Source organism: Ranitomeya variabilis, chromosome 4, assembly GCF_051348905.1.
Source record: "Ranitomeya variabilis isolate aRanVar5 chromosome 4, aRanVar5.hap1, whole genome shotgun sequence".
In the NCBI taxonomy this organism is placed as follows: domain Eukaryota; kingdom Metazoa; phylum Chordata; class Amphibia; order Anura; family Dendrobatidae; genus Ranitomeya; species Ranitomeya variabilis.
This window is the reverse complement of record NC_135235.1, coordinates 585,580,360-585,652,448: the sequence shown is the minus strand read 5'-3', so window position 1 is coordinate 585,652,448 and position 72,089 is coordinate 585,580,360. Positions and strand designations below refer to the sequence as shown.

At 46.0% G+C, this 72,089-nt stretch overlaps 1 protein-coding gene across 3 annotated transcripts; it reads right to left on the bottom strand.

The window, feature by feature from the left end:
* Positions 1-13,196: 13,196 nt before the first annotated feature.
* MAPRE1 (microtubule associated protein RP/EB family member 1) lies at positions 13,197-50,335 on the bottom strand. 3 transcript variants are annotated; one of them, XM_077253117.1, is made up of 8 exons: positions 50,196-50,335; positions 46,556-46,680; positions 29,399-29,544; positions 27,944-28,151; positions 26,122-26,181; positions 25,856-25,977; positions 14,862-15,014; positions 13,197-14,555 (listed from the first exon to the last, which is right to left on the bottom strand). In XM_077253117.1, the coding sequence occupies exons 2-8, from the start codon at positions 46,674-46,676 to the stop codon at positions 14,499-14,501; spliced, it is 867 nt and encodes a 288-aa protein (XP_077109232.1). In that variant the 5' UTR covers positions 46,677-46,680; positions 50,196-50,335; the 3' UTR covers positions 13,197-14,498. The 3 variants fall into 3 exon arrangements, with proteins under 3 accessions (XP_077109232.1, XP_077109233.1, XP_077109234.1); XM_077253118.1 differs by having other exon boundaries at positions 50,158-50,265; XM_077253119.1 differs by lacking the exon at positions 26,122-26,181.
* Positions 50,336-72,089: the final 21,754 nt, after the last annotated feature.

Genomic DNA, 72,089 nt, shown 5'->3' with positions numbered 1-72,089 from the left:
TGGGGGACACAGGACCGTGGTGTTTGCTGTTGCCACTAGGAGGCTGACACTAAGTTACCTTTTTTTTCGGACTATAAGACGCACCCCAAATTTGGGGTGAAAATTGCAGAAAAAAAGATTTTTTTATAAGATGGGGGTCCGTCTTATTGTCCGAATTTAAGATCTCTTACCTGAGGGCAGGCAGTGGCAGAGCAGGGTCACGGAGGCATAGTGTCAGCAGAGGTGCGGTGATGCTGAGGCGCGGTGGGCGGTACAGCGTGCACCTGAGCAGGGTCCCTTCCTGCTTAGGTGGGCGACGCCATGGCCTGGTGTCCATGGGGAGGTTGCGGCAGTGCTGTGGTGGCAGCAGATGTGCGGTCACTTTCCTCAGGTGGCGGCGGCCAGGGTCCCTTCCACATTTGAGGTGACGCCGCGGCGGTATTGGAGAGCAGCAGGTTTTCCCGGTGGCGGCGGCCATCTTCCTGAGGCCGCGTGTGCGCAGATTCAGTACTCTGCTTCTCAGGGCTTCAGGAAAATGGCCGCAGGAGGCCGCGTGTGCGCAGATGGAGATCGCGGCGGCTATTTTCCTGAAGCCGAGATCTCAATCTGTGAACTCTGCTTCAGGAAAATGGCCACCACGATCTCAATCTGCGCATGCGCGGCCTCCCGCGGCCATTTTCCTGAAGCAGAAAACTTAATTTGCGCACGCGCGGCCTCAGGAAGATGGCCGCCGCCACCGGGAAAGCCGTGACTCACCCAGCTCTGCTGCTCTCCTTCAATACCGGGCCGCGGCGTCACCTCAAATGTGGAAGAGACCCTGCTCACGCCATACTGCTCACCGCACCACATCATCCCCGCATCTCTGCCGCCGCCACACTTTTGGTAAGCCTGCATTTCAACTATAAGACGCATCCCCCATTTTCCTCACAATTTTTTTTGGGGAAAAAGTGCATCTTCTAGTCGGAAAAATACGGTAATACAAAGAAAGTTAGCGCCTCCTCTGCAGTATACACCCTTCTGCTGGCTCCTAGAGAACCAGTTCAGTGCAAAAGCAGGAGAACATTGACAACATATAAAAGAGTACAACATGTCAAGCTAACGAAAAACACCAGCCATTAGGCTAACAGGGAAGGTGCAGTGTCCCTCAATGAGTGGCTCGGAGAAAAGGATTTTACGGTTAGTACATAAAAATCCCTGTTTCTCCTTCACCTCATTGGGGGACACAGGACCGTGGGAGGTCCAAAAGCAGACCCTGGGTGGGAAAACAACAGAAAACATCACGCTTCACATAACTGCCTATATGTGCACCACCACAGCCTGCAAAATTCTTCTGCCTAGCCCCGCATCAGCCGAAGCTTGAGTATAAACATTATAGTGCTTTGAGAAAGTATGTAGGCTGGACCAAGTCACGGCTTTACAGACCTGCTGCGCCAACGCCTGATGCCGATGGTCCAGGAAGCACCCGAGTGGAGTGCGCTCTGATCCCCACTGGGATAGGCCTACCTTTGATGCGGTAAGACTCCTGAATGGTGGAACGAATTCACCTAGCTATCGTGGCCTTTGAAACAGCTAGGCCCTTCCTATGCCCCTCAGGAAGCACGAACAAAGAATCCGACCTTTGGAAGAAAGCCGTCCTCGTCATGTATTTTCTCAGAGAACTGACTACATCCGGAATATAGAGAGCCCTTTCCACTCTGTGGACTGGAGTCAGATAAAATGAAAGAAGAACAACGTCCTCGTTAAGGTGGAAGGATGAGACAACCTTGGGCAAAAAGGATGGAGACGGCCTGAGGATAACCTTGTCCTGATGGAAAATAAGGAAAGGAGCCAGAAAGGACAGAAGCCAGATCCAAAACCCGCCTGATTTCTCGTGGCAATTGCACCAAAAGCAACTTTCCAGGATAGAAAGGTGAGCGAAATGTCCTGAAGGGTCTAAAGGCATGCGATAGGGAGGAATAGCCGGATTACTTACGGTAATGCTCTTTTAATGAGTCCATGACAGCACCCACTGGAGAGAGATAGGGATCCGCCCCAAGGAACAGGAAACCTACAGAGACATAAAAGGGGGTGGTCCCCCTCTCCTCCTCAGTTTAATTTCAGAGTACCCGGAGGACCGCCAGTGTTAGTCAATCATCACAATGTATCATCAGAATATAAACTTCATAGAAGTAATTACTTTGGCTTTATTAGGGAGGGATGTGACTGGGTGCTGTCATGGACTCATTAAAAGAGCATTACCGTAAGTAATCCGGCTATTTACCCTTCGCCATGACAGCACCCACTGGAGAGATTTCCAGAGACCAACACCTAGGGGGGGACCACCGTGCTGAGGATAGTCCTGCCAAAGGGTAGGTCAGAGTCGGAAGACAGGTCGAGCCTGTAGTGATTATAGAAAGTGGAAGGAGCCAACCAAGTTGCAGCCTTACATATATCTTCGATTGGCACGTTCCCTTTTTCGGCCCAGGAAGAAGCCATGGCTCTGGTGGAATGTGCTTTGATGCCCTCCGGAGGTTCTTCATTTTTCATGGAATAGGCCAACCGGATAGCGTCTCTTATCCACCTGGATAATGTTGCTCTTGTGACTCCATATCCTTTCTTTTTGCCCTGGAAGGATATGAACAGAGCCCTACTCTGCCTCCAACTACTAGTTTTCTCAATATATTGCAAAACTACTCTCCTGACGTCTAGAGTATGGAATTTTTGTTCTTCAGGAGTAGAGGGGTCTTTAAAGAAGGTAGGAAGATGTATCTCCTGTGACCTGTGGAACTTCCCTGCTACCTTAGGAAGGTATAGGGGGTCCGGTTTTAAGATTAGTCTGTCATGAAATGTGAGAAGGTAAGGTTGATCTATCAACAAGGCCTGAATGTCGCTGACTCTTCTAGCCGATGTTAAGGCTACTAAGAAGGCTGTTTTTAACGACAAGTGTTTTAAAGATGCTGTGTCTATAGGCTCAAACGGAGATTCTGTTAGAGAGTCTAAGACTAGATTTAGATCCCAAGGAGCTACCCTAGGTATGTGGACAGGAGTAACTCGTTCACAGGCCGTGATGAAGCGGGATACCCATTTATTACCAGCAATATTATGGCCATAGAGGGCACCCAGAGCAGACACCTGGACCTTTAATGTGTTAACTGACAGACCTAACTCTTTCCCTTTCTGTAGAAATTCTAATATAGATTTTATCAGGACTTCAGAGGGGTTTGAACTAGTATGGAACTGTAGAAATTTCTTCCATACTTTGGTGTAAATTTTTGTCGTAGATGGTTTCCTGCTAAGCAGGAGTGTATCAATTAGCCCTTTTGAAAACCCCCTGGAATTTAATATCTGCCTTTCAAATTCCAGGCCGTCAGGTGGAGGCTGTCCACCTGAGGGTGGAAGAAAGGTCCCTGAGAGAGAAGGTTTGGGATTGAGGGAAGGACCCAAGGATCCGTCACCGACATTGACCGCAGGCACGAGAACCATGGTCTCTTGGGCCAGAATGGCACTATCAGTATTATCCTGGCCTGCTCTTCCCTGATTTTCCGTATTACTTGTGGAAGCAGAATTATCGGAGGGAAAGCATACGCCAGCTTGAATTGCCATGGTGTTTGAAGAGCATCTAGAATGTCCGGGTGATCTGCACGGGACCGAGATGCGAATTTGTAGACTTGTTTGTTTTGTTTTGTAGCGAACAGGTCTATTTGGGGTTTGCCCCATAACAATGTTATCTTGTGGAAAATGTGAGGATTGAGACACCATTCTCCTTGATGAAGAGTGTGTCGACTTAGAAAGTCCGCTTGTTGATTGTCCTCTCCTTTGATGTGGACTGCCGAGAGGGACAACAGATGCTTTTCGGCCAGGATTAAGGTACTGTTTGCGGAAGACATTAGAGCGTCTGATCTTGTGCCGCCTTGTTTGTTTAAATACGCCACTGTCGTAGTGTTGTCTGAACAGATTCTGACGTGGCTTCCTCGTAGCTGTGGGAGAAATTGACGCAGTGCATAGTTTACCGCATTCAATTCTTTCAGGTTTGATGAATATAAATCCTCATTCTTATCCCAGGTTCCCTGGCAGAATCTATCTCCCATGTGTGCGCCCCACCCGTGGGGACTAGCGTCCGTAGTTATCGTGTGGGATGGTGATATTACGCAAGGGACACCCCCCGCTAGGTTGTCTTTATTTAGCCACCATTCTAAGGAGGATAAGACTTTCTCGGATAAAGTTATTTTCGATTCAAGGTGCCCCAGAAATTTTCTCTGTTCCCGAAGTATCTGATGTTGTAATGTTCGGGTATGAAGTTGTGCCCACTGAACGGCTGGAGTACAGGAGGAGAGGGATCCTAGCAAGGACATTCCTGCTCTCAGGGACATTTGAGGTTTGTGAATGGCCGCCACAACTTTACCCTCTATAAGAGATATTTTTTCTTGGGGAAGTAGACATTTTTGCTTTATGGAATCTAGATTAAATCCCAAAAATGTCTGAAGAGAAAGTGGGATGAGTCTGGATTTCTTATAGTTGACGATCCAGCCCAGGCTTTCTAAGGACGAGACAGTGTCAGCTAATCGTTCCGCACACTGAAGGGATGAATTTCCTACAACTAAAAAATCATCTAAGTAGGGAATGATTAATGTGTCTCTCTGGCGAAGGTAGGCCATTACTTCTAACATTACCTTCGTGAAGATCCTGGGTGCCGTGGAGAGACCGAAGGGCATGGCTGTATACTGGAAATGATGAATCTCCCCCTCAAGAGTTACTGCCACTCTTAAGTATTTTTGATACCTACTATGGATAGGGAGATGGTAGTAGGCATCTTTTAAATCAATGCCGCCCATTCTACAATTTGGAAAAAGGAGCTTAATGGCCGATCTAATAGACTCCATTTTAAACGTATAATTTTTAATAAACGTATTGAGTTTTTTAAGATTTATAATTGTTCGAAATGAACCATCGAGTTTAGGGATTAAAAATAACGGAGAGTAGAACCCTTTACCCTCTTGTCCCTTTGGCACCCTAACTAAAACATTTTTAACTATAAGACTTCTAATTTCCAGTTCAAGGGCCTTCTGTTGCACTGGTGAGGAAAGGGCTGTTAAAATAAAGGAATCATGGGGAATTTGGAGGAATTCTATTTTCATTCCTTCCTTAATAATATTTAGCACCCAGGAACTTGACGCGATTTTTCGCCATTGGGGAAAGAAAAATTTTAACCTGCCCCCTACTGGGGTGTCTGGTGTTTCAGAATTTGTTGTCTCTACGGAAGGGGGGGCCTTTGAACATAGTGCCACCCTGTTTTCCCTCTCTTGTGGCCCATCGTGACGATCTTTCATTTTGTGTTCTTTTCCCGAACGGCCTCTTCCTAAAGGTCTTCCTATAGAAAGGAATTGAGGGGTCAGGGAAGGCTTTTTTCCTCTCTTTTGCTTTTTTGAGGATCTCGTCTAATGCTTTCCCAAACAAAAAACTCACCCTCACACGGAATAGCGCAGATCTTAGCCTTTGACTGCGTATCCCCCTTCCAGCTCTTCATCCATAACACACGTCTGGCATTATTAATTAGACCGGCTGATCTTGCTGCAAGGCGAAGAGTCAGCTGAAGCATCGGCCATGAATGCTGCTGCACCTCTAATTAGTGGTATCGCATCCCGCAATTTTTGTCTGGAGACCCCCTGTTCGATCTGTTGATCCAGCTGATCAATCCAAACAAGCATGGATCTAGCTGTGCACGTGCTGGCAATTGATGGCTTAAATATGCCCGTGGAAGCCTCCCATGATCGTTTCAGTGACGATTCTGCCTTCCGATCTAGAGGATCAGAAAGTAGGCCCGCATCCTCGACTGGTAGAGCTGACTGTTTTGAGGTGGAGGCGACTGCAGCGTCCACCTTAGGGATTTTAGTCCATGAAATTAACTCCTCATCATTAAAAGGGGTACTTCCTTTTGGAGGCTGACGGGAGAAAACCTCTCTGGTCCTGTTTCTCCCACTCCCTCTTTATCAGTGCCTTAACCGCAGGAATTACTGGGAATGCTCTTCTCTTCCTCTCCGCCAACCCTGCAAACATGATGTCTTGTGCAGTTTGGTCGTCTTTTGTATCCTCACAACCTATAGTATTCCTGATGGACTTTACTAGGTTGTCCACCCCATCAAGGGGAAAACAAGCTCGACCCTCAATGTCGGAATGTGTTGAGGAAGAGGATGACGCCTGCGAGGAGTCTGAGTGGATAACGCCTTCCTCCTCGGACTCAGAGCTGGATATAGCCTTTTCTTTCCCGGATTTTTTAGGGGGGGTACTGGCTTGTGAGATGGCCTGTAATTCCTCTCTAATTATGGCCCGTATATCTGTGACCGACATAGATGGACTCTGCATTGTTTCCGCCATATACTGATTGCAGAGTTTTTTTGGGTGGGAATCTGGGAGAGGCTCGTCACATAACGCACATTGCTTGTGCTTAGATTTCTGTCTCTTTTTGGCCTGGGAGAAGAAGACATTTGTGGAAAAGGGTGTCAGCTTTATAGGCAGAGGGGAAATCACACTCACCCAGTGAAGCTGTACGGTACCGAAATAGGAGGCTGCGACTTTCTGGATCTTGAATCCTTGGTCTCACTCCTGTGGCTGGCATCTGAGGACCTTCTGCTGGCTGGCTCACCTGCTGGGTCCACAGTCTTGCCTGGGGACGACATGTTGCATCGCCTGTGCGTTTGCAACTTCCCCCTTTTTATAGGCCAGGATCCGGTCAGTAAACTTTTTTTTTTTTTTTCCCTTCCACAGCGGTGCACTGCGCATGCGCGAAACCGCGCTTTCCCCCACCGCTGTGTGAGTGACCCGGAAGTGCTCCTCTACCTCCGGGTCATTCTGGGGATTCTTACACCGCTCCACGCATGTGCGGCCGCCATTATCCCGGCCTGCGCTATGGAGCGGTGTACCGGCTGCCGCTGCAGCTGTGCCGCAGATCCCGGACCCTTTACCTGGTGGTCCGCGTCTGGAGCCTCTTCAAGGCTGCACCTCTGCAGCGTTGCTCTTGTGGAATCGGCGTCGTCTCTCCCGGACTCAGCCATCCCACATGCCGGCCAGACGAGGGGGGAGCCGTCTAACGGAGTCTCCCCCGACGCTGCATCTGGACTGCATCCCCTGCCGTTCCCGCAGAAACCGCACAGGCGGATGCTCCTAGCCCAGGTAAGATCTTCTGTAGTCTTCAGAGATCCTGTCCCCTGGGAACAGGAAACCTAAACTGAGGAGGAGAGGGGGACCGCCCCCTTTTATGTCTCTGTAGGTTTCCTGTTCCTTGGGGCGGATCCCTATCTCTCTCCAGTGGGTGCTGTCATGGCGAAGGGTAAAACACATGAGTAACCCCCTGAATGAACGTCTTCACCTGAGGTTTTGTCGCAATCCTATGTTGGAATAAGACTGATAAGGCAGATATCTGGCCCTTGAGCGAGCTGAGCACCAGGCCTGAGTCCAGACCGGTCTGTAGGAATTCTAAAATGGTGGGAATAGAAAAGATGAGGGGGAGACGTCCACGAGCATGCACCAAGCAAAAAATGTCTTCCAGGTATGGTGATAAATGTGTACCGACGAAAGCTTACGAGCACTGATCATTGTGGACATGACCGGTTGTGAAAAACCAGCCTGGGTCAGAATCCAGGATTCAACGGCCAAGCCGTTAAACACAGGGCCTCTGAGTTCTGGTGGTAAATCGGCCCCTGGGAGAGCAGATCGGGACGATCCGGCAGTCGCTAGGGTATGTCGGCGACGAGCCGCACCAACTCTGCGAACCACGCCCAGCATGGCCAATCTGGAGACAAGGATCACTGGAACCATTTCCGCCTTGATCTTTCTGATGACTCTCGGAAGAAGCGGCAGCGGGGAAGGGAATGTACGAAAGACGGAACTATCGCCACGAAAGAACCAGAGCATCCACTCCTATGGCTCTTGGGATCTTGCGACCGACCTATCAACCTGGAGACCTTGGCGCTCAGTCTGGATGCCAATCAGATCCACATCCGGAGTCCCCAATGAAGATGGATCTGTTGGAAAACATCCGGATGAAGTTCCCACTCCCCCAAGGCGAGACCCCGGCAGCTGAGGAATTCTGCCTCCCAGTTTTCCATGCCTGGTATGTGTACTGCTGAGATTACCGAGTGGTTCCTCTCCGTCCATCCAAGAATGCGAGATACCTCGCACATGGCCACCCTGCTGCGGGTACCCCCTTGATTGTTGATGCATGCCACGGCCGTGGCATTGTCCAATTGAATTCAGATGGGGTGACCCGCTAGGAGATCATGAAACTGCAGTAACGCTAGCCACATTGCTCGGATTTCTAAGACATTGACTGGAAGTTTCGATTCCTGGGATGACCAGCGGCCCTGAGCGGTGTGGTGACAAAAAACTGCTCCCCAGCCCAGAAGACTGGCATCGGTAGTCACTGCTAGCCATTGAACCGGGAGAAAGGACTTTCCCTGGTTGAAGGAAGAACTCAGTGTCAACCATCTGAGAGTCTAACTGACCATGAGGGATAGGCAGCACCGGCAGTCGAGGGAGAACGGGTTTGTGATGGTGTGATATGCTATGTGGGTATCATTTTTGTGTATATTTCTATTTTACTTATTTTCATGGTGTTCTCTTGTAGAAGGAGTTATTTGCTAATTGATGAATGGCTGTTGCTGCCATCTGATATCAGCCCCCACAGTATTGTTTGCTAATATGCTAATGACATATTGACCTAGCTTGTTGAAACAATGAGCCCGAGACCTTTCCCCATCCTGACATGTGAATGAGGAGGGAGACTTAAAATATCAGGGAGGTGAGACACAGAGGAGCCCTGTATGGAACCATGATGTGAAGACAGCACGTGAGAGAGAAAGAAGAGTATATGGACTATGTGATCCTCTGTCTGCTGGATTGTTGAACTTTTATCCTCTTACTGAACTGCATTTGGATTCTGGACTATTTTATCCTTTGTGTGGTGGATCGTATATGGACCTTTCGTATTTTTGCCTAAATAAAGGTCTTGGAATTGTTTACTATACTCTAGCTTTGTTGATTTGTGATACCGGAGAAAGACCCTGTGACAGGGTTTCTGTCCCAAGCAGCTAGAAGAGCATGCTGTAGGGGACAGAGGTACATCTGTGCGAAAGGAACCGCTTCCATTGCTGCCACCATTTTGCCCAGTTACTTCATCGCAAAGCGGATGGAATGAGGGGATGACAGAAAATGCGAAGGCTCCTTGCTGAAGGGCTAGGACCTTGTCGAGGGAGAATCACCAACCCTCGAGGTGTCCAGGGTCATGCCTAAAAAGGATATCTGCTGAGCTGGAAAGAGGGAAGGCTTTAAGCCAACCCAGATGAGAAAGCATCGCAAGCGATACGAATGGACTCTACGCAGTCGTGGAAAGACGAACCCTTGACCAGGTGGTCATCCAGATAGGGTAGTACGACCACGCTCCGAGAGTGCAGGATGGACAGGACAGCCGCCACGACCTTTGTGAAGACCCTGGGAGTGGTAGCAAGGCCTTGAACTGAAAATGCTGTTTGTGAAGCGCGAAATGCAGAAACTTTTGGTGGGGGGGGGGGGGGGGGGGGAAGAAATCGGGATGTGCAGGTGAGCATTTCTAATAATCGATGGATGCTAGAAACTCCCCTTTTTCCATTGAGGTGATGACCGAATGTAGAGGCTCCATGCGGAAATGACGGACCTTGACAAACTTGTTTAGAAGTTTGAGGTCTAGTATGGGTCTCACTTTTCCATCCTTCTTTGGGACAAGAATAGGTTGGAGTAGAATCCCTCGAACCTTTCAATTTCTGGAACGGGGACAACGACACCATCGAAGCTCAAAGAGTCTATGGCTCGGGAAACGGTCTTTGCCCTTGATGCTGGAAGTCGTGAAGGAAAGAAACGAACCCGGGGACATGAAGAAAAATTGATTTTGTATCCGGAAACAGAAACGGAAGTAGGCGACCTCCTCCCCTGCTGGTGTCGACCGGATAACCCCATGAGTCATTGGGTGGAAAATCTGTGGGACCTAGATCCAGACTGTTTGGGCCGGCCCTTCCATCGCTGATTGGACCTAAAGGATTCCTAAGGTCCTCTGTAAGTGCGAGGAGAGCGTCCTGATCCTGAAGAGGTAGTGGACCAATCCTGATGGGCGCGAAAGGATCGGAAAATGGATTTGTTGACGCCGAAAAGGACGCCTAAGCCTCTGCTGGGGAAGAAATTTGCTCTTTCCTTCCGTAGCAGTCGTGATAAGCTGATCCAGCTTCTCTCCAAACGCCTGCTCTGGTAAGGAAGAGGTGGCAGACTTTTTTGACGCAGAATCTGCCTTCCATTCTCTGAGCCATAAAGATCTTCTGATTGTGATGGCATTTGCTGCCAATAGAGCCGCACAGTTGGCCACATCCAAAGAAGCATGTACCAGGTAATCTCCTGCCTGAGAAATTTGGCTAGCCAGCTGCACTGCCTCTGGAGGATTACTGCTCTGAATGTAATTAGCCAAGGTCTCAGACCAGGAAACCATTGCTTGAGCTACCCACGCTGCAATGAAGGAAGGCTAAAGAACCACACCTGAGGCCTCAAAGACAAATCGAGACAAATTTTCTATCTGGCGGTCTGTGGGATTTTTAAGATGATCCGTCCAACAGGGATAGAAGGGTTTTGGATGCCAGGCGAGAGACTGGTGGGTCTATTACAGGGGACTCTTCCCAATCTTTTCTCAGATCAGCTGAGAAAGGCTACTTTGCCTCAAACGGTTTTCGTCCTGTAAAGCGCTTATCCGGTCACTCCCTGTGCCGATTAACTATATCCTAAAACTCTGGGTGAATGGCGAATGTTCTATGAGGATGCTTAGCTTTTTTTTTGGAAGCACACAGCGTGATCCGGCACAGAGCTGGAATCTTCAACCTTCAGAGTTTGGTTGATGGCCTCAGAGAATCAACAGTCCTCTGAAAATGTGGCAAATCCGGATCTAAAGGAGACGTCCAATTCATACTCAGAATGGAGTTTGCTACCAACGTCTGGAGAGGGAGGAGAAATGGAGCTCACGGACGCCATGGTACGTGATTGTAAGGGAGACGTACTATGTATTAGTTTCCTGGACGCTTGTACGTTTCTAGATTGTGTGCGACTCCTGCTAGCCAACTATTCCCATGTAGGAGAGGGTCCAGCTGCGTCAGACATGCGAACGCCACAATCCCCAGAAGGAATACTGAAGGATACAAGCGCTTTGCCAGAGAAGTCTTGGATTGCGACAGAGACAAGACCCAGTCAGGGGGACTAAGGACACTGGGCTCAGTGTCATTGAGGGGCTCCTGAGTGTATTTGGGGTCACAGGCTTAGCAGTGCAGCGAATTCTGAGCTTTTGGAAAAGCACACTGGCAAGAGTTACATGAAGTAAAAGAGACTAAGTCTTATGGGACTTTTTAGGTGCCCGAGACTGGGGCATGATGTACTCATATGTGTCCCCTTAATCAGGGTTCTCACAGAGTATAAGATACTGAAAGAGAGAGAGAGCTAATGGCAGCGCACCTACCTAGGTCATGTGTCCCAGCCACGAGAATCACACTCTGCGTCGCTATCCGGGCAACCAGCAGCCTTCCTGAGCATCCTGAGGCCCTGTCAGCTTGCGAAAGAGTGTAGGATGATGGCCGACGAGATTTCATGTGCAACTCTCATTCAGAATGAGAAGAGCCAGAAAAGCAGATGGAGTCACTGGATCACATCATAGCGGGGTCAGAACCTCTGCCTGTACAAGGCCAAAGTCGGGGACTAAATTTTTATCCGGGGCTGAAAAACAACCCCCACCATCCACCCTGCTGCCTGTGCCCGGACTGCTCAGAGCCCCCCCACTACCAGGAGAGGCTGGAATATGTCCTCCGAATGATGCTGCAAGTACCTCCGTTGTACAGCTGCTGTCACTAATGATTTTTTTTGGGACGGTGCAGGGATAAAGTTAAAAACCCTCAATCCACTCTCCCTTTCATAGGGAGATGGAGAGGAGCCGTCCGCCTCCTTGCTTCATCCACTAGACAGTGGTGGAGCAGTGTGGGCTGCACGGACACCAAAACTGAGGGTGCCTCTGTGCATTCAAGGAGTTTAATCCTGGTGGACAGGGCTGGTTGTCCGGTATTAGGCCTGGCTGCAGAAGAGGGTACATGGAGGCGACACTCCATGTGCCCGTCTGTTGATGGTGCAGGGAGATCGGTGCCCTTTAAAAGGGACCCGTCGCCCCTAAAAATCAGCCCAGGCATGGTATCCCACGTCACAGGAGAGGATACGTGGAGGCGACACTCCATGTGCTTGCCTGTTGGTTCGGGGAAATCGGAGCCTTGAAAGGATCAGCCGCCCCTTCTTCCAGGTAAAAAAAAAAAAAAAAAAAGAAGTACTTTGGAACCAAATTTTTATTTTTTTTTTATTTGCACAGGCTTATCAGGAGAAAATGGACCACAAAATTGTGCAATTTTTCCTTAGTACGCCCATACCCCGTATGTGGGGGAAAGCCACTGTTTGGGTGCATGGCAGGGCTCGGAAGGGAAGGAGCGCCGTTTGACTTTGAACTCAAAATTGGCTGGAATCAATGGTGGGCGCCATGTCACGTTTGGAGGCCCCATGATGTACCTAAACAGTGGACACCCCCCATCCCTAACAGAAAAATGGAAATACATGTATTTATTTTTCTCTTAAGGGGGTGATTTAGAAAGAAAAAAAAAATAAAACCCTCCGTTATTTTTGATCACTGTGATAGGGACCATCACAATGATCAAATTGAACCAATTGGAAAGCCCTATTGTTGCCGAGAACCGGCCGTCAAATCTTGGCAGGCGCATTGTGCCCACCATTTTCTTCCCAGAAGAAGTTGACAGCCGGTGGAACAGGACTGGGAGGGCATGGGAGACCCCCATTTCTCTCTCCTCAGATGTGTTTGATCATATCTGAGGAGAGAGAAATTAAATGAGAAATCAGAATTTTTTTTTTTGGTTGCCATTATTCCACGAATACCGGTGATTACAACACTGGGGTCAGTAAAAACAGACCCGAATAATGTTCTCTGGGGTCTCGGCTGCCCCGGTAGCTGAGACCCTGGAGAATTTCAAATGCTGAGGGGGGGGGGGGGGGCGCGCTATAACCTTATTTCACAGTGCTGTTAAAAAAAGCAGGGCTGAGGAATAAGTACCCTTAACTGTCACCGTTAAAAGGGGTATCAGGGGTTAAAACCAATTTCAAGGCCCAGGAATAAAGACACAGTAGGAGCGACATTCACTCTTGAAATACAGAAGTTTTATTTAGAAATGGCTTAAAGTAGAAAAACTGTTGAGAAAGTAGAACGAACAGAGGGACAAAAATAAAAAAGGGTACTAAAATCTGAGAAATTGAAAAAAAAAAAAAAAAACCACGACAAAAGAAAATGAACAAACATACTAAGAATTAAAGAGTCTTAAAAAGGCCACAAGAGATTTAGAAAGTGTAGCACTGCAATGTCAGTGATGGCTTGCTACCAAGACAACACGGGCTCGATTCTTTCTAGTTTTTTCTTTTTTCATGCATTACACATTACTTTATCTTATCCAATAGTTTGTAAACAGAAATAACCAAACCATCCTTTCCCTCCCCCGGAGTGAACAACCCAGTGATCTGGGAGGATACAGCAGATACATACAACACATTGAGATATTAAATAATATTATGTTGGCAAAATAAACTTCTACAATTAAAAAAAAAAAAAAAAAGTGACAAGGGGGTATATAGAGGAAAGGCTTTAGAAAATCCCAAAAGTCATCAAGCCTCAGTAAAAATTTCAACTCATTTTATTATGTATATATATTTTATTTAATTCTAACCTTGCGTTACCCTCAGGGGCTGCCAAAGGGGTCTGCATGCAACGATGCCATCTGACAGAAAGCAACAGGATGCAAGAGGTAGAGGCAGCGACACAAACCCATTCCCCTCAGCATCTAAGAGCGGGAGCAGCACGCCAGAGGGTGAGCTCTCCTACTACTTTTTTGCAAACATTAAACGATTAAGAAGAATGAGCGCCAGCTTCGTGACGAGCTCGGGGACTCGCTAGCATAGCGCTCAGTGGACTGGGTTGTAGATTCTTAGGCTTCGATATGAAAGCACGTGTAAACTTCTTAAGGCATTTTTCGTCTCCTAGTCGCTAGATTTGATCTCAATGCAATGAATGCAAGGTTTTGTTACACTTGTTTTCCTGTTCTCCCCACCGCATGCTTCATTTAGCAACAATCAATTAAAACATTCTATTTCAGCAACATAACCTTCTCCAGTCCTCAAAACGTTCCCGTAAGAAGAACGTTAAAAAATAAACAACATTACATTAATACTTTTCTTTGCTACAAAACGAGACATCTCCAAGGTCAAACCACTGTAAAATGAGTGAAACTTTGGCAAAGTACACTTTCAAAAAGTGAGGTGCTGAGCCAGCCCTCTGAGAATAAAAGGGATATTTTACAGTTAAGCACATGATTTGGGAGGGAAACAAAACAAAAAAAAAATATATATATATAAGTTTTCGAAAATGACAGCGTGGTAGGAGAGTGTGGCTAATATTCTTCTTGGTCTTCTGGGGGAGCATCTTCATCTGGTATGACAAAGCCCTCCTGGAGAGAAGAAAAAAAAAACACCAAAAAACAGATAAGATCATTGGGCAGTTTACACAATTATTACTCTGCAACTCTGGTATGGACTCAAGACACTGGTGACATATGACATTAGTATCTGATCAACATGTGTCTGAACATTGTGACCCAACAGTCACTAGAGTAGTGTGGCCATACCAGTTGGACCCCAGTCTACTAGATTGTGTGACCAATTGCTAGGAAATGCCATCAATATTTGCTAAGGCAACCTGTAAAATAAAATAATTTGTCTATTACCCAAAGTGTAATGGTACAAGAAAAACTCACGTCTGTGGCATAAAGTATCTCTACAATCTTCCGCAGCACGGGGTCACTCTCGCCTTCGTTCTCTTGACAGATCAGTTCAATATTTCTTAGCTTGCCGAAATAAAAGTCTCTTTCTTTCTCTAAGTCTTCAACGGTGATTTTTAAGACATTTATCTGGGGGGGGGGGGGGGGGGGGGGAACAAAACAAAAAAACCTCTCAAATACCAGTGCATCAAATATTTTAAATGAGGTAGATTCCCTTTAAGAGGCTGTCAGTAGGATCAACCCTCCTAAGCCATCTATATTGTCATGCAGGTCGTAGGAAGCTGAAGAAAATTATATTTTAGATCTGCGATCTGATATCTTACACCACACAAATCCTAATTTTTTCATCATAAAAAAGATGTTAAGATCTGTGGGCCGGACATAGATTTCCCATAGAATCTGCCTCCAGAGCACAGGGAGTTACCATTATGAAACCTGTAGATCACGAGTGCATACCCTCAGTGATTACATGTCTCACTTGTAACCAGGGCTGTGGAGTAGGAGCCCATTTTGGTGGAGTCGGTAAAAAAAAAAAAAAAAAAAAAAAAAAAAAAACCTGGACCGAGTCCAAATTGGGCACAGAAGTTCAATGCAGTTTGTGGGGAATATTTTTTTCATAAGAATTTGGAAAAGTTATGAAATGTCCAATAAATGTCCTATTCCTTCCTGATCTAAGGTCTAGACTTTTAGCCGAGATGAATCTGTGCTGCAGTTTATGTTCATAACTAGTGAAGCTCCTCCTCTACAGCTAAGAGGAAAAAAAAAAAAAAAAATAAACACACAGGGAAGGAATGCTAACATTCATCTGAGAAGTCCTGGAGTGAACAGGAAAGCAGGATTAAGGAAGGCAAGTACCGTACTTCTTAACCCCTTAGTGACAGAGCCAATTTGGTACTTAATGACCGAGCCAATTTTTACAATTCTGACCAGTGTCACTTTATGAGGTTATAACTCTGGAACGCTTTATCGGATCCCGCTGATTCTGAGATTGTTTTTTCGTGACATGTTGTACTTCAAGTTAGTGGTAACATTCCTTCGATATTACTTGCGATTATTTATGAAAAAAATGGAAATATGGCGAAAATTTTTAAAATTTTGCAATTTTCAAACTTTGTATTTTTTATGCCCTTAAATCAGAGAGATATGTCACAAAAAATAGTTAATAAATAACATTTCTCACATGTCTACTTTACATCAGCACAATTTTGGAAACAATTTTTTTTTTTGTTAGGGAGTTATAAGGGTTAAAAGTTGACCAGCAATTTCTCATTTTTACAACACCATGTTTTTTTTAGGGACCACATCACCTTTGAAGTGATTTTGAGGGGTCTATATGATAGAAAATAACCAAGTGTGACACCATTCTAAAAACTGCACCCCTCAAGCTGCTCAAAACCACATTCAAGAAGTTTATTAACCCTTTACGTACTTCACAGGAACTAAAACAATGTGGAAGAAAAAAATTAACATTTAACTTTTTTTTGCAAACATTTTACTTCAGAACCATTTTTTTTAATTTTCACAAGTGTAAAAACAGAAATTTAACCACAAATTTTGTTGTGCAATTTTTCCTGAGTACGCCGATACCCCATATGTGGAGGTAAACCACTGTTTGGGCGCACCGCAGAGCTTGGAAGTGAAGGAGCACCGTTTGACTGTTTCAATGCAGAATTGGCTGGAATTGAGATCGGATGCCATGTCGCGTTTGGAGAGTCCCTGATGTGCCTAAACAGTGGAAACCCCCCACAAGTGATACCATTTTGGAAACTAGACCCCCCAAGGAACTTATCTAGATGTGTGGTGAGCACTTTGAACCCCCAAGTGCTTCACAGAAGTTTATAACGTAGAGCCGTGAAAATAAAAAATCTCATTTTTTCTACAAAAATGATCTTTTTGCCCCCAAATTTTTATTTTCACAAGGGTAACAGGAGAAATTAGACCACAAAAGTTGTTGTGCAATTTCTCCTGAGTACGTCGATACCCCATATATGGGGGTAAACCACTGTTTGGGCGCACCGCAGAGCTTGGAAGAGAAGGAGTGTCGTTTTACTTTTTCAATGTAGAATTGGCTGGAATTGAGATCGGACGCCATGTCACGTTAGGAGAGCTGCTGATGTGCCTAAACAGTAGAGACCCCCCACATATGACACCATTTTGGAAACTAGACCCCTTAAGGAACTTATCTAGATGTGTGGTGAGCACTTTAAACCCCCAGGTGCTTCATAGAAGTTTATAACGTAGAGCCGTGAAAATAAAAAAAAAAAAAAAAAAAAATCGCATTTTTTCTACAAAAATGATCTTTTTGCCTCCAAATTTTTATTTTACCAAGGGTAACAGGAGAAAATGGACCCCAGAAGCTGTTGTACAATTTGTCTTGAGTACGCCGACACCCCATATGTGGGGGTAAACCACTGTTTGGGCGCATGGCTGAGCTCGGAAGCAAAGGAGCGCCATTTGACTTTTCAATGCAAAATTGACTGGAATTGAGATCGGACGCCATGTCGCGTTTGGAGAGCCCCTGATGTGCCTAAACAGCAGAAACCCCCCAAAAGTGACCCCATTTTGGAAACTAGACCCCCCATGGAACTTATCTAGATGTGTAGTGAGAACTTTGAATGCCCAAGTGCATCACAGAAGTTTATAATGCAGAGTCGTGAAAATAAAAAATATATATTTTTTAACAATAAAGATTTTTTAGCCCCCAAGTTTTTATTTTCACAAGGGTAACAAGAGAAATTGGACCCCAAAAGTTGTTGTCCAATTTGTCCTGAGTATGCTGGTACCCCATATGTGGGGGTAAACCACTGTTTGGGCGCATGGCAGAGCTCGGAAGGGAAGGAGTGCCATTTTGGAATGCAGACTTTGATAGAATTGTCTGCGGGCGTTATGTTGCCTTTGCAGACCCCTAATGTACCTAAACAGTAGAAACCCCCAACAAGTGACCCCATTTTGGAAAATAGACCCCCCAAGGAACTTATCTAGATATGTGGTGAGAACTTTGAATGCCCAAGTGCTTCACAGAAGTTTATAATGCAGAGTAGTGAAAATAAAAAATATTTTTTTTCCCACAAAAAAGATTTTTTTAGCCCCCAAATTTTTATTTTCACAAGGGTAACAAGAGAAATTGGACCCCAAAAGTTGTTGTCCAATTTGTCCTGAGTATGCTGGTACCCCATATGTGGGGGTAAACCACTGTTTGGGCGCACGGCAGAGCTCGGAAGGGAGGGAGTACCATTTGACTTTTTTAGCGCAAAATTGGCTGTCGTGTTTGGAGACCCCCTGATGTACCTAAACAGTGGAAACCCCCCAATTCTAACTCCAACCCTAACCCCAACACAGCCCTAACCCTAATCTCAACCCGATCCATAATCCTAATCACAACCCTAACGATAATCACAACCCTAACCCCAAAACAGCCCCAATCTCAACCCTAACCATAACCCTAATCAAAACCCTAAATCCAACACACCCCTAACCCTAATCCCAACCCTAACCCTAATCCCAACCCTAATCCCAAACGTAACACTAATCCCAACCCTAATCCAAACCCTAACCCTAATCCCAACTCTAACCCTAACTTTAGCCCCAACCCTAACCATAACTTTAGCCCCCGTCGTCACAAAAAAAGTTCAATGTAACCTTTTTTTTGTACGTCGCGTCCGCCATTTCCGCGGATGCGTGGCCGTAACTCTGCCCCCTCCTCCCCAGGACATAGACTGGGCAGCGGATGCGTTGAAAAACTGCATCCGCTGCCCACGTTGTGCACAATTTTCACAACGTGCGTCGGTACATCGGGCCGACGCATTGCGACCGCCCCGTACCGACGCAAGTGTGAAAGAAGCCTTAGGCTACTTTCAGACATAGCGCATTTTTGAGCGCTATTTTGCGGGCGCTTTTCAAAAATGCGCAATGTCATTTTCGTCTGCCGGCAAAGTGAATGAGAAATTCACTTTGCCGTTCAGACACACCGCAAAAAAACGCGGCGCTTTTGTCTGCAAACACGCCGGCGTAAAAAGAATTGACATGTCAATTCTTTACGCAGCGGCGTGTCTGCGTATCCCCCTAGGGCCCCATATTACCTTCCACACACAGCGCCTTTGTCCTGGGTGTCGGCGTCTTTGTACGGAGGGGTTGACACCCAGGACCGGACGTGACGTCGGACAGGAAGAGGGAAGCCCCCGCCCCCCAGTGAAGCAGCATGGAGTCCTTCTGTGTGTGTGCGTGTGTGTGCGTGTGTGTGCGTGTGTCCCCATGCGACGCTAGTGCCACCATTGTGCTAAGTCGCCGTATGGGACTACTACTCCCATCCGGTATTAGGATGGGAGAGTTGTCCCTGTGTCCGGCGACTTAGCACAATTGTAAAGTTACACAAAACACCTACACACAATACACATACATGACACACAGTACAGTACATACAACATATAACACAGAGTATATACTCACCAACAGCACACTTGTAGGCGAAGCCCTCGATCCTCCAGGAAAAAATCCAAAAATAATAAACCAAATTCATACTCCCTGTCCGCAGAATCCATAAAACGAGTGTCCCACGCCGATCGGCTGCTCTCCGGCGATACACTGCCAGGAGCGAAGCTCCTGGCAGTGTATCGCGTACTGTTCCGGAGTTCAATGACTCCGGCGTCTCGGTTAACAGCAGTACAGCTGCGTTGAACTTTCCCACGCAGCACTGCCGTTAAGCGAGAGTGCCGGGGTCAATGACCGCCGGTAAACTCGCTCGCGCATGCGCAGTGACACACCGACAGGAACTATGGCTCCTGTCAGTGTGTTGCTGCAGCCGTGGAGAGCAGACATATCTCTGGATGTGTCTGTTCTCCATGGAAAATCTTGATACGTGGCACTTAAATATGTGGCACTGAAATACGTGACACGTGGCACTTTGATACGTGGCACGTGTCTCTTAAATACGTGGCACTGAAAGATGTGGCACTTTGATACGTGGCACGTGGCACTTTGATACGTGGCACTGAAATATTTGGCACGTGGCACTTTGATACGTGGCACGTGTCTCTTAAATACGTGGCACTGAAATATGTGGCACGTGGCACTTTGATACGTGGCACGTGGCACTTTGATACGTGGCACTTTGATACGTGGCACGTGTCACTTAAATACGTGGCACGTGGCACTGAAATATGTGGGACACGTTGCACAAAAAAGTTACATGTAGTTTTTTTTGTGTCGACGGTCCGCCGAAGCACGACGCATCCGTCGCACGACGGATGCGACATGTGGCAATCCGTCGCAATGCGTCACTAATGCAAGCCAATGGAGAAAAAACGCTTCCTGCAAGCACTTTTGCAGGATGCGTTTTTTCTCCAACGACGCATTGCGACGGAAGCCAAAAAACGCTAGTGTGAAAGTAGCCTAACCCTAGCCCTAACCCTAAATTTAGCCCCAACCCTAACCCTAACTCTAACCCTAACCCTAACTCTAACCCTAACCCTAATTTTAGCCCCAACTTGTCTTCTCCTGCCGGCCGGCAGATGGCAGCAGATGGCGGGCGCACTGCGCATGCGCCCTCCATGATGAAAAAGCCGGCCGGCAGGAGAAGACAGAAGAGGACCCAGGGACCCCGGGTGAGTATGATAGGGTCCCCGAATCCCCCTATTTCTCTGTCCTCTGATGTGCGATCACATCAGAGGACAGAGAAATAACTGATCGCTTTTTTTTTTTTTTTTTTTTTGCGGTCGCCGGTAAACTGTTAATTACCGGCGATCGCAAAGCAGGGGTCGGTGCAAATCGACCCCGATCATGTTCTTTGGGGTCTCGGCTACCCCCGGCAGCCGAGACCCCAAAGAACATCCGGGTGCCGGGCGGCGGGCGCACTGCGCCCGCCATTTTTTCCCGGAAAAAAGATGGCGGCGCCCATGGGGAGACACGAGGAGCACCGGGGGAGGTAGGTAAGTATTGGGGGGCTATTGGGGGCCATCGGGGACCACATTTCTCTGTCCTCCGATGTGCAATCACATCGGAGGACAGAGAAATTAAATGGCAAATCGCTTTTTTTTTTTTTGTTGCGACCGCCGGTAAACGGTTAATTACCGGCGATCGCAACTCGGGGGTCGGTAAAAACCCCCCGAATCATGTTCTCTGGGGTCTCGGCTACCCTCGGCAACCGAGACCCCAGAGAAAATCCGACTCTGGGGGGCGCTATTCACTTTTTCCACAGCGCCGTTAATTAACGGCGCTGTGGTTTAAGTACCCTTAGCGGCCGCCGTTAAAAGGCGTATCGGCGGTCGTTAAGGGGTTAAAGCATATCTAGACCTTCAACAAACTGCATAAAATCAATAGTCGTGTATATGTTGTGTCTGTATGCTTGATGTTTCAGTTAGTTTTTCCTCTTGGCTCATGTTTGGAGAAATTAGATGCTCTGATGACTTATATACACTATACATAGAATATAAGGGGAAAAACTGTTTTCTAACATCTCAAATTCGGAAATACAGTAACAGGATCGATGAGGACGTGTGAGTGTGTTCAGAAATATGATTCGGCACAAACATGCTCCCTCCCTCCTCCCCTCTTCATAGACTGAAGAAATACGATGTGAAGCATTTAGTGAGCTGTACCCTGAGACAAGCCTGACATTGAAAGTTTAGAGTAAAGCCATCTAACATATTTTACAAGCTTTATACTTATCTGTCCTATTGATTTATGCAAAGAATGTTTTATTTCTATCCTAAATTATACAGTGCATGACTCCCTATTTTTGCAAGAATTACAATATACCTTACTTTGTTTACAGGACAAAATTTTGAGAGCGAATTTACATAATTAGAAAATGTCTAAGCATCTTATGAAGTCAGCTGTATTTGAGCATTTCACAGCGACTCCAGATTTAAAAAAAAAAAAAAAAAAAAACCATTGTGTGTCACTGTATAAGTGACCCAGATGAAAACAAATGCTGTGATGCCAAAATCAGTGCATACTCAGGCAGTGATAAAAATGCTCCTTCAAGAGCTTTCTATCTAAAAAGACACTTACAACACTGCCATCCAGAAGTTTACAAAGCTGTGATTGAAAGACCACAGCAGCACCAAGAAATCAGAGACCAGCACTTCCTGCCAGGCAAAGGAGGAAAGAGCGTCTCAAACATCAGTTACAAGATATTTTGTAAGTGATAGTTACTGTAACAATGACAGCAGATGTGTTTAAAAGACAGCTCATCATGCTTGTTGTGAAGGACAGTACCATTATTATTTGTACGACCAGCTTTTAATGGAGAAATGGCCTGCAAACTTGGCATTTCTCTGGAAAGAAAGTACTAGAAAATTAGTGATTGAAGAAACCCTTAGCCAAAAGGAAGATCTTAAGACTCGAGAGACGCTTTGATGTTTCTTAAAATGGATGCCTGCACACGCCACAGAGTGAACTATTTTGTGATCAATGTTCGATAGGTTTGTGACAACAACAAAAAAATTGTTACTAAGACGCTGGCAGTAAAAGATAGTAAAGCTTATCACAGCAGCCAGTTTCTCCAGGCCTTAGTGGAAAAAGTTCTGCAAGATTATAAACTTAAGAACAGGATCTTGCTATTGTAACTAATAATGCTTCAAACGCAAGTACAATTAAATTAAAAAGTTACAAGCTGAGGATTTAACTCCTTTCATTTTATGAAGGAGTGGAAGGAAGAACTTGTTGTTTTGCCTGTCCCAAAGAGGAGGTTTAAATCACAGATGGCATTGCCGCTTCAAGGAAACGGAGAGAGACACTGCTATTAGAAAATAAAATTCTTCTGGCAGCTGTTTATGTTGACCCGAGTCATCGTATATTGCTGGATGATCAACAGCTTACTAAAGGAAAAGAAGCACTGATTGAGGTAGCAGTTAGGATGAGTGGGCTACAGTACAGCCAAGAGCAAGAGGACTCGGGTCCTGCAGTTTCTTCATCCTCATCAGATGAGGAGTTTAATTTCGAAAAGTATTTGGACGACATGGACCAGGCAAAGTGTTGTCGCAGGGAAAAAGATTCCACTCCCATAGAAAAGAGATTGACCATATTTCAGCAACATTTTTCACTTGCTCTCAAAGAATTAGAAGAGTTCAATCGCTCATCAAAACAAACTGTGTACAAGGCAACTCCTTTATACCCTGAAATTGTTAGAGATGTTGCCCATGTGGTTACGGCTTTGCCACCAACCCAAGTTAGTGTAGAGAGGTTTTTCGCTAGCCTTAAAATAATTAGGTCAGATTTGATATCTATGAAGGAGGATCAGATGGAGGTGATAATATTTCTGAGAACAAATTCATAAACTGCACAAATGTTATTTAGTACGTTTTTTGTTGAAAACTGCCCCCCACTTACTGCATAGTGTATAATTAGTAAATAAGCAAAGGGTTTTCTGTTCTAAAGTTGTATTCCAATAAATATATTTCATGTTCTATCTAAATGGCTTGATTATTGTATCATAATAATGATTAAAAGCCTGATGTTACCATTTTACTACAGTAAATTTATCACAAACATGAGCAATGTATGAGGGAGTTGGTGTCATGGGAATTGAGGAGTCAAAGGTTTGGCTTACTAACTCCACAGCCCTGCTGATAACACCTTTCATTTAAAATAAGCTCTGGAGGCAGATTCTCAGGGAGATCTACAGGTCCTTCTCAAAAAATTAGCATATAGTGTTAAATTTCATTATTTACCATAATGTTATGATTACAATTAAACTTTCATATACTATAGATTCATTATCCACCAACTGAAATTTGTCAGGTCTTTTATTGTTTTAATACTGATGATTTTGGCATACAACTCCTGATAACCCAAAAAACCTGTCTCAATAAATTAGCATATTTCACCCGACCAACCCAAAAAACCTGTCTCAATAAATTAGCATATTTCACCCGACCAATCAAATAAGTGTTTTTTAATACCAAACAAAAAAAACATCAAATAATAATGTTCAGTTATGCACTCAATACTTTGTCGGGAATCCTTTGGCAGAAATGACTGCTTCAATGCGGCGTGGCATGGAGGCAATCAGCCTGTGACACTGCTGAGATGTTATGGAGGCCCAGGATGCTTCAATAGCGGCCTTAAGCTCATCCAGAGTGTTGGGTCTTGCGTCTCTCAACTTTCTCTTCACAATATCCCACAGATTCTCTATGGGGGTTCAGGTCAGGAGAGTTGGCAGGCCAATTGAGCACAGTAATACCATGGTCAGTAAACCATTTACCAGTGGTTTTGGCACTGTGAGCAGGTGCCAGGTCGTGCTGAAAAATGAAATCTTCATCTCCATAAAGCATTTCAGCCGATGGAAGCATGAAGTGCTCCAAAATCTCCTGATAGCTAGCTGCATTGACCCTGCCCTTGATGAAACACAGTGGACCAACACCAGCAGCTGACATGGCACCCCACACCATCACTGACTGTGGGTACTTGACACTGGACTTCAGGCATTTTGGCATTTCCTTCTCCCCAGTCTTCCTCCAGACTCTGGCACCTTGATTTCCGAATGACATGCAAAATTTGCTTTCATCAGAAAAAAGTACTTGGGACCACTTAGCAACAGTTCAGTGCTGCTTCTCTGTAGCCCAGGTCAGGTGCTTCTGCCGCTGTTTATGGTTCAAAAGTGGCTTTACCTGGGGAATGCGGCACCTGTAGCCCATTTCCTGCACACGCCTGTGCACGGTGGCTCTGGATGTTTCCACACCAGACTCAGTCCACTGCTTCCTCAGGTTCCGGTCACCTCTTCTCGTTGTACAGCGTTTTCTGCCACATTGTTTCCTTCCAACAGACTTACCATTGAGGTGCCTTGATACAGCACTCTGGGAACAGCCTATTTGTTGAGAAATTTCTTTCTGGGTCTTACCCTCTTGCTTGAGGGTGTCAATGATGGCCTTCTTGACATCTGTCAGGTCGCTAGTCTTACCCATGATGGGGGTTTTGAGTAATGAACCAGGCAGGGAGTTTTTAAAAGCCTCAGGTATCTTTTGCATGTGTTTAGAGTTAATTAGTTGATTCAGAAGATTAGGGTAATAGGTCATTTAGAGAACCTTTTCTTGATATGCTAATTTATTGAGACAGGTTTTTTGGGTTATCAGGAGTTGTATGCCAAAATCATCAGTATTAAAACAATAAAAGACCTGACAAATTTCAGTTGGTGGATAATGAATCTATAGTATATGAAAGTTTAATTGTAATCATTACATTATGGTAAATAATGAAATTTAACACTATATGCTAATTTTTTGAGAAGGACCTGTATGTCTGGCCCAGAGATCTTAACACCTCATTTACTAAGAAAAGTGTGGATTTCCCTGGACTACAACATCAAAGTGCAGATTTCAAGATATCATTTTATTAACATTCTATGACCTACATGTCCTTATAGACTGCTTAGGAGGGCTGATCGTACTGATATTCTCTTTAAAGGGAACATGTCACCCCGTTTTTTCAGTATGAGATAAAAATACCATTAAATAGGGCCTGAGCTGCGCTGGACAATAGTGTATTTTGTGTACCCCGATTTCCCACCTATGCTGCCGAAATACCTTACCAAAGTCGCCGTTTTCGCCTGTCAATCAAGGTGGTCTGGTCAAATGGGCGTGGTGAAATCGCTTCTCCCCCAGATCTTGCTTATCTTTCCGTTGGTGGCGTAGATGTTTGCGCATGCCCAACAGCGGAATGCACTGCGCAGCTGAAGAAAAAGAGCGCGATCTGCGCTATTCACCGCTTTAATCGCTGGCGGCGGCCATCTTCCTGAGGCTGCGCGTGTGCAGATGGAGCGCTCTGCTGCCCGGGGCTTCAGTAAAGTGGCCGCGGGATGCCACGCATGCACAGATGGAGATCGCGGCGGCCATTTTCCTGAAGCCGAGTTCGCATAGTTCTAATTTGATACCTCAATGTCAGTCACTGGCTTATCATCAAAGACCACCGATTCTAGTAATTGAAGTAAACAGACAAGCAGATTCCAGGGAGCTGGAAGAACTGAGACCAGTTACCTGTTGCATTAGCTCTGCGGACTCCTCTTCTCCATTGCCCACAGCTCCAGGCCTCCTGCCAACTGCCGGAGCAGGTTTGTTGGTTACGGCGGTCCTCTGGGCGGGAACGGCCTTCTGTGGAGCTGAGAGAGAAAAACCCAATAGTCATCATAGTAAGCACACTGTGGTACAAGAGCACAGTGCTCCCCCCTACAAAACCATAACCCAGGGGCCATCGTGACACCACCAAAAATATGTGCACCCCACTCCCCAACACAGGTATGTACCAATTCTGGCCATTTTCTTTAGCGCTTCTGTCTTTGTTGGCTTTGATTCAGCAGAGTCATCTGGAAGAGGTACAGTATTCACCAGCATCAGACACTTCCAAAGTGATAAAAGCAAAAAACCCACAAAGGTGGTGCACAATTCTCTAGAATGTGTGTGTCTGGGTGTGAATGGTAGTTTTTTGCGCCCTTTGAGGTGTAGGGTCCTTTTAACCCTGCTATCATATTTTACTGTATACTGGGAAAGAAGTCTAGCACTGTGGTGGCATGGGAAGGTTACGAGAAAAAAAAATAAAAAGCCCTTCTGAAGGCGTGGCACCTGCGCTGCAGCATAAATCGCATGTGTACTGTGTTTATAACTAATGTGGTTGAGGTTACCCTGATAATTTTAAAATGTCGCCTGTGCCGTAGCAGCTATCAGTGTATATAAAGGTGATCTGATAGCTGCTATTGCGCAGGCGCCAACTTGGAGGCGCCAACTTGGAGTAAGATGGCGGGTGCCATTTTCAAATTTTATTTTTTTTCCATTATCAGGGTAACCTCGACTATATTAAGTTATAAACAGGACACATGCGATTATGCTGGCACCTGCCTGCAGAAGGGTTTTTGTTTTTCTAGTGTGTACAGATAACATTATGTAATCTAGGGCGCAGGTCAGTGAGGGATCAGTGACCTGTCAGCAGTCTGCATTATGAATACCTAATCAGAGCCCCACTCTCGTATGTTCCTCACTTGATCGTCTTTAAGACTTTTCCAAAACATCCCCCGCCCTCTGGAATTCTGCACCCCAACACGTCCGATTGTCTCCAACATTCAGAACTTGAAAATCCATCTCTTAAAGCTACAGCTTGCAATAATCGAATTGTCACGTCACTACAACCGTAGCTGGTGCAACCCTCCAATCCACTGTCTACTCCCCCATGTCCTGTAGACTAAGGCCACAAGGGTAGGCGGTGCTGCTGATACAACTACTTAACAGTTGTTACTGATCACCACCATAAAAAGAAGAGACTGATATGCGGTATTATGCCCCTGGCAGCCAGACTACTCCACGGAAGTAAATGGAGCTGCAATATCGCACATAACCCGTGACAGATGTGGCACTTTTTTGGGGGATGAAACTACCAGTGTTTTATCCACATACAGAACCAACGCTGATTCCATAGGAGGATATGGTCTTCTCCTTGTTGCCTGATGCAGTTCCAGACTGCCACCTACCAATCTAGCAGGTTTCAGTAAGGGTTTGTCATTTTGGACAACCCCTTTCAGACGTGTGACCTACATGTACATCACATGTCGGGTGCAGACATAAAAGCAGCAAACAAAGCCAGGTCCAATGCCATGTGCAAAGTCAAGGTGGGTTTTTTTGGGCCATCATTCAGTACCTACAGAAGGTATGGAGACTGCTCCTTTAAAGGGGTATTTCAATGGAGTACTGAACAAGGGAGCAGGTAATGCTCAGTCTCCCAATTTGTGAGTAACATTCTGAGCTCCCAACTCCACTACTTGTAGCATCTCCCATCAATGTGGAAAACAGGTCACAGATAATACGCTTCATTTTTATTGTGGCCGTCGGGAGTACTGTAGTCTGACCATACCTGACCCTTGGTTGAAAAGAAAGTCATATTTAGATGCACATGAAGGGTCTTAAAGCTGACACCCCTGCTCCAAAGACTCAATAGGATCTGTATAGGTGCAGACCCTTATAGTTCTGTACAAACGGAAGTCTGGCTGTCAGACATAATACAGACACCAAAACGAAGACATAATACAGCGACGTAAAATCACCAAAGCATTAAGAAGCAGAGTGAGCAATTGCCAGTACCAGAGTTTGTGGATCCCATTGGCCTCTTGGGCTTGTTCATGACTGGAGTGGGGAGGACGGGTGCAGGGGCAGATTCTTGTCCTTGTCTAGCAGCAACGGGGTCGTAGTCTTTGCCATCATAGTTTGCGTCGAAGAACTTCTTAAACCACTGTACAAACTCAAAGTTATCCTGGAACTTCCCCTTCACCAACTTGTCTACTGGAATTATCTACAGAGAAAGGTTATTCAGGAGCATTTATGTGAGACTGAAACATTCATCTGATCGGCCATTATTCATATAAAAAGTCACTGACACATGGTAAGGTTAATACTAGAAGCCAAGACCAACACAGATTTGGTTACACCTTGGTGCTGGTGGGATGGCTTTTACGCTTTTCTTTTTTCAAAAACAGTATTTACCAAGCACCCCAGGTTATTTATATGCACTATTGTCTTTACTTACAGCAGGGTATATGATCATTTTCTCTCTGTCTTAGGCCGGGATCACACATACGCACAGCAATACATGGAGCTGCACGCTCCACTCCAGAGTGTTGGCGCCAGAGCTGGGTTTTCACCTGCGAGACTCGGCCGTATCTCGTGTATGTGTGATCCCGGCCTTAGGTGTTGACTAATCAATAGAAAAGAAAGATGCGGCCAATGGCAATTCAGCATCCATTAAGACTTCAATAACGATGATACATTGCCCTACCATGTATTCCCTACACATATAGAAGCAATTGTGCACATCTGAAAATTGCTCCAAGACTGGCGGTCACACGCCATAGCAATGGTCTTGAGCACAAACACCATACTTTCCAGTGAAGCCATTAGGCTGCTGTGAGAAGTTTCTTGGAGTACCCCTCTAAAAGCATCCAATCTTCTGACTTCTTACTGCTCTGTAGTTGGGCGCCAGATTGCATTTAAGGTATGTGCAAACGTCAGGATTTCTTGCAGAAATTTCCTGACAAAAAAAAAAAACCAGACATTTCTGCCAGTAATCCGCATGCGTTTTTTTTTCGTGTTTTTTTTCCAATGCATTAAATCGCGGAAAAAAATGCATCATGTGCACAAAAATTGCAGAATGCATTTTAAATGATAAAAACGCAGATATATGCATCCTATCGCGAAAAAAACTGAACGTGTGCACATACCCTAAATCTTAAATGACAAGTGTGGTCGCTGCTGCTAGATCAAAGCAGCAGAATCCCCTGCATGGTGGGAAGGACTACCTAGAGAACGGACATTTATCTGACGAGTTCATGCCTTCCTCATATTGGTGATAGATTACGAACATGGGGATATTAACCCTTTATTCATTCAATGCATCTGCTATGGACTGGGGAAATCTGTTGTGACCGTCCCATGCTGGCCATACTGTGGGCACATCAGGATCACAGTAATGACCCAACAGTTGCAGGTCAGTGCCGGCTGTATGCCTGCCCAATATGCCACACAAGGTCACGTTGTACTCACTTTGTCAACGCCCATCTTCTTGAAGCCGGCTTGTAGCACTTTGTAGTTCTGGATGTACTCGTGTTCAAGTTTGGCTTGAAATTTTACCTTCTTTAATGTGACTGATCCGGGAAACAACATGTCCATGAACTGACAATATACACTACCTGCCAGGAGAAAGTAGGACAAGCATTAATAGCTGCAAATCAAGACTCCGCAACGCTCCCACGGGTCAGACACCCGAGACAAGGTGCCAGCACTAGTCATGTCATCCTCTTTAGCCAATCACAGTGTGTGTTTAAAAGTCATGACAAGTACTGGCATTTCCTGTATGAGGAGACCCCCTTTACAGTCTCTGAAAAAAAGGACAATGGTACCTTAACCCTTTAGCTTCAGAGCCTGGTTTCACCATCCTGACCAGGCCAGTTATTTCAATTCACTTTATATGGTAACAAGTCTGGAATGCGTCAAAGGATGCCACCGATTTGTTATTTTTCCATGACACTGTACATTACGTTAGTAGCAAATTTAGGTCTATTTTTTTTTTTTTTTTTTTAGGTTTGAAATTATTGGAATTTTTGCAAAAATTTTGCAATTTTCAAACTTAGTTTTTACACCCTTAAACCAGATTGTTACATCATGCAAAATAGTTAATAAATGTCTCACATGTCTACTTTACAACTGCATCATTTTTAAAACAAAGTACCGTATTTTCCGGCGTATAAGATGACTTTTTAACCCCTAAAAATTGTCCCAAAAGTCGGGGGTCGTCTTATACGCCGGGTACGGCGTGTGCAGGGAGCGATCCTGGATGTTCCCAGGGTCTGAAGGAGAGGAAACTCCTTCAGGCCCTGGGATCCATATTCATGTAAAAAATGAAGAATAAAAATAAAAAATATGGATATACTCACCCCTCCTAGAAGCCTGGCTGTCACCGCTGCAAGCGTCTGCCTCCTTTCCTAAGAATTGCAGAGCGTGGAAGACCTTCGATGACGTCACGGTCAGGTGACCGGTCACATGAGCGGTCACGGACCAATCACAAGACCGTGACGTCGGGGGGCGTGGCCTAGCAGGAGATGTGAGAGGACGTGTGTCGGACCTCTCCCGCTGCCCGAAAGGTGATCCGGTTCAATTAGAGGCGCCGCCGAATGCCACATACCGGGGGAAAGCGCCTGAGTGTCCGGGGAGCGGAGGGAGCCAGCCGCGCTGTGCTCACACAGCAGGATGACACGCAAGAGGTCGGGATGGCGGGCAGCACGCGCTCCCAAGATGGCGCCGACAGCGCTGTGGAAGAGGCGGCAAAGGCAAGCGCTGCCTATCAGAAGAGGCTGGAGGTAATAGCTAGGCTGGAGCAGTTTGCCAGGACAGAGGATGCAGGGAGCCGCTGGAGAGGTGACAAGAGAGGCAACGGTCTCAGGGGGAGCAGGTGGGAGTGAGGTCTGGGGCACAGGCAGAAGGGATGGTGAGCGGATCCCCCATGGCATCTATTACAGTATCAGATATGAGGAATCCTCCACTAGATGATGTAGCTGAGCTGACTCCGGATTGTGTTGCACAACTGGGGACTGGGAGTGCTGATGGGGCTGGGGAACCGACCCTGAAGGATATATTTTCTGCAGTATTGTTCTGCAAGACTGCATTGACAACCCTGACTGTCCAGGTGGACGACCTGAAGGGGGAGGTTGCCTCTTTTCGCTCAGCTATGCATAAAATGGAGGGCAGAGTGGAACTGTTGGAGGGGCGTGTGGGAGGTGCAGAAGATCAGATTGCTGAACTGACAGAGAGAAAAAAAATATGTCCAGCGCATTGCGGAGTTGGAGCTTAAAACTGATGATTTGGAGAATTGTTCGCGCAGGAACAATTTGAGAATTGTTGGTGTGCCTGAAAAGGCAGAAGGAAATAACCCCACTGACTTTATTGAGACGTTTGAAAACTAAGGTTGGAGGGGACAGTCTCACTAAACTATTTGCGGTTGAAAGAGCTCACTGGGTGCCAACCAGACCTCTGCCCCCTGGCTCCGCCCCACGGACCTTTCTAGCTAAAATCCTAAATTACAGAGACCGGGATATTCTGCTAAGGAGGGCCAGGAATATGGAGGAATTGACTATTGACGGCAATCGAATATCTTTTTATCCTGATTATTCTACAATTGTACAGAAGCTCAGGATGAAGTTCGGAGAGGCTAAAAGACGCCTACGTGAACTGGGACTGGCTTATTCTATGCTGTATCCGGCTAAACTACGTGTGGTGGCCATGGAAAAGGTCCACTTTTTTCAAAATCCTGAGGAAGTGTCACATTGGCTGGACTTGAATGCAAAACGTATTGGTGCAGAAAAGATCCGCTGAGGAGGATCAGATGTGGACTTCTGGCTAATGTGATAGTTTTTTTTTTTTTGTTTTTTTTTTTTTTTTTGGGGGGGGGGGGGGGGGAGGAAAATTGAGTTGTTGGTTAATTCTGATATCTTACTAGAGGAATCTATATGTGGTTCCTGTGCGCTAAGGTTGTGTTTGGCGGCGCAACTGTTTCTATATTCTGTTTCTAAAGGGTGGGGGGGAGGAACGACTGAAAGGTAGTGGGAAATCTACTGGTGGTTGGTATCGGCTTTTGAGCCACTGCTGGGATAGTGACAGCGCGTTCCCCTTTCTCATACAGAGAGGGAGTAGGAGATTATACGTTGATTGTTGTAACGTTTTGGGGGGAGGAAGTTTTTGAGGGAAGGGTAAGGTTAGGGGTTATTTTGTTATAATGAGGGCTTGAGGGGGGGGGGGGGGGGGGGAGTTTTGGGTAGGTGGGCCCAGTTTAGGGGGGTAAGGGAGTCCAATGGAAAGAAGAAGAGAAGGTTAACTATTATGCAAAATGATGGGAGATAGAGTTAAAATTTTGAGCTGGAATATCAGAGGCCTATCGAATGATACAAAACGTAAGGCTATTTTGCAGTATATTGTTAAACAGAGACCCTCGCTGGTATGCCTTCAGGAAACTCACTTAGTAAAACAAAAAACGGGTATATTGCAAAAAAGATGGGTGAAGAAGGCTTACCATGAGACATTCTCGGCCTATGCTAGGGGAGTGTCAATCCTTGTGCATACAGGCATACCGTTCGAGGAGGTAGAGGTGATAATAGACAGTAATGGACAGTATGTATTCCTTGTGTGTAAGTTGTTCGCTAGACTGGTGTGTGTTGTGTCGGTGTATATTCCTCCACCGTACTCAGGGAAAAAACTACAGGAAATCCTAAATTTATCGGGCAGATGGGGAGGAGTTCCATTGCTCATAATAGGGGATCTTAACAATATTATTGACGATCACTGGGATAGGGGGCAGCATGCTACGTTGAGGAAGGAGGTGAATTTGACAGCGTTCGGTAGTTATTTGAAAGAAGTGGCATGGAAAGACTTATGGAGAGTGCGTAATACTGATACATACTGTTTCTCATGTTATTCAGCGACTTATGGCTCTTTATCTCGTATTGACATGGCCCTGGGTAACGAAGGAATGGATAGGTTGGTACAAGAGGTGGATTATTTGCCTAGAATAGTGTCGGATCACAGTCCAGTGGTAGTAACATTTCAAATTGAAGGCCCTGGGGGGGATGACTAAATTGGGTTGGAAGATAAACCCCTTCTGGTTACAGATTGATATGGGGAAGATCGGGGAAGAGATAAAGGAATTCTTTAAAATTAATGACGGTAGTGCAGCGGAACATGTGGTCTGGGACACCATGAAGGCTTATTTGAGGGGGATATTATCTAAAGAGATATCTAGGCATAAGACACGAACAAGGGAATATGACAAAGGGATATTGGAGGAATTGAGGGCAGCGGAGGCCGCATTGAGTAGTTTGCGTTCACAGGACACCGTGAATCGTATGAAGAAGGCTCAGGAGGAGGTAAACAAATTACACTTGCGCAAAGCAGAGAGAGCGAGAGCTTTCCAAAGAGAGGCCTTTTACGCGGAAGGAGAGAAGGTGGGTCACCTTCTCTCAGTGGTAGCGTCTGCACAGAGGGATTTGACACACGTATATGCCTTAAAATTAGAGAATGGTAATATTGCAACACAGGGGGCCCAAATCTTGGAAGGTTTTAGGGGATTTTATAGCAAATTGTATGCATCACACACGGGGCAGAGAGAAGGAGAAATTGTCAGATTTTTAGAAGAGGCAAATCTACCTAGACTAGAAGCTGAGGACAGAGATTGGTTAGATAGGCCGCTTACGGTGGAAGAGTTGGAGGGTGCCCTGGGGTCCATGGCAGGGGGGGGGGGGAAGGCTCCGGGGGCTGATGGCATTCCTGTTGAGATCTATGGTGCCCTTTCTGAGGAGTCGCTGACCAGATTGTTGGGGGTCTTTGAGGAGTCACTGGAGAGGGGAATGGTGCCCGCTTCCGTGAGGGAGGCCATTATTGTGGTCATCCCAAAACCTGATAAGAATCCACGGTTGCCGGAGTCATATAGACCAATATCACTCCTAACAACAGATGTTAAGATTTTGGCTAAGGCCTTGGCGAACAGACTGACTCGGGTGATAGAAAAGGTGGTCCATTCGGACCAATCGGGCTTTATGCCTAATAAATCCACTGCCATCAACTTGAGAAGGTTATTTCTCAATATGCAGATACCGGCGGAGAATGCTGGTGAGAGGGTGGTGGTTTCCCCTCGATGCACACAAAGCCTTCGATAGTATAGAATGGCAATACCTGTGGTCGGTGCTGGGTCGCTGTGGGTTTGGGCCAGTTTTTGTGTCATGGGTGAGGCTCCTATACTCCTCTCCAGTGGCTAAAATCAGAGTGAACAATGCACTGTCAGACAGCTTTCAATTGTTTCGAGGTACGCGGCAGGGGTGCCCGTTGTCCCCGTTGCTGTTTGCTCTAGCGGTGGAGCCTTTGGCAGCAGCTATCAGAAGGTCTCAGTTAGTGAAGGGGTTTGTGTACGGGAAAAATGGAGGAAAAAAATTGCTCTGTACGCTGATGACATTTTGCTTTTTCTTGAGGGTCCTGGGGATCCTTTGAGAAATGTAATTTCATTAATTGATGGATTTGGGCAAATTTCAGGGTTGATTATTAACTGGGATAAATCAAGTGTTTTACAGGTGGACAGAGGAGTGGATTGTACGAGGGAAGTGGAAGAAGGTACAAAATTAAGGGTGGTTTCACAATTTAAATATCTAGGGATCCAGGTGTCTCTCCCCTTAACTAGATTTGAAGAGCTCAATCTCGAGCCACTAATAACCAAATTACGTGCCAAAATAGCAGCGTGGAATAAGTTGCATTTGTCAGTGGTGGGTAGAGTAAATCTCCTTAAAGGGAACCTACCACCCCGTTTTTTAAAAATTAGATAAAAATAGTGTGAAATAGGGGCAGAGCTGGGCTTTACATTAGGGCCTTTTCGGTGCCTTTACACCCCTGTTAGGCTGCCCAAATACCTTTGTGAAGTGGCCGTTTTCTGCTGTCACTCAAGTGGGTCAGGTCGGATGGGCGTGGTCACAGCGCTGTTTGTCCCCCAGGATCCTGCTCATCATTACGTTGGTGGCGTAGTGGTGTGCGCATGTCCAAAGAAGATCCACTGCCCAGGAGATGAATAACGGCGCGGTCTTCGCTATTCAGCCGTTTACCGGTGGGCGCGGCCATCTTTCCTGTGGCCGCGCCTGCGCAGATGGAGCGCTCTGCTGCCCGGGACTTCAGGAAAATGGCCGCCGCGATCTCCATCTGCGCACGCGCGGAATCCCGCGGCCATTTTCCTGAAGTCCCGGGCAGCAGAGCGCTCCATCTGCGCAGGCGCGGCCACAGGAAAGATGGCCGCGCCCACCGGTAAACGGCTAAATAGCGAAGACCGCGCCGTTATTCATCCTGGGGGACAAACAGCGCTGTGACCACGCCCATCCGACCTGACCCACTTGAGTGACAGCAGAAAACGGCCACTTCACAAAGGTATTTGGACAGCCTAACGGGGGTGTAAAGGCACCGAAAAGGCCCTAATGTAAAGCCCAGCTCTGCCCCTATTTCACACTATTTTTATCTAATTTTTAAAAAACGGGGTGGTAGGTTCCCTTTAAGATGGTCGTGATGCCACAGGTTTTATATATTTTACATAACTCTCCGGTTTGGATCCCACAGACCAGATTCTGTAGACTAAAATCATTATTTGGAGAGTTAGTATGGGGTGGGAGGAGTCCGAGAATTAGGCAGGAGATACTGCAGAGACCTAAAGATGAGGGGGACTTGCCCTGCCTAATCCCTGGTTGTATTTTTTGTCTGCGCAGAGCCAACATCTTAGGGGTTGGGGGAAAGAGTTTGAGGAAGGTCAGGGTCATAACAGTCTGGTATATATTATTGGCATGGGGCCCTTGTGTCAGGGCCTAGAAGCAGGAATATTTAAGAAATCGGGAACTGGTTTTCACACCATAAATTTAATTCATAAGGTATGGCAGACGCTTAAACGAATAAGGGGGGTTGTGAGATTCACGGAGTTTTCACCTATTTGGCATAACCCCTCTATTCAAGAATTCAATCATATGGAAGGAATGGGAGAGTGGAAGGAAAAAGGCATTGGGTTGATACGTCAGCCGATTCATAATGGGAATCTTAAGCCTTTCGATGTGCTGCAACAGGAGTTTCAGTTCCCGGTGTTAAAACTATATCAATACAGACGGGTTCAACACGCATTTCAGGCACAGAGAAGGAGAGGGCCTATAGTAATTCAGACGGATCTAATGTTGGACTTTATACTAAACTAGCTGTACTACCCGGCTTCGCCCGGGTTAATGACTGCTGTTCGCAAAATAGAATGTGTTAACAAAAATTTATTCTGCACACAAAAACCACAAAACAAACAGATAGAAATGTAATTATTAAAAGGCAAAAACTAAGCTAATAGAAGAATTTCACAACATATATTAGCTTTGTTATACTGAGAATGTCTTTGTTGCCTATATTAACCAATCAGAGCTCAGGTTAATTAACTGTAGCAAAATAGAAGCTGAGCTGTGATTGGTTGCTATTGGCAGCCTAATAAATCCCCAGCCAACAGGAAGCCCACCCCCCTGGCAGTATATATTAGCTCACACATACACATAATAGACAGGTCATGTGACTGACAGCTGCCGGATTCCTATATGGTACATTTGTTGCTCTTGTAGTTTGTCTGCTTATTAATCAGATTTTTATTTTTGAAGGATAATACCAGACTTGTGTGTGTTTTAGGGCGAGTTTCGTGTGTCAAGTTGCGTGTGGCGACATGCATGTAGGGACTTTTGTGAGATGAGTTGTGTGGCGACATGCGTGTAGCAACTTTTTGTGTGTCGAGTTGCATGTGACAGGTTAGTGTAGCAAGTTGAGTGTAGCAAGTTGTGTGCAGCAAGTTTTGCGTGTGGTGCCTTTTGAGTATGTGCAAGTTTTGTGTGAGGCAACTTTTGTGCATGTGGCAATCTTTCTGCGTGTGGCAATTTTTCTGCGTGTGCAAGTTTTGCATGTGGCGAGTTTTCCATGAGGTGAGTTTTGCACGTGTGGCGAGTTTTGCATGTGGAGAGTTTTGCGCGTGGCGAGTTTTGAGCGGCGACTTGTGTTTCAACTTTTATGTGGCGAGGTTGGTGTATGTGTGGTGAAATGTGCGCTGAGAGTGGTATATGTGTTCGAGCACGTGGTAGTGTGTGGTGCATTTTGTGTGTGTGTTCATATCCCCGTGGTGGTGTGGTGATTATCCCATGTCGGGGCCCCACCTTAGCAACTGTACAGTATATACTCTTTGGCGCCATCGCTCTCATTCTTTAAGTCCCCCTTGTTCACATCTGGCTGCTGTTAATTTGCCTCCAACACTTTTCCTTTCATTTTTTCCCCCATTATGTAGAAAGGGGCAAAATTGTTTGGTGAACTGGAAAGTGCGGGGTTAAAATTTCACCTCACAACATAGCCTATGACGCTCTCGGGGTCCAGATGTGTGACTGTGCAAAATTTTGTGGCTGTAGCTGCGACGGTTCAGATGCCAATCCCGGACATACATACACACATACATACACATTCAGCTTTATATATTAGATTTTTAACATGAATATGGATCCCAGGGCCTGAAGGAGAGCCTCCTCTCCTTCAGACCCTGGGAACCACACGCCTTATAAGATGACTGGGCGTATAAGATGTCTTATACAGCAGGCATATCCCAAATTCCATATTTTATATGGAAAAGTTGGGGGTCGCCTTATACGCCCAGTCGTCTTATACACCAGAAAATACGGTATGTCTAGGAAGTTCGAAGGGAAGGTCTTGTTTGTTAAGTTAGAAGTTGATCAGCAAGGTCTCATTTTTCCAACAAAAATTTATGAAACAAACAAAGAAAAAACCCTACATCACATTTGAAGTGATTTTTGAGGGGCCTATGACAGAAAATACCCAAAGCACCATTTGTTTTATTTATTTTTTATTTATTTATTTTAAAAAGCACCTCTCAACGTGCTCAAGACCACATTCAAGAAGCTTATTAACCCTTCAGGTTCTTTACGGGACTAAAAGAAGTGTGAAAAGGAAAAAAATATTTATTTTAACAAGGGTAAAAGGAGAAAGTGCACCACACAATTTGTTGTGCAATATTTCCTCAGTACACCACATATGAGACAGAAAACTACCATTTGGGTGCATGGCAGGGCTCAGAAGGGAAGGAGCACCATTTTGGCTAGAATAAGTTGCGAACCCTATGTTGCATTTGAAGAACCCCTGACATGCCAAAATAGCAGAAACCCCCCACAAGTGACCCCATTTTGTAAACTACACCTCTTGAGGAGGTAGTTTACAACTAGACTACTACTAGAGGAGTAGTGAGTATTTTTAACCCTCAGGGGATTCACAGAACTCAAAATCAAATATTACCATTTATTTATTTCCACTAAAATGTTGCTTTGGCCCCAAGTTTGTAGTTTTCAAAAGGGGCAATTAGAGAAACCAAACACTAAAATTTATTACGCAATTTCTCCCGAGTACACCAATGCCCCATAAGAGGTATGCACGTTATGGTTTGCAGGTTTCCCCGTGTCACATTGGCAAAGCCCCTAAGGTGTCAGAACAGCGGAAACACCCCCCCCTCCCCAATAAGTGGTCCCATTTTACAAGCTACACCTCTTAATTCATCTAGGGATGCAGTGATCATATTGACACCACAGGCAGGTCACAGAATTTTATACCATTGGGCAGTGAAGAAAGAAAAAAAACAATATTACCAAAAGACACTATTGTCCTCCAAATTTGGAGGGGGCTGAGGAGGAATTGGGGGTGCGTCTTATAATCCGAATGTAGCTTACCCTCTGCTGTGAAGCAGGGTCGCTGCTGCAGTAAGCTGGAGGGTGCAGGGGCTCCACCGACATTTTGTGAAAGCCCGGAACCTCACACTTTCAATGGACTTTAGGCAAATGCCTCAACTCCAGAGATCTCAATTTGTGCATGTGCCATCTTCGGTAGCCATTTTCCAGAAGTCCACAGCAGGGAAATCAAATGGGGGAAGGGGACTTAGCTCACAATTTATGAAAGCCCAAGGCCCATAGCACCAGAACTCCCCATCCTCCCACCTGTGACCTCTTTACCACAGCCGCTAAGAGATTCAGACTAAGACGCACCCCCAGTGTCCTCCCACATTTTCAAGAACGGCATCCAGTCCCCTCTTAAATTAATGTAATGAATCACTCATTACAGCATCATACGGCAGAGAGTTCCATAGTCTCACTGCTCTTACAGTAAAGAATCCACATCTGTTATGCTTAACCCTTCTTTTCTGCAGACGTAGAGGATGCCCCCTTGTCCCCGTCTCAGGACTATGGTTAAAAGATCATCAGAAAGGTCTTTGTACTGTCCCCTCATATTTATACAGTAACATAAGATCACCCCTTAGCCTTTGTTTTTCCAAACTAAATAGCCCCAAGTGTAATAACCTATCTTGGTATTGCAGACCCCCCAGTCCTCTAATAACCTTGGTTGCTCTTCTCTGCACCCGCTCTAGTTCACCTATGTCTTTCTTATACACCGGAGACAGAACTGTGCACAGTATTCTAAGTGTGGTCGCACTAGTGACTTGTATAGAGGTAAAATTATGTTCTCCTCATGAGCATCTATGCCTCTTTTAATGCATCCCATTATTTTATTTGCCTTTGTAGCAGCTGCCTGACACTGGCCAGTCAATATGAGTTTGTCATCCACCCATACTCCCAGGTCTTTCATTGACGGTTTTGCCCAGAATTGAGCACATAATTATACATCTTATTACTTCTACCCAAGTGCATAACCTTACATTTATCCTCATTAAAGCTCATTTGCCATTTATCAGCCCAAGCTTCTAGTTTACATAAATCATCCTGTAATATAAAAAATTGTCCTCCTCTGTATTGATTACCCTGCAGAGTTATGTCATCTGCAAATATTGAAATTCCACTCTGTATGCCCCCTACAAGATCATTAATAAATATGTTAAAAAGAAGAGGGCCCAATAGTGACCCCTGTGGTACCCCACTGCTAACCGTGGCCCAGTCCGAGTGTGCTCCATTAAAAACCACCCTTTGTTTCCTATCCCTGAGCCAGCTCTTAACCCACTTACATAAAATGAATAATGGGGATAGGGGAAAATGTGTATCATCCTTTTGTGTGGCACCGTATCAAAAGCTTTTGAAAAGTCCATATACACTACATCCACTGGGTTCCCTTGGTCCAGTCCGGAACTTACCTCTTCATAGAAACTGATCAGATTAGTCTGACAGGAGCGGTCCCTAGTAAACCCATGCTGATATTGGGTCATGAGGTTATTCCTCTTCAGATACTTGAGTATAGCATCCCTTAGAATGCCCTCCAGGATTTTACCCACTACTGTCCTATAAATTCCAAAGTTCAGTTTGTCCCCTTTTTGAATATTGGCACCACATTTGCTATATGCCAGCCCTGTGGTACAGACCCTGTTATTATGGAGTCTTTAAAGATTAAAAATAATGGTCAATCAATGACTGTACTTGATTCCTGCAGTACTCGGGGGTGTATCCTATAAATGCAATTCTAATTTCATATACTTCATGTGTACAAGCTATAGCAATAGAGAGCCAATTTATTTGGTAGTTATGTATGGAGATGGCTACTAGTCTTAGAACACTGGTCTGAACAGGTGTATTCTATTTGGAAGTGACAGTCAATCTTTTGAGATATATTATCGGCGGTCGTGAAGGGGGTTAAAATGCTGGGGATTTCCAGTTATATTTAGAGGACCTATACCAGGATTATTCCATGGCGAGAGGTTTGAATTTGTGCTTTCCTCTTTTGGTATTCTCCTTTTGCTAAGCCAGTAACACTTGATTTTGCTTAAGAATTCAGCTACCGTGGGTATGAGTGTGAGGGTTCTCTCATCTCGCCATTGGAGAGCCAATAACTTATAGGCCCAAAATAGGATATGAGAAATGCAAATTTCAACAGCGGAGTCCAACCTGCTATCAACCGCCCCCAAAATACACGTCTGGGGAGTAGCCTGCGGCTTTATCAGCATTTACTCTTATTAAGGGATAATATTCTGTATCAAATGGCTCCAATAATGGTGCGATCCTACACAGTGTGCATGAGGTCTACAGCAGAGCTTTGGCACCTGAGACACGTGGAGTCCATGTGGACTCTATATATGAAGCGGACACTCGAATAGCGAGTCTAGAGGTTTAACACATGAATATCCCACCACTTCCAGAGATATCCCTCACATCCACCTACCACTTGGACTTCAGAATTAATGGTTTTTGCATCTAGCAAAATTTCAATTTTCTGTAAATTATATTAGCCGTTACATTAGCAGCCACAACCATCCTCCCAACTACTAAACACTTATACAATTCCGGTAATGAGGGTACCTCCCTCATTAACTCAAGTAACTCCCTTCCACTGACCAATTTCCTTTAAAAAAAATAAATAAATAAAATAACAAACCAGTTATGTGATTCATGCCACCCTAAATCATATCCTGGTTTCAGGATTGCCACTAGGTATATGTTTCTCTGAAATGCGCCAGTATTTTGGGAAGAATATAAGATGGGGGCCATAGACCATACTAGTCTGGCGCCATCCCTAGCTGCCTTCTCCTGCACTGCTGCAGGTAGTTGACAGGTCTTGCCCTCATGTGTCCATAGAGAGAGACCTGTCAATAATCTGTAGCAGAGCTGGGAAGTTTCGGCCACGGCAGAGTCAAACTAGCCTAGTCTCTGGCTACAGTCCTCAGCCGGAACTTCTGATTATATTTTCTCTGAAATGCTGAAACAGTCGAGAAAAATACACCCGACTGCCATCAGGATCGGATTCATGCTACCAGCAGGAATAGGATAACCATTTAAAAAGTCTTCTGGAATCAAAACACTTATGCCCCATCATTAATGTAGAAAAGGAATATCACATCATTTTGGGAGGGGGGGGGGGGGGGTCTGAATTCCAAAAAACTCCCACCAAGCAGCTTACTGCACGGGATGAATCCCCTTCATTGTTTACCAGGCAATGCTTTGTAGAAAATATTTTAGCTCTGGCAACGCACACATCAATTTTGCAGTCTTTTATTCCCTTTATTATAGCCTAAACATGAGTTTTTACTGTGGCTGTGCAGGGGCCTTGTTCCTCAGCATCGCAAAAGCCCAAACAGTCAGGCATCCTTTGGAGAAAAGAGAAGCATTGCCAACCACTGCTGCCTTCTGTACCTCTGCATGCACAGCACCAAGGGACAGACGCAAGAGCCAACACTTACGGCCATGAAAGCCAGTCCCACCGACCATGGATGGTCCGCACCATCTTAGCTGTGTACTGGGCAGTAGAGGTCTTTTTTGTTTGGCTTAGGAGTGTTGGGAGTCGTTGAATATTCTTTGTCCGAGAGAGGTTATCTATTGGGACAGGGAATACATCTAATACTAAATATATTTCTGGCACAATGGACCATAGTTAAAGTAGTTTTCAGGCCTTAAGCTTTGAGTCTGCAGTCACGAGGACTGCAGACTTGTGAATCTTCACACCGAGAACTGCTGTAAGGAGTCAAGCAGCATTTGTGTGAGATCAAGCATGCGATTTGCTTACAAAGGAGTCACATGCCGACTAGTTGGGCGCAGCCTCGCTCAATGCAAGTATATTGAGCGAGGTCAGATACAGTCAGAAAATTTTGACAGAAGTATGCAAATTCCATATTTGCAGTCACATGACCGCCAGCTCCCAGAGAATCCTCACAGAGCATGATGCACAGAGTGACTGCAGACTTGTAGCCCAAGACCAGACAGACCCTTTAGAGAGAAACAGTCATTAGGATCAAGCATGATAAACTAAAGATATGGCCATAAAGTCACTGTTCTCATTTAATAGGTACCTTACTGGTTATTCTTTAATCACCAATAGAAGTTGATGAGACAAGCTGTTTGTGCATCGGTTTGGGCCTGTGGGTAGGGTCTTCGCCCCTCACCTGCCTCTGGTGTAAGGATCTACATAAGATTTAAAATTATGCGCCATTCTAGCCGCAGGCAGCTCTTGCGTAGACCGATCCGGCCCACCCTGATGAACAAAGCGCTTGTTACACCAAAACTTCTATTGGTGAATAAAGAATAACCAGGCTCCAGAATTCTACAGTGAAGGTACCTATTAAATCAGCGACTTAATGCCCATATCTTTAGTTTATCATGCTGGATCCTGATGACTGGCTCCCTTCAAGTAATTATGTGAATTGGGATTTATTGCACTACGTGATTCTTCTTTTTTGGAGACAGTTTAATTAATATTCCTTTAACATTGGCATTATATTAACATATTTATGACTGCTGTTACCCTTCTTTGCACATCTATGGCTTTTCATATGACAAGGTAGGGTATACATTAGGGCCATGAGCCGGGCCGCCATATCGTTAGATTTAGGGTATCAACCTCCGTGGTAAGGTAGGGACTACTAGGGTTGTGCAGGGATAAGTAAATCACAAAATTTCCCTGTCCTTCCTTTACCATTTACCAAGTATTGCATCAATTGTTAATATTATTTTTCTTGCATGTTAAAAACAAAATAAATAAATAAAAAATAATAAAAATAAAATCTGATCCATCAGCTGGTATACCTATATATAACAATTTAGTACTTAAAGGATGAATCTTTATCAAATATACATTAAAGTGGGATTTTGTTTGTTTTTCTTGGATTATTATATATTGGCTCCCACATTCTGAAATCAGCAATCAGACCCTCAGATCAGATCATCAAGCCTAAGGATAGACAAGTTGTTATTTAAAGGCAAACCCTTTTAAAGGATTAAACACCCAAAAGGCCACTCCAATGTTTTAAATCCCGTTTTGGAAGTGTTCTGGATAATCAGATATTTTAGATGAAGTAGGGCTGGCAGGTACATATAGAAACATTCCCCATAAAAGGCGGCAGAAATATCTGACAAGTTCAGACCAGAGATTCATTTTTTTAATTGTTGCGCAAACTGGGAGTGACAGCGCTGGAGTCATGTGGGCAATAAAGGGGGAAACGTCTGGAGTTCTTAGAACCCACACAACTCACTACAGCTGAATCCAAGACTGGATCCAAACACGAGACAAAGCCTCTGATTACACTCCCGGCTCCACAATGGCGGCAGTGTACAACCTGGTCCTATATGGCCAACTCAGTCTATTCCTAATAACCAAGGCGGGGTTCATTATAAGCTGAGGCATTCAGACAGACATGTCTCCCAGAGTACAGTGGCCATTGCAGGGGAAATATATGTACATGGCAGCTATATGAAGGTTCTGCCTACACACTGCTCGGATCTGCCAAGGCCCCCCCTTTTCTAGCCGACACAGAAACACGCAGAAAAAAAAATATGGATTACAAAAAAATAAAAAAGGCGCAAAATAAGAGCAAAGGTGGCCCACTGATTGAAAGGCAATAAAATCTGAGGTGCCTTTTATTTCTTACTTCACAGCAGGGACTTGTGTAGCCTTGTGTAAAGTAGTTTATTCATAGACCTGAGGAGCTACCAATATAGAATGGAAAAAGAACAGACCTAGGAGACCACACCGGAGAAGAGCAGATCTGAATATGGAGATTTACTACCATCTGAGGGTGTTAACGAGAAAGTGAAGAAAAGGAGATTTACCCACTGGAACCACTCACTAGGAAGCCTCCCGGGTAATACTGGACGGTCCACCACATAGTGGCTCACACATCTAAGCCATTGCTCAGTACTACCAGTATGCAGGGACCTGGCTACCATGGTTATTGGGGGGGGGGGGGGGGGTAATGCCACCACACTTCATAAAAGCAAACAAAACATCCAACTTTGGCAAAAAAAAAAAAAAAGAAGCTTATAGCGCCAAATTCTCAGAGCTGAATCCATCCAAAACCTAAACAACCCCCAACATTAATGGTCAAAGCTGCACAACAATGAAAGTATTTGTTCCTGGATCTTAGGGAAAGAAAGAAAAAAAAAAAAAACAAAAAAAAACACACGAGCTGTCACTACAGCAGCAAAGCTATTAACACGTTCAAATACAAAGGCCAGTGACTAAGGGTCTCTAAAAGGTAGATACAATGGCCTCCGTTACATGGCACCAGCACAGAAGCCAAACAGGAGGGGGAAACAAAGCAGTACCATAGGTGGTCTCTATAGTGGAGACATCAGGAGTACAGATGAGAGAGTTTGATTGGGTCAGGGCTTACTCGGCAAGCTATAGCGCTTACTGAATAAGCTGCAGAGGGAACCCGGCTTCCTGTATCGCTCCTGCTGATCAGTGGCGCAGCTGCATGTGTCGCGGCTGTGTGACACTCAACAGATGCATGGAGAGCCCAACACAGGCGCGACACATGCAGTGCGGCGCTGAACAGCAGGAGCGAGCCGGGAAGCCGGGTTCCCTCTGCAGCTTATTCAGTAAGCGCTATAGCTTGCCGAATAAGCCCCGACCCAATCGAACTCGCTCATCTCTAGTCAGGAGCCAGTCACAGCCCATCTAACCAAGCAACAGAAAACAACCCAAAACGTCAGGCACTGCGGCAGAATTCCAGGAACACTGGTTGCCAGGCTTTGGGGATATGCCATGTTCTGACTTGTAGAATCCAATCTTAAATTTTATAGCAAGGGGGAAAAAAAAAAAAAAAAAAAAAAACCACCACACATACACAACAACATCTGGGCATAATCCTCTAAAATGCAGTTTAATTCTTGATTTAGAGTTTTTTTTTTTTTTTTTTTTTAAAGGAGCAAGAACAACAAAATAAAGATAAAATTTGGACTTACCTGAACCCCAACATTCCTGGTACTGCTGTGTTCACTGTTGCAGCCAATTGGTCAGAGGTAATAAAGCTACAGTACCAAGAAATGGAAGGGGTCCAACAGTTTCCCAAGTGTGTGAATACATTTTTTTTTGTTAGTACTGGAAACTCCCACACAGTCCTATTGAATTGAATCAAAATCACCACATGGTCCTACAGTGAAATAAGTACAATTCAGTAGTGGGGTACAGGTCAACCATCAGCAAACTTATGGCAATGTGGCGATATAAAGTTTGGACTGACCCCATGGTGGATCTCCACAACCAGTGTGGAACAACAGCAGTAAACAGCAATCCTTACCACCAACTTCCCCAAGAGAAGACGAAGACTTCTGATTAGTACATCGCTACACATACTACACATCCCATGTTAATTGTTACGCCAGCTGGCACTTTATGGAGACTTTCCATGGGTTTTCCCGTAGGCTGGTCTGAACCCCAGATCTATCATTAGCTATATGCCTGTATATGAGCCGGACTGGACATTATCTGTAGATAGTGGGCTTAAGTAATACATTTCATGGTCTTTATGTGGGTTTTAGATGTGGCAGATCTTCTTTTCCATACCATTTTATGTTGAAATCAAAGTTATTGTCTATTATGGGCATATTATTAGATGTTAGCCAATGGAGTCCGCATTCAATGTCATTTTATGTGGGTGTTTTTTGTTTGACTTTCAATACATTTTTGTATATTTACTATTTTTAAACAAAATATTAACGCTCCTGTGTCCTTTTTGGTACATGATTTGTTGGGCGTAATATATATATAGGGGCCGGAATATGGTTCCTGGATACCCTACAATATGAGCCTAGGTTTCCATGTATTGAACATACTGTTCAGCAGAAACACAAGGACAAAAGGTGGATAGCTTTGGCACCCCTCTCAGAATACAGTAAAAAATTCTGGCGTGCGTCTTACCTGAACACAGATGCTCTATCTTGGTCAGGTTGAGCTGTAGAGACTCATTGATCCAGGCGAGCATGTCATGACGACTTAGATTGTCACTTGTTACTGACGTGGAATAAACATTGACAGCCATTGTTCTGGAGGGAGAAAGGATGTAGTCAGGAATCAAGAAAAAAAAATATATATATCACGTGCCCACTCCTGCAGCCCTGACCACAGATCACTACATTCTCCAGTCTCCTCAAGACTATAACCAACTCCGTCACACAGGAAGAAAGAGGAACTCTGACCAGATACTGTTCATTATTCTTCCTCTTATTTCAGGCCGGTCTCAGAAGGCCATAACATCCGGGCACAATGTAGCTGTACTACGGTGGTCTAGTGTTTGGGCCTTGCAGACAATCGATGCCAGAAGGTGGCCATTACATACAACTAAAAGCAAACTTACTCTGTTAGAGGGAACCTGTCACTAGATTCAGGCTGCCCAAAATGCGGCCGGCATAAAACAATACGGCTGAACAATTGTGACCAGGTATGTTACTCTGAAATGCACTGACGTTTCAGGAAAATAAAACAGTCATAAAACTTTAAGAGTTGCCCCATACATTTATCTGTAGGCAGAAGCTGTGTATGGTTTCTGGGACCCCCATCCATATAGTGAATGGAGTATATAGTCATGCATGTGCTCCTCTTCTGACCTCACACTGGAGACATCATGCTCCCCCACCTTATCAGTCAGATCTGCAGAGATCATAAGACTATCTCCTCTCATGGTGATGCATTATAAGACGACCCCTTTTAATGATAAATTAGTCCAACCCATGCTGCCCGTCTTACAAAAATTGGAAGAACAGTCATGTTGGATTTATCCAGACTCTTTACTTTGTCCCTATACACACACATGGGATAGACCTGTCAATCAACTAGAACAATGTAGGCTGAAGCCGGCCACGGGTGGCACTGGACCAGTCACGTCTAATCCTATCGTCCCCTGCTAGCTTGATTATACGAGATGTACGCATGATTGCTGGGAACCTGACAGAAAATGAGGACGGGGGTCCTGAAGACTCCAGTGTGAGTTCAGCAGTGCACATGTATGATCCGAGCTGCATCCGCAGTATCAGTGGGGGTCCCTGATCCTGTAGGCAGTTATCAGCTTACGGCCAGCTTTACCCAGTTCCCCAGCACTGGTGAGGTGGGCAGGATCTCGTTTCCCACCCAGTTTGGACTTCTGGTAAGTTTTATGAAGAGCAGAAAGTGACAGGGAACATGTCAGTCAGCCTTCAGTGCTGCCTCTGCCTGATAACAAGTGATAGACTACTGCACCACAGATTAGAAGACCTGCAGACACAGCAGACCCTTGAGCACAAAGCCACTTATCCAAGCAGAGGGCCGCACAAACATGAAAAAAACGAAAATTTTCCAGCTTGCTCTTGATAAAATACAAAATTTAATCCAATAAATTAAAATGACAGTACAGGCTCCATGGACCCACCATAACCCCCAGAGGGTGAGCGACGCGTTTCGACTGACAAGCAGTCTTTATCCAAGCTTATTTATTTGAGCTTGGATAAAGACTGCTTGTCAGTCGAAACGCGTCGCTCACCCTCTGGGGGTTATGGTGGGTCCATGGAGCCTGTACTGTCATTTTAATTTATTGGATTAAATTTTGTATTTTATCAAGAGCAAGCTGGAAAATTTTCGTTTTTTTCTATTTATCTATGCTCCATTGGGACTGCTTCCGTGCTTCTCTCCAGGATCAGTGGGCTGGCTCCTCAACCTTTTTTCTCCGCACAAACATGGACAAGCTTCAAGACAGGGGTTTCATTTATCAGTGCAGCAAAGTCCCTTCAATAAAACAATCTGGATTACCAGATTGTGACAATAGATAACTGCCACGTTAGACTAGACAACATTCAGGACCTGGTACCCAAAATGCCAACACAAGGTCAGAATCGCAGGAATTTTTGCTTCCAGGCTTGTGAAATAACCCAGAGTTATCGAATGCCAGATTAAAGGAATCCAAGCAATACAAAATCAGCCAATATGGGGCTTCTTCCACGTACAGCAGCAGGTTGGTTCTTAGATTCCGATTATTGCATGTGCAGTCTATCATATGGGATTTCCCCTTTTTACATCACCTTCAGGATATTATATGGTGCCTAGTGATCAGTATAATGAGGCTGCACCTTGCACTGTGTTACAATCTTACCATGTATATGAACCTCTCTGATTTAGTCTAGCCCTATGAGCCTTTTTTATCTTTGCAGCTAAGTAAGGACAATTCGCATATTATACACCGCAGTAGTTACCATTTTGATTGTATACTCTATATATAGCATTATAATTGTTCTTCTTATACATTATGTATTTTTAATTAGCTACCTTGCTAGCTCCATGGATATTTTGTATTCAGTTTTCTATCTATTGGCACTATAGACTTCATGTGTTAATTGTAACCTCTACTATCATCTTGTAGATTAAATTTATTCTGTACATTTTTTTTGGGGGGCGGGGGTTATATTTTATTATCCTGCTAGAGATCTTTCTCCTGTACGTGGCACTAGAGTGTTGCCTTTCACTTCCTATTGTGTCTTGTATCATTACTTATCTATTATTGTGGTTTGATATATTTTTTTTTAATATATATTAAATTTCTACATTTTCAGCTCAAGTGTCCATCTTTTTTGGGGTTTTCAATATTGCGACAGATCTGTCTCGTGTGCTTCTTGGTGGTCTGAATGTTGCGGCCCGCAGTGAGAAACTTGCTGAACCCATTCTTAATCAAGGGGTCTGAGGATTTATTGTAATACTCCTATATCACAGCAGTGGAATAAATTCTGAGAGTGGAGAGAGACTAAAGAGCAAATAACGGGCGACATGGGCAGATAATGGGCGACGTACGGGGAAGAGGCAACATGGGCAGATAATTGAGAGAAGGTGAGTGGGTTGTAAGGGGCAGTTAGCAGGCAATGGACGGGGAAGAGGTAAAAGGAGGCAGATAACAGGCAATGTACGGGGAGGAGGTGAGGCATTATTAGGGGGCAGAAGCCAGAAGATGTAAGAGGAGGTGGTGAGGCGGTAATAGTGAGCAAATAATGGGCGATGTACGGGGAGGAGGTGAGGCGGTAATAGGGGGCAGATAATGGGCGATTTACGGGGAGGAGGTGAGGCGGTAATAGGGGGCAGATAGTGGGCGATGTACGGGGAGGAGGTGAGGCGGTAATAGGGGGCAGATAGTGGGCGATGTACGGGGAGGTGAGGCGGTAATAGGGGGGCAGATAGTGGGCGATGTACGGGGAGGAGGTGAGGCGGTAATAGTGAGCAGATAATGGGCGATGTACGGGGAGGAGGTGAGGCGGTAATAGTGAGCAGATAATGGGCGATGTACGGGGAGGAGGTGAGGCGGTAATAGGGGGGCAGATAGTGGGCGATGTACGGGGAGGAGGTGAGGGATAATATGGTGCAGATAATCGGTGAAGTACGTGGGGTGTACTCGGGGCAGATTACTGTGAGGTGCCAGAAATCTCCGCCACGACTCCGCTAGTCTACTGAGGGACATCGTATGAAGGACTCATGTCCGGACACCAAGCCGCCGCCCCTACCATACACACCCGGGCCTTCCTTCCCTCTCTCCCGCCGCTGCCGTTACCTTGTACTGTGTCGTTCAAACCGGCCTCACCCGTACTGATGTCACACGCCTGTAGAAGAACGTGCCGTACGGGGTGACATCACCTCATGAATAATTTATACGTCGGACAGTTGCTAGGTGACGCTTTGTCTGAAGCTGAGAAAAACCACACCCATGCGTCACGTGACAAGAGTGAGAGGAAGCGAATTCAGCACGACAGACGTCATTTCCCCTGTCCGGGCCACTGTAGCCATTTTCCTGAAGATCCATATTGTCATATAACGATATGTGGGCTACACAAAAATGGCGCTGCTGGTAGTAGATGCTGAGAGGGGTAGAGACCTTTAGGTCATCAGTGCTGTCTTCCTCTATCGGCTGCGGGTGTCAGGCTGGATGTGACGGTTGGCAGGCAGATTCCGGCGGACACTACCGCATTGTCAGGCTGCTGGGCGGGGCCGTGCGTACTGCAGAGTAACGCCCTCCTCCTGTGTCATACTGCAGAGCTGCACGGACAGGTGGCGGCCACTGGGGGCAGCAGAGCGGCTGTTACCTCGCAGCGAGCTGCGCCTTGTGCACACGGGAGGACGTGCGGCCGGAAAGTTGTCAGTGCGTCACCACATGAGGCGTGGAGAAACTCCCGTGTCTGTGGCTGCACATGAGGAATGATAACACTCCACCAGTTACGTCTTTATTATTCCTCCGCTTACCCATCTGAGGGCTTGTTTTTTGCAGGACGAGTTGTAGTTATTAATGCCGTCATAATGTACCCATCAATAGTGGTGAAATAAACGCATTGTTAGTGGTCAGCACTCCTGTCGCTCATCATACGGCATGATGTGTGCGCGATGACAGCGACCCGTGGTGCGTGGTGGGCTGACGTTTCTACCAGCATATTAAGAACCATATGGCGCCAGGATCATTTTTTTTACATTTTTTAAAGGACATACAGCCTCCGAAAAATAGGAATTTTGGCCTTTTTTTCCTTATAGTACATATTCCTATAATTACCGACAAAACGTATATAATGTAGTACAAATAACCCCTCTAAGAAATAGTATAAATAGCATAACAACTTTAAAGTGATGAGCGAATATACTCGGTACTCGAGATTTCTCGAGCATGCTCGGGGGTCCTCCGAGTATTTTTTAGTGCTCGGAGATTTAGTTTTAATTGCCACAGCTGAATGATTTACATCTGTTAGCCAGTATACAGTAAGTACATGTGGGGGTTGCCTGGTTGCTAGGGAACCCCCACATGTACTTATGTGGCTAACAGATGTAAATCATTCAGCTGAGTTGAGGAAAACTAAATCTCCGAGCACTAAAAAATACTTAGAGGACCCCTGAGCATGCTCGAGAAATCTCGAGTAAAGAGTATATTCGCTCATCACTATTAATAAACAAATTCAACACATCTCTGAAAAACAATAAACCTTAAGAAACCCCATAAAACCTGAATACAAGGAAAAAGGTGCAGTGTGGTCAGAAAAAGCATGAACATGCACAAGTCAGACAATTTAGTAAGTAGGTAAGGGCAGGAATGTAAGGCCCACAGTCTCAGAGGTCACGACCTGGCCTATGCAATTGAGGGGCCCTCCAACACCAGTGCAAACTTCAACTCAAGCCTGTCCCACACGTCCAGATAATTCCGGTCCCGGAAAAATCAGTACCGGAGTTATCCGTGTCCGTGTGCTCATGTGGCACATCAGTGTGGCACACGTGCGGCAGCCGTGTGCCGACTGGGTACCACACGGACCGTGCAGGAGACAGCGCTAGAGATAAGCGCTGTCCCCTGCATCTGGTGCTGAAGCCGGAATTCATTCCTTCTTCCCAGCAGCGTTCGCTGGAGAGAAGGAATGAAAAATCATTGTTTTTTTATTTTTTGTGTGTTTAAAATAAAGATCCTTGTCACGACCCCCCTTCCACCCCCTGTGCGCCCGCCCGCTGGAAATAAAATACCCGGCTCCCTCGCTGCTTCCTCTCAGCGCCGCAGCTTGTCCTGTATGAGCGGTCACGTGGTGCCGCTCATTACAGTGATGAATATGCGACTCCACCTCCCATAGGGGTGGAGCCGCATATTCATCACTGTAATGAGCGGCACCACGTGACCGTGGTGCCGCTCATACAGGAAGAAGCTGTGGCGCTGAGAGGAAGCATCGAGGGAGCCGGGTGAGTATTTTATTTCCAGCGGGCGGGCGCACAGGGGGTGGGAGGGGGCTGGTGACAAGGATCTTTATTTTAAACACAAAAAAAATAAAAAAAATATTTTTCATTCCTTCTCTCCAGCGAACGCTGCTGGAGAGAAGAAATGAATGGCGGCTTCAGCACCACAAGCTGGGGGGACAGCGCTTACTGTAGCGCTGTCTCCTGCACGGCACACGGACGGCACACGGACAGCATCCATGTGCGGTACGTGTTTTACACGGACCCATTGACTTTAATGGGTCCGTGTGATCCGTGCGCTCCCACGAACACTGACATGTCTCCGTGTTTTTCAAACGGACACACGGTCCATGAAAACACGCTAACATGTGCAGAGACACATTGATTTTAATGTGTCTACGTGAGTCAGTGTCTCCGGTACGTGAGAAAACTGTCACCACACGTACCGGAGCCACTGACGTGTGAAACAGGCCTAAAGTGTATTGCGGCACAGAGATCCATCAGGTCCATGCACGCAGCCAGCCAATCAGAGAACAGCACTTGACGTTGACGCGCACCTGTCTTGGGATACATAGCAGTGACGTCATGCTCTCCCTGTGATTGCACTCTGAAGTCAGCAGCCAACTTCAAAAGAGGATGCCGCACAGCGGGGGAGGGGAGTATAATGGTTTATTTTTTTCTATACATTAAAGAACAGCGGCAGAACAGGGGACATATACCAGGATGGCAGCTATACATACCAGGATGGGGAAATATATACCAGGATGGGGCCCAGGACAAGGGACATTTATACTAGCATGGGTAACATACATATCAGGATGGGGAATATACAGTGGGTACGGAAAGCATTCAGGCCCCTTTACATTTTTCACTCTGTTTCATCGCAGCCATTTGGTAAATTTAAAAAAGTTATTTTTTTCTCATGTGCACTCTGCACCCTATCTTGACTGAAAAAAAATAGAAATGTAGAAATTTTTGCAAATTTATTAAAAAAGAAAAAGTGAAATATCACATGGTCATAAGTTTTCAGACCCTTTGCTCAGTATTGAGTAGAAGCACTCTTTTGAGCTAGTACAGCCATGAGTCTTCTTGGGAATGATGTAACAAGTTTTTACCACGAGAACTTGGGGATCCTCTGCCATTCTTCCTTGCAGATCCTCTCCAGTTACATCAGGCTGGATGGTGAACGTTGGTGGACAGCCATTTTCAGGTCTCTCCATAGATGCTCAATTAGGTTTATATCAGGGCTCTGGCTGGGCCAGTCAAGAATGGTCACAGAGTTGTTCTGAAGCCACTCCTTTGTTATTTTAGCTGTGTGCTTAGGGTCATTGTCTTGTTGGAAGGTGACCCTTCGGCCAAGTCTGAGGTCCAGAGCACTCTGGAAGAGGTTTTCATCCAGGATATCTCTGTACTTGGCCGCATTCATGTTTCCTTCAATGACAACTAGTCGTCCTGTCCCTGAAAAACACCCCCATAGCATGATGCTGCCACCACCATGTTTCACTGTTGGGATTGTATTGGGCAGGTGATGAGCAGTGCCTGGTTTTATCCACACATACCGCTTAGAATTATCACCAAAAAGATCTATCTTCGTCTCATCAGACCAGAGAATCTTATTTCTCACAGTCTGGGAGTCCTTCATGTGTTTTTTTTAGCAAACTCTATGTGGACTTTCATATGTCTTGCACTGAGAAGAGGCTTCCATCGGGCCACTCTGCCATAAAGACCGGACTGGTGGAGGGCTACACTGATGGTTGACTGTGGAACTTTCTCCCATCTCCCTACTGCATCTCTGGAGCACAGCCAGTGATCTTGAGGTTCTTCTTTACCTCTCTCATCAAGGCTCTTCTCCCACGATTGCTCAGTTTGGCTGGACGGCCAGGTCTAGGAAGACTTCTGGTGGTCCCAAACTTCTTCCATTTAAGGATTATGGAGGCCACTGTGCTCTTAGGAACCTTGAGTACTGCAGAAATTCTTTTGTAACCTTGGCCAGATCTGTGCCTTGCCACAAGTCTGTCTCTGAGCTCCTTGGCCAGTTCCTTTGACCTCATGATTCTCATTTGGTCTGACATGCACTGTGAGCTGTGAGGTCTTATATAGACAGGTGTGTGCCTTTCCAAATCAAGTCCTATCAGTTTTATTAAACACAGCTGGACTCCAATGAAGGAGTAGAACCATTAAGGAGGATCGCAAGGAAATGGACAGCATATGACTTAAATATGAGTGTCTGAGCAAAGGGTCTGAATACTTATGACCATGTGGTATTTCAGTTTTTCTTTTTTAAGAAATTTGCAAAAATTTCTACATTTCTGGTTTTTTTTCAGTCAAGATGGGGTGCAGAGTGTACATTAATGTGAAAAAAATGAACTTTTTTGAATTTACCAAATGGCTGCAATGAAACAAAGAGTGAAATATGCAAAGGGGTCTGCACACTTTCCGTACACATTACATACCTCCCAACTTTCGAGGAAGGGAAAGTTCCCTTGCGCAGCGCGCCGCGGCAAATTTTAGGCCACACCTCTGACCACACCCATTTCACAACTAGTCACGCCCCAACCACACCCATTTAGCACTTCTGATCACAATGTTTCGTAAACAATAATTATAAACAAAAAAAAAATATGGCCACACATGACGCTCCATACTGTATAATGGCCACACATGACGCTCCATACTGTATAATGGCCACACATGACGCTCCATACTGTATAATGGCCCCAAATGATGCTGCGTACAGTGTACTAGCCCCACGTGATGCTCCATACAGTATAACGGGCCCAGATGATGCTGCATACTGTATAATGGCCACACATGATGCTCCATACTGTATAATGGCCACATGATGCTCCATACTGTATAATGGCCACACATGATGCTCCATACTGTATAATGGCCATTGGCCACATTATGCTCCATACTGTATAATAGCCCCACATGATGCTTCATACTGTATAATGGCTACACATGATGCGTACTGTATAATGGCCACACATGATGCTCCATACTGTATAATGGCCACACACAGTTCTCCATACTGTATAATGGCCACACATGATGCTCCATACTGTATAATGGCCACACACAGTTCTCCATACTGTATAATGGCCACACATGATGCTCAATACTGTATAATGGCCACACATGATGCTCCATAGTGTATAATGGCCACACATGATGCTCCATAATGTATAATGGCCACACAGTGCTCCATACTGTATAATGGCCACACATAGTGCTCCATACTGTATAATGGCCACACATAGTGCTCCATACTGTATAACAGCCACACAGTTCTCCATACTGTATAATGATCCCACATGATGCTCAATACTGTATAATGGCCACACATGATGCTCCATACTGTATAACGGCCACACATGATGCTCCATCCTGTATAATGGCCATTGGCCACACATGATGCTCCATACTGTATAACGGCCACACATGATGCTCCATACTGTATAATGGCCACACAGTTCTCCATACTGTATAATAATCCCACATGATGCTTAATAATACTGTATAATGACCCCCCTCCTGTATGCATGGCTCATATTCCCCCTCCCCCTGTATGCATGGCTCATATTTCCCCCTCCTGTATGCATGGCTCATATTCCCCCCCTATGCATGGCTCATATTTCCCCCTCCTGTATGCATGGCTCATATTCCCCCCCCCCTGTATGCATGGCTCATATTCCCCCCCCCCCCGTATGCATGGCTCATATTCCCCCTCCTGTATGCATGGCTCATATTCCCCCTCCTGTATGCATGGCTCATATTTCACCCCCCCCCCCCGTATGCATGGCTCATATTCCCCCCTGTATGCATGGCTCATATTCCCCCTCCTGTATGCATGGCTCATCTCTCGACCCCACCCCACCCCCCGCTCCCATCTTGAGTGGCGCGGCTTACCATCCTCCTTCATCCCCCCTACCCTGTCCCCCCGTCCCTCCGTCCCTCATACTTACCTGTTCCTCAACGCGCGGCCGCTCCGACATCCCTCTCGCTCTGTCTGTCCCGACTCCCGGCGCAGCACCTTCTTCCTGCGTGAGCGGTCATGTGATACCGCTCATTAAGGTCATGAATATGTGCATATTCATGACCTTAATGAGCGGTACAACGTGACCGCTCATTCAGGAGCGCTGCAGAAGCCGAGACGAGGCATCGCTGGAGCAAGGTGAGTATCGTCCCTGCTGGGTGATGTACACAGTACACCTCCCAACCAGTGCGGGACAACTAATGTCCCGCCCGGGATCGTGGGGCTGTCAAAATCGGGACAGTCCCGCTGGATCCGGGATGGTTGGGAGGTATGCCCATTATACATGCAGCCGCACACTCCGGTCCCGAGTGCTGGTGGCAGTGCTGGGTATTGATGCGAGACTCGAGCAAATTTCTCGCATTTCACTCACAAGTGTGACCCCAGCCTTAGGTGGATTAACAGTTGTCCACAGAGTCATTAGTGGGGTAAAAAAAGGATTGCCTGATGTAAATTGTATAATGCGCCCAAAATAAAATTCTAGTATAAGGTGGAGTATGGTAAGAGCATGGAAATGTTGTTACTCACCTGCCCTGACTTTAGCATCGCCTGCTTCTTTTCATCTGCGCTCATAACAATCGCCAAAAAAATTGGGCATCTTCACGGGCGCTCAAGGTCAGGAGCAAGTTATCAGTAGCAGAATAAAGTGTTACAAATCAGTCTAAAAACAATGCTATCGACTTTTTTTTTCTAATGACAAGATTGCATACATGTAAAGTACCGCACCTAGTTCAAGCCCCATGTTTGTGTATATACAGTGGCCTGCGAAAGTATTCACATTCCTAGGCTTTTTAACTATTTTGTTACATTACAACTTGTGTTTAAATATGTTTGTAATCCAATTTTGCATGTGATGCATCAACTCTAAATAGCCTAAGGTTGGTGAAGTGATGTGAGAAAAATTTATGGGGTCAAATAACTAAAAATTGGCATATGTATTCACTCCTTTTGCCATGAATCCCCTAAAAATTTCTGGTGCAAGCAATTACCTTCATAAGTCGTATACTTAGTGAAAGGAAGTCTACCCATGTGCCATCTAAATGTAAGAAGGTGGTGAGGAACCTTCCTGCATACCTGGGGACTTCAAGCTGCCAAGGATTGCCTGGCAGTGGAACAGGGCACGGGAACCGTGATAGTGCCCTTAAGGTAACTGTGAACTTCCAGGAGCCATTGGGAGCTGATGCTTGTGCTGCTGCTGCTGAAGGAGCAGCATCTTTGAAAAGGGACAGTTTAGGAATTGTTACCTTCTTCTATTTGTTATCTTCATTAAACAAGTTGCCACTGTTGGGCCCTAAAGAGTGTGACGTGTGAAACTGCCTTATCAATTTTACCACATGCGGAACGGTATAAATGCCCCCCCCCCAAAGAAAAAGAAATTCATGAATTGCTGTTTTTTGTTCATTCTGCCTCCCAAAATTCAGAATAGAAAGCGATCAAAAAATTTCATGTGCCCGAAAATGTTACCAATAAAAACGTAAAAACGTCAACTCGTCCTACAAAAAACAAGACATCACGACTCTGTCGGCGAAAATATGAAAAAATGATAGCTCTAAAACCATCTTTTAGTGTGTGACAGCAGCCAAACATAAAAACCCGCTATAAGGTCTCTTTCACACATCCTGATATTTTTCTGGTACCGGAGATGTCAGTGTCCGTGTGTGTAATACTTGCGGGACACATGTGGCACACGCACATCAGTACCACAAGGATGGGTGCCAGGGAAGAAGCGTTACTATCCGTGGGCAAAACACGCTGACATGGCCATTTTTTAATGCCAGCACAAGCCATAAATGTCCTGCACATGTACATACGCATAACACACATGGATGTCATCCATGTGACACGCATCGGCACCGGGGAAGAAGCGTTACAGTAAGCGCTGTTCCCCGGCGCCAGGCGCTGAACACGGCTCTCCTCATTCTTCCCTGCTATGCCGGCGATCGGAGCGAGCAGGGGATAATGATGAGTTACATTTAAGTAATAAGAGAGACAACAACAGGCGGTGGCTGATGGGACTATTACTCCCATCAGCCTACCCCTGCTGCTGCTAATAACAGTGACAGCAGGAGCGGCAAATGGGAGTATTCATCTTCCGCTCCTGTGCTGTAAATATGTTTATTTAAAAAAAAAAACGGCGTGGGTTCCCCCCTATTTTTGATAACTAGCCAGGCAAAACTCACACCTGGGTGCTGCAATCCTCAGCCGTCAGCTTCAGCACGGTTGGATATCAAGAATAAAGGGGTCCCCATGCCATATTTTTTAATTATTTAAATAAATAATTTAATAAAAACGGCATGAGGTCCCCCCCATTTTTGACAACCAGCCTTGCTAAAGCTCACAGCTGGGGGCTGGTATTCTCAGGCTGGTGAAGGGCCATGGATACTGACCCCCCCCAGCCTAAAAATAGCAGCCCACAGCTGCCCAGAAAAGGCGCATCTGTTAGATGTGTCAATACTGGCACTTTGCCCCGGCTCTTCCCACTTGCCTGTAGCGGTGGCAAGTGATGTAATAGTTGTGGGGTTGATGTCAATGGTGACATCAAGCCCACGGCTTAGTAATGGAGAAGCGTCAATAAGACACTTATCCATTACTAATCCTTTAGCTGTAATGTTAAATAAAGACACAGCCAGAATAAAGACACAGCCAGAGTGCTTTGCTTAGAATAGGCGTTACAGTAAGTATGACTTAATTAAGAATAATAAAAGGTGTCTGTGTCATTTTTTTCAAATACAAGACTTTATTCTGGCTGTGTCTTTATTTAGCACCAGCTGAAGAGCCCGGCATAGTAATTAACTGCAGTCTTGCTCTCTCCCTCCTCAGCCCTGCTCACCAGTTGCCGTCCCACTCTCTCCCTCCGAATCCCAGCTCTCCATTCGCCGCCCTGTATTCTCCCTCAGCAGCCCAGCTCTCCATCCACTGTCACGCTCTTTCCTTCCAGAGCCCCACTCTTCAATTGCCGTCCCGTATTCTCCCTCCATAGTCCCGCTCTCTCTCAGCAGCCTGTCTCCACTGGCCATCCCGCTCTCTCCCTCTGCAGCCCCGCTCTCCACTCGACGTCCTGCTCTCGACTAGCCGTCCCACTCTCTCTCTCCGCAGCCCCTGTCTCCACTGGCCGTTCCACTCTCTCCCTCAGCAGCCCAGCTCTCCACCCGCGTCCTGCTCTCTCCCTTAACAGCCCCGCACTCCACCCACCATCACGCTCTCACTCCACAGCCCCGCTCTCTCCCTCCACAGCCCTGCTCTCATGCACCGTCCCGCTCTATCTTTCCGTAGCCCCACGCTCCATTCGTGTCCTGCTCTCTCCCTCCATAGCCTAGCTCTCTCACTCCACATCCCCGCTCTATCCCTCCGCAGCCCCGCTCTACATCCGTGTCCGGCTCTCTCCCTCGCAGCTCCGCTCTCCACCCACGTCCCGGACTTTGCCTCTGCAACCCAGCTCTCCAGCCGCCAGTGGGCGGGGCTATGGGGAGTGGTCATGGCTTGATACATACTCACAAACATATACAGTACAGACCAAAAGTTTGGACACACTTTCTCATTTAAAGATTTGTCTGTATTTTCATGACTATGAAAATTGTACATTCACACTGAAGGCATTAAAACTATGAATTAACACATGTGGAATTATATACTTAACAAAAAAGTGTGAAACAACTGAAAATATGTCTTATAATCTAGGTTCTTCAAAGTAGCCACCTTTTGCTTTGATGACTGCTTTGCACACTCTTGGCATTCTCTTGATGAGCTTCAAGAGGTAGTCACTGGGAATGGTTTTAAATTCACAGGTGTGCCCTGTCAGGTTTAATAAGTGGGATTTCTTGCCTTATAAATGGGGTTGGAACCATCAGTTGTGTTGTGCAGAAGTCTGGTGGATACACAGCTGATAGTCCTACTGAATAGACTCTTAGAATTTGTATTATGGCAAGAAAAAAGCAGCTAAGTAAAGAAAAACGAGTGGCCATTATTACTTTAAGAAATGAAGGTCAGTCAGTCCGAAAAATTGGGCAAACTTTGAAAGTGTCCCCAAGTGCAGTGGCAAAAACCATCAAGAACTACAAAGAAACTGGTTCACATGAAGACCGCCCCAGGAAAGGAAGACCAAGAGTCACCTCTGCTTCTGAGGATAAGTTTATCCGAGTCACCAGCCTCAGAAATCGCAGGTTAACAGCAGCTCAGATTATAGACCAGGTCAATGCCACACAGAGTTCTAGCAGCAGACACATCTCTACAACAACTGTTAAGAGGAGACTTTGTGCAGCAGGCCTTCATGGTAAAATAGCTGCTAGGAAACCACTGCTAAGGACAGGCAACAAGCAGAAGAGACTTGTTTGGGCTAAAGAACACAAGGAATGGACATTAGACCAGTGGAAATCTGTGCTTTGGTCTGATGAGTCCAAATTTGAGATCTTTGGTTCCAACCACCATGTCTTTGTGCGACGCACAGAAGGTGAACGGATGGACTCTACATGCCTGGTTCCCACAGTGAAGCATGGAGGAGGAGGTATGATGGTGTGGGGGTGCTTTGCTGGTGACACTGTTGAGGATTTATTCAAAATTGAAGGCATACTGAACCAGCATGGCTACCACAGCATCTTGCAGCGGCATGCTATTCCATCCGGCTTGCGTTTAGTTGGACCATCATTTATTTTTCAACAGGACAATGATCCCAAACACACCTCCAGGCTGTGTAAGGGCTATTTGACCAAGAAGGAGAGTGATGGGGTGCTATGCCACGCCAGATGACCTGACCTCCACAGTCACCAGACCTGAACCCAATCGAGATGGTTTGGGGTGAGCTGGACCGCAGAGTGAAGGCAAAAGGGCCAACAAGTGCTAAGCATCTCTGGGAACTCCTTCAAGATTGTTGGAAGACCATTCCCGGGGACTACCTCTTGAAGCTCATCAAGAGAATGCCAAGAGTGTGCAAAGCAGTCATAAAAGCAAAAGGTGGCTACTTTGAAGAACCTAGAATATAAGACATATTTTCAGTTGTTTCACACTTTTTTTATTATGTATATAATTCCACATGTGTTAATTCATAGTGTTGATGCCTTCAGTGTGAATATACAATTTTTAGAGTCATGAAAATACAGAAAAATCTTTAAATGAGGTGTGTCCAAACTTTTGGTCTGTACTGTACATACACTCAGCTTTAAATATATATAGATTACAACTATAGGATTAGTAATGGATAGGTGTCTTATAGATGCTTCTCCATTACTAAGCCGTGGGCTTGATGTCCCCGGTGACATCAACCCCACAACTATTACCCCACTTGCCACCGCTACAGGGCAAGTGGGAAGAGCCGGGCAAAGCGCCAGAATTTGCACATCTATTAGATGTGCCTTTTCTTGGCAGCTGTGGGCTGCTATTTTTAGGCTGTGGGGCTCAATATCCATGGCCCCTTACCAGCCTGAGAATACCAACCCCCAGCTGTGAGCTTTAGCAAGCCTGGTTGTCAAAAATAAGGGGGACCCTATGCAGTTTTATTATTTATTTAAATAGTGAAAAAATATGGCGTGGGGACCCTTCTATTCTTGATATCCAACCTTGCTCAAGCTGATAGCTGAGAGTTGCAGCCCCCAGCTGTGAGTTTCTTCTGGCTGGTTATCAAAAATAGGGGGGGAACCCACGCCATTTTTTTTTTAATTACCACATTTATTTATAGCACAGAAGTGGCAGATGAATACTCCCATCCGACACTCCTGCTATCACTGTTTTTTGAAGCAGCAGGGGTAGGCTGATAGGAGTTATAGTCCCATCAGCTGACAACTGTTGTCTCTTTTATTACTTAAATGTAACTCTCATTATTCTCCCCTGCCTGCGCTGAACGCCGGCATAGCAGGGAAGAATGAGGAGAGCCGTGTTCAGAACCAGGTGCCGGGGAACAGCGCTTACTGTAACGCTTTTTCCCCGGTGCTGGTGCGTGTCACATGGATGACATCCATGTGTGTTATGTGTATGTACGTGTGCGTGCTGACATTAAAAAATGGACACACGGTCCATGGAAACACACTGACATGTGCATCTTTCTATGCTTTTCACACCTAAGGGTACCGTCTCACAGTGGCACTTTTGTCGCTACGACGGCACGATCCGTGACGTTCCAGCGATATCCATACGATATCGCTGTGTCTGACACGCAGCAGCGATCAGGGACCCCGCTGAGAATCGTACGTCCTAGCAGATCGTTTGGAACTTTATTTCGTCGCTGGCTCTCCCGCTGTCATCGCTGGATCGGTGTGTGTGACACCAATCCAGCGATGCGTTCGCTTGTAACCAGGGTAAACATCGGGTTACTAAGCGCAGGGCCGCGCTTAGTAACCCGATGTTTACCCTGGTTACCATCGTAAATGTAAAAAAAAAAAAACAGTACATACTCACATTCTGGTGTCCGTCAGGTCCCTCGCCGTCCGCTTCCCGCACTGACTGACTGCCGGCCGGAAAGTAAAAGCAGAGCACAGAGGTGACGTCACCGCTGTGCTCTGCTTTCACTTTACGGCCGGCACTCAGTCAGTGCGGGAAGCGGACGGCGAGGGACCTGACGGACACCGGAATGTGAATATGTACTGTTTTTTTTTTTTTACATTTACGATGGTAACCAGGGTAAACATCGGGTTACTAAGCGCGGCCCTGCGCTTAGTAACCCGATGTTTACCTTGGTTACCCGGGGACTTCGGCATCGTTGGTCGCTGGAGAGCTGTCTGTGTGACAGCTCTCCAGCGACCACACAACGACTTACCAACGATCACGGCCAGGTCGTATCGCTGGTCGTGATCGTTGGTAAATCGTTTTGTGTAACGGTACCCTAACACTATCCTCCTATCTTATCCTATCTTTCTTCAGCTTTGATGGCAGTCAAATGTTCATTAAACTGCAATCTGCTAATTGTCCCCTGCTGTGGACTGTCCTCCCCCTCCTTCCTCCTCCCCCTCTCTCTCTCACCTGGCTTCATTTCTTGGACACTTGAATGGTATAAGTTGAATGGCACTGGTCAAATTTGACTTTAGTCAGATGTGACATCATTTCAAGTGACATCTTTAAGAGTATCATCAGAAATATGCCAGAAATAGTCCAGGAATCGGCCAGACGGAAAGACTGTATTCTAATTTTACTTGCTTCTCCTTCTTCCCCTACTATTTAACCATACTCACATTTGCCCTCACTATTTTCGCTCCACTAATCCTCACTCTCCTTCGCTAACCCCTACCCCTGCACCCTCAAACCAAACTATCTCCCCCTCTCTCCTACCCCCACCTCGCTTCACCCGCAGACCTGCTCTACAACCTCAAACCTCATCTACTAACATATAATATAAGCCGACTGCTCTCCTTCACCCACCTGCATTCTCTTTTCTTGTTCTCTTTCCTCATTTTCACTGCTGGCGACATATCCCCCAATCCTGCCCCCCCCTTCATACATCCCACTAATCCTCACCACTATACTTCTCACACTATGAGAAACTACCGCAATCCCTCACACTTAAAATCTGTACTTCCCGCAACCTTTCCTTCCTGGCCCTCACTGAGACCTGGCTGACGCCCCCTGACATGGCATCCCCTGCTGCACTGAGTTACGGTGGCCTCCACTTTACCCACACTCCTCGCTCTGGCAACAGACATGGCGGGGGAGTGGGTTTCCTTCTTTCCAAAAACTGTTACTTCAACTCTATCCAACCCCCACCCTCCCTTATCCTCCCTTCTTTCGAGGTCCACTCTGTCCGTATCTACTCTCCCTCTAATCTCCAAATGGCTGTCATACACCGACCACGGGGCTCAGCCACTGCCTTCATTGATCAATTCTCCACCTGTCTTCTTCACTTTCTCTCTGCTGACATCCCTACCATCATAATGGGTGACTTTATTACCCCAACAGACACCCGCCAGCCAGCAGCCTACAAGCTCCTGGCCCTTACCTCATCCTTTGGACTTACTCAGTGGTCCTCCACAGCCACCCACACAGACGAACATACACTAGACCTCATCTTCACCAGCCTCTGTTCCTTATCTAATCTCACAACCTCTCCCTTCCCCCATCTGACCACCATCTACTCACCTTCTCATCCTTGTCCTCCTCACCCGCCCCCCCACGTCCAGCCAGTACCACATCCTTGCAGAAACCTTGCACACCTAGACACTCACAGACTCTCAGACCCTCTTCTACCCCTGTCCTCCATATCTTCACTCCACAACACGGATAGCGCCACTGCTTTCTATAACTCCTCCCTCACATCAGCCATAGACTCAGTCGCCCCTCTCATGCATGGCAAAGTGCGACAAATCAATAGGCAACCCTGGCATAACAACCTCACCAAAAAACTCCGACAAGCATCCAGGGTCGCGGAGCGACGTTGGAAAAAAACACGCCTGCCAGACGACTTCACTGCTTTCAAACAAACTACACTTGCCTTCAAACTAGCCCTCACTTCTGCTAAACAGACCTATTTCACTAACCTTGTATCTTCACTATCCCACAACCCCAAACAACTGTTCAGCACATTTAACTCTCTCCTCCGCCCGCCACTGCCACCTCCCCTCATCTCTTCTGAGGACTTTGCCACCTACTTCAAAAACAAGATCGACCAAACAAGGCAAACCTTTACTGTTCCACCACCCCAACCACTCCATATACCAGACCTCTGCCCTTCCCAATAACTTCCCTCTCCAACATGACTGAAGGAGAACTTACTCGCCTCCTTTCCAAATCACACCTCACCACCTGTGCACTTGACCCCATCCCTTCCCACCTGCTCCCCAACCTCACTAACACGCTCATTCCAGCCCTAACCCATCTATTCAACCTATCGCTATCTTCTGGTACTTTCCCCTCTGCCTTCAAACATGCCACCATCACACCCATCCTCAAAAAAGCTAACCTTGACCCAACTGCTATGCCCAGCTATAGCCCCATATCACTGCTCCCGTTTGCTTCCAAACTCCTTGAGCAGCATGTCCATGGTCAACTTTCCTCCCACCTCTCATCTAACTCTCTCCCTGACAACCTCCAATCTGGCTTCCGCCCCCACCACTCCACCGAAATTGCTCTGACCAAAATTACTAATGACTTACTCACAACCAAAGCTAACAGACAGTTCTCCATCCTCCTCCTTCTCGACCTGTCCTATGCTTTCGACACAGTCGACCACTGCCTACTGCTACAGATTCTTTCTTCTCTCGGCATCAAAGGCCTTGCCCTGTCCTGGATTGCCTCATACCTTTCTAACCACACATTTAGCGTTTCCCACTCCCACACTACCTCCTCACCCCGCCCCCTCTCTGTTGGAGTCCCTCAAGGCTCTGTCCTAGGGCCTCTACTTTTTTCCATCTGTACCCTTGGCCTAGGACAACTCATAAAGTCCCATGGCTTCCAGTGCCACCTATATGCCGGCGACACTCAGATCTACCTCTCTGGCTGATGTCGCCTCTCTTCTGTCCAGAATCCCAGAGTGTCTGTCAGCCATATCCTCCTTCTTCAACTCTCGCTTCCTAAAACTCAATGTAGACAAAACCGAACTCATCATCTTTCCCCATCTCGCGTATCCCCCCTACCTGATCTATCTATTATGGTAAACGGCATCATGCTCTGTCCTGCACCGGAAATCCGCTGCCTTGGGGTAACTCTCGATTCTGCCCTGTCCTTCAAACTGCACTTCCAAACTCTTGCTACCTCCTGTCACCTCCAACTCAATAATATTGCCAGAATCCGTCCCTTCCTCAGCCCACAATCTACTAAAACTCTTGTGCATGCCCTCATCATCTCCCGCCTCGATTACCCTCCCCTCCTCTGTGGCCTCCCCACTAACTCCCTGCACCATTCCAGTCTGTCCTCAACTCTGCTGCTCGGCTAATCCACCTCTCTCCTTGCTACTCCCCTGCTTCACCCCTCTGCATATCCCTCCACTGGCTCCCAATTCCCCAACGAATCCAGTTCAAAATACTAACACTGATCTACAAAGCCATCCACAACCTGTCCCCTCCCTATATCTCTGAACTAATTTCCCACTATCTTCCCTCACGTAATCTTCGATCCTCCCAAGACCTCCTACCCTCCTCCACACTTATTCCTTCCTCACACAACTGCCTCCAATATCCCCCATCCTCTGGAATTCCACGCCTCAACACGTCCGATTATCCACCACCCTCGGATCCTTCAGACGGAACCTGAAAACTCATCTCTTCAGGAAAGCCTACAGCCTGCAATAACCATTCTACCGCCTCACCAACAACCTGAGCTGCCGCTTCACCAACAACCTGAGCTGCAGCCTCACCAACCACCCGAGCTGCCGCCCCACCAACCACCTGAGCCGCTGCCGCCCCAACAACCACGTGAGCTGCCGTGTCGTCACCGCCAGAGCTGCCGCCTCACCAACCACCCGAGCTGCCGCCTCACTACCACCAGTGCTGCAGCACACCGACCTCCTGTCTCTTCCCCATTATCCCGAAGAATGTAAGTCCCCAAGGACAGGGTCCTCTCCCCTCTGTACCAGTCTGTCATTGTAAATTTGTTTACTGTTAACTATATCTATAACCCTGTATGTAACCCCTTTTCACATGTACAGCACCATGGAATTAATGGTGCTATATAAATAAATAATAATAATAATGTGCACAGACCCATTCACTTGAATAGGCAAATAGCGCTCCGTTCCTCCCGAGTCTCTCCGCATGGCTAAGTAGCGCTGTACGGCCACATATGGGGCATTGCCACTTTCAGTAGAAATTGTGGAACAAATTTTGTTGCTATTTTTACCCACTTCTTGTGTGAAAATGTAAAATCTTTGGCGAAAACAAAATTTGGGTGGTAAAAATGTAGTTATTTTGTCCTCACTGCCCAATGGTATAAAATTCTGTGACACACCCATGGTGTCAATATGATCACTGCACCCCTAGATGAATTCATTGAGAGGTGTAGTTCGTAAAATGGGGTCACTTATGGGGGGTTCTGCTGTTTTGGCACCTCATGGGCTCTCCTAGTGGGTCATGGCACCTGTAAACAATAACAGTAAAATCTGGCGCTCCCTTCTGAGCTCTGCCATGCGCCCAAATAGTGGTTTATCCCCACATATGGGGTATCGGCGTACTTGGGGCTAATTGCACAATAACTTTTGGGGTCCAATTTCTTCTGTTACCCTTGGGAAAAAAAAAAATTGGGGGCAAAAAGATCATTTTTGTGAAAAAAAATATGATTTTTTATTTTTACGGCTCTACATTCTAAACTTCTGTGAAGCACTTGGGGGTTCAAAGTGCTCACCACACATCTAGATAAGTTCCTTAGGGGGTCTAGTTTTCAAAATGGTGAAACTTGTGGGGGGTTTCCACTGTTTAGGTACATCAGGGGCTCTCCAAACGCGACATAGCGTCCGATCTCAATTCCAGCCAATTTTGCATTGAAAGGTCAAGCGGCGCCCCTTCTCTTTCGAGCTCTGCCATGTGCCCAAACAGTAGTTTACCTGCACATATGGGGTATCAGAGTACTCAGGACAAATTGCACAACAACTTTTGGGCTCCAATTTCTCCTGTTACGCTTGGTAAAATAAAACTTTTGGTCTGAATTAAATTTTTTGTGAAAAAAAAGTTAAATGTTCATTTTTTTTAAACATTCTAAAAATTCCTGTGAAGCACCTGAAGGGTTAATAAACACCTTGAATGTGGTTTTTAGCATCTTGAGGGGTGCAGTTTTTAGAATGGTTTCACTTTTGGGTATTTTCTATCATATGGACCCCTCAAAGTGACTTCAAATGTGAGGTGATCACTAAAGAAAAATGGCGTTGTAAAAATGAGAAATCGCAGTTTAACTTTTAACCCTTATAACTTCCTAACAAACACAAATTTTGGTTCCAAAATTGTGCTGATGTTAAGTAGACACATATGAAATGTTACTTATTAAGTATTTTGTGTGACATATCTCTGTGATTTAAGGGCATGAAAATTCAAAGTTGGAAAATTGCAAAATTTTCACCAAATTTCCATTTTTTTCACAAATAATCTCAAGTCATATCAATGAAATTTTACCACTAACATGAAGTACAATATGTCACGAAAAAACATTGTCAGAATCACCGGAATCCATTGAAGCATTACAGAGTTATTACCTCATAAATGGATAGTGGTCAGAATTGTACAAATTGGCTTGGTCATTAACATGCAAACCACCCTGGGGGGTAAAGGGGTTAAAAATTACAAAAAAAGAAAATGGGCCAATACAAAAGTGTTTGCACCCTTTGAGATTTGTGTGCTCAGATAATTTTGACCAAGTTTTCAGACCTTAACTAGCCTATTACGGTTATGGCTTGTTCACTGTCATCGTTAGGAAAGACCAGGCGATGCAAATTTCCCAGCTTTATAAAAATCCAGCCTCCTCTAACCTTGTGCCAGAGGCTGCACTGCCTGGGACCCGCACACAGCAGGTGCGCGATGAACTGACATCATCGCGCACCCGCAGTGTCAGAGGGGAATGATGGGAGAGTGAGCGCCAGCTGACTCTCTCTCCTCCATCATTGCTTTGAACAGTATAGTTCAATGCGGCGATGGCGGGGGGAGTCGGGTGCCTCTGACCTGCCAGGCCTCTGACCTGCCAGGCCCGGTCGCAGCGGCGACCGCTGTGACCCTGGGTAGTTACACCCCTGCATGTGACATTGTTATGTCACGTAATCCCTGCAGACAATCAGGGCTGGCTTTGCTTTTCGCTCCTATGGACATAATTGACATCTGGAGGAAATGAAAGGGCAGCTACAGCTCTCACTTCCTCTGGATGTCTGATTTGTCCTCTGGAGAGGAGAGCACAGCCAGAGTTGATGGTCTGCAGGGATTACATGACAATATCATGTGATACCTGGGTGCAAGTGCCGACACCGCTGGAACGGCGCAGCATTGGAAGTGACTATACGTGATATTATTTATTATTATACTGGAGGAAACATAGGGATTCAGAAGGGGTTACACTTGTAAAGGGAATTTGTCATGTCAAAAGTGCTATTAACCTGCAGATATGGGTGTAATATACAGGTCAATAGCATTGTAAAAGTGTCCTGCTGCCTGGAGGAAATTAAAGGGAACCTGTCACCCCGTTTTTTCCGTCGAGATAAAAATACCGTTAAATAGGGCCTGAACTGTGCATTACAATAGTGTATTTTGTGGACCCTGATTCCCCACCTATGCTGCCAAAATACGTTACCAAAGTCGCCGTTTTCGCCTGTCAATCAGGCTGGTCTGGTCAAATGGGTGTGGTGACATTGCTGTTCCTTCCCCCAGATCTTGCTTATTTTTCCGTTGGTGGCGTAGTGGCATGCGCATGCCCAAGGCCCGAATCCACTTCATAGGTGTGGAAAAAGAGCGCGATCTGCGCTATTCCTCTGGTGATCGGTGGGGGCGGCCCTCTTCCTGTGGCCGCGCGTGCGCAGATGGAGCGCTCTGCTGCCCGCAGCTTCAGGAAAATGGCCGCGGGATGCCGCGCGTGCGCAGATGGAAATCGCGGCGGCCATTTTCCTGAAGCAGAGTTCGCATCTCGGCTTCAGGAAAATGGCCGCCATCTGCGCACGCGCGGCATCCCGTGGCCATTTTCCTGAAGCCGCGGGCAGCAGAGCGCTCCATCTGCGCACGCGCGGCCACAGGAAGATGGCCGCCCCCACCGATCACTGTTATGATCTGGTGACCTTGGAGCAGCATGAGAGACTTTCTCAGGAATAGGTGGTACCTGTACTGACCGCAAACCCTAAACTAACACTGCAACTAGAAGTAGCCGTGGGATGTACCTAACACGTCCTAGACATCTCGACACAGCCGGAGGACTAAATACCCCTATAGATGGAAATGGGAATTCTATCTTGCCTCAGAGCAGAACCCCAAAGGATAGGCAGCCCCCCACAAATATTGACTGTGAGTATAAGAGGAAAGACAAACGCAGGCAGAAAAACAGGATTTAGCAAAAGAGGCACTTCTAGCTAAATAGAAAAGGATAGGACAGAATTCTAAGCGGTCAGTATTAAAATCCTAAAAATATCCACAGCAGATAATACAAATATTCCACATCTAACTAAAGACATAGAAAGTATATCTGCATCTCCTGAGAATCCAGCATGACTGAAAAATCCAAACAAAGTCTAAGCTGGACAAAAACACAATAAATTGCACTGAATTGCAAAGCACACTGCATGTGTGCACAGAGACAAAAAAACAGACACTTATCTTAGCTGAATTTGCAGCAGGGCATGAGGAGCCAGAGAGAGATGCAATCCCTCCAAGTACAATGGGCAACTGGCACAGACTCATGGATCCTGCACACCTAAATACCTAATAGAGCTGCAATCAGCAGAAACACCTGCCCAGATTACAACCCCAAGACAACTGCACTACCACCAACAACCACCGGAGGGAGCCCAAGGGCAGAATTCACAACAGTACCCCCCCCCTTGAAGAGGGGTCACCGAACCCTCACCAGAGCCCCCAGGCCGATCAGGACGAGCCAGATGAAAGGCACGGACCAAATCAGCAGCATGGACATCAGAGGCAAAAACCCAAGAATTATCCTCCTGGCCATAACCCTTCCATTTGACAAGGTACTGAAGCCTCCGCCACGAAAAGCGAGAATCCAAAATCTTCTCAACCACATACTCCAACTCCCCATCAACCAACACAGGAGCAGGAGGATCAACAGAGGGAACAACGGGCACCACATATTTCCGCAATAAAGATCTATGGAAAACATTATGGATGGCAAAAGAGGAAGGAAGGGCCAAACGAAAAGACACCGGATTGATAATCTCAGAAATCCTATAAGGACCAATAAACCGAGGCTTAAACTTAGGGGAAGAAACCTTCATAGGAACATGACGGGAAGACAACCAGACCAAATCCCCAACCCGAAGCCGGGAACCAACACACCGATGACGGTTAGCAAAACGCTGAGCCTCCTCCTGAGACAACACCAAATTGTCCACCACATGAGCCCAAATCTGCTGCAACCTGTTAACCACAGAATCCACACCAGGACAATCAGAAGGTTCAACTTGCCCCGAAGAAAAACGAGGATGTAAACCAAAATTACAAAAGAAGGGCGAAACCAAGGTAGCCGAACTAGCCCGATTATTAAGGGCAAACTCGGCCAATGGCAAGAAAGCCACCCAATCATCCTGATCAGCAGACACAAAGCATCTCAAATAAGTTTCCAAAGTCTGATTAGTTCGCTCGGTCTGGCCATTAGTCTGAGGATGAAATGCGGAAGAAAAAGACAAATGAATGCCCAGCCTAGCACAAAAGGCCCGCCAAAACCTAGAAACAAACTGGGAACCTCTGTCAGACACAATATTCTCCGGAATACCATGCAAACGAACCACATGCTGAAAAAACAACGGAACCAAATCAGAAGAGGAAGGCAATTTAGGCAAAGGTACCAAATGAACCATCTTAGAAAACCGGTCACAAACCACCCAGATAACCGACATCCTCTGGGAAACCGGAAGATCTGAAATAAAATCCATAGAAATATGCGTCCAGGGCCTCTCAGGGACCGGCAAAGGCAAAAGCAACCCACTAGCACGGGAACAACAAGGCTTGGCCCGCGCACAAATCCCACAGGACTGCACAAAAGAACGCACATCACGCGACAAAGAAGGCCACCAAAAGGACCTACCAACCAAATCTCTGGTACCAAAAATACCAGGATGGCCAGCCAACACAGAACAATGAACCTCAGAAATCACTCTACTAGTCCATCTATCAG

Bases quoted from the DNA above. Each gene is read 5' to 3' on its own strand.
- MAPRE1 (XM_077253117.1), bottom strand. From the start codon at position 46,676: ATGGCTGTCAATGTTTATTCCACGTCAGTAACAAGTGACAATCTAAGT. The intron at 28,152-29,398 runs GTGAGTACAACG...CTTTCTCTGTAG, and splicing joins AGAAGATGGGCGTTGACAAA to ATAATTCCAGTAGACAAGTT. The intron at 15,015-25,855 runs GTAACTGGTCTC...CCCCCCCCCCAG, and splicing joins CCGCAGAGCTAATGCAACAG to ATAAATGTCTTAAAAATCAC.